The sequence below is a fragment of the Carettochelys insculpta genome, chromosome 29 (assembly GCF_033958435.1).
Source record: "Carettochelys insculpta isolate YL-2023 chromosome 29, ASM3395843v1, whole genome shotgun sequence".
NCBI classification, from domain to species: domain Eukaryota; kingdom Metazoa; phylum Chordata; order Testudines; family Carettochelyidae; genus Carettochelys; species Carettochelys insculpta.
Window position 1 is genome coordinate 10728571 of NC_134165.1, and position 70334 is coordinate 10798904.

At 53.7% G+C, this 70334-nt stretch overlaps 1 protein-coding gene across 4 annotated transcripts; it reads left to right on the plus strand.

The window, feature by feature from the left end:
- Positions 1–12933: 12933 nt before the first annotated feature.
- On the plus strand, positions 12934–35365 carry CALCOCO1 (calcium binding and coiled-coil domain 1). 4 transcript variants are annotated; one of them, XM_074980003.1, is made up of 15 exons: positions 12934–13007; positions 20253–20415; positions 22339–22441; positions 23429–23622; positions 24127–24285; positions 24906–25054; positions 26455–26545; positions 26752–26907; positions 27647–27901; positions 28687–28812; positions 29128–29223; positions 29423–29537; positions 30132–30346; positions 31264–31370; positions 32814–35365. In XM_074980003.1, the coding sequence occupies exons 2-15, from the start codon at positions 20254–20256 to the stop codon at positions 33016–33018; spliced, it is 2133 nt and encodes a 710-aa protein (XP_074836104.1). In that variant the 5' UTR covers positions 12934–13007; position 20253; the 3' UTR covers positions 33019–35365. The 4 variants fall into 4 exon arrangements, with proteins under 4 accessions (XP_074836104.1, XP_074836105.1, XP_074836102.1 ...); XM_074980001.1 differs by lacking the exon at positions 12934–13007 and adding an exon at positions 17321–17502; XM_074980004.1 differs by lacking the exons at positions 12934–13007; positions 26752–26907 and adding an exon at positions 17320–17502.
- Positions 35366–70334: the final 34969 nt, after the last annotated feature.

A 70334-nucleotide genomic window follows, 5' to 3' on the forward strand; every position in this document is an offset into this window, starting at 1 on the left:
CTTCCCATTGGCTCACCTCGCTGCTTGCCAACAGAGAACCTACTCTGTCTGGCCATTTCTACACATGCCACTTTTTCTGGAAGCAGCCTGCTAATGGACAGCCCAGAAGATGCTAATGAGGCATGGATGTAAATTTCCGGAGCCTCAGTAGCATATGGTCACGTGATTCGGAGTCTGGAAATAGCTCTTCTGTACTCTAAAATAGCCAGGTAGTAGCGCAGCCCATGGGAATCTCCCAGAAAGAAATCCTCCTTCCGGAAGCCCCATCTTCCTGAAAATTTCCTTCCGGGACATCCCCGCGGGCCGCGCTTCTACCCAGCTATTTTGGAGCTGCTTCCAGACTCTGAATCACGTGACTATATGCTAATGAGGCTCCGGAAATTTACATCCATGCCTCATTAGCATATTCTGGGCTGTTCATTTGCCTGCTGCTTCTGGAAAAGGTGGCATGGGTAGAAAAAGCCTCTGGGTTTAACCCTTTCCAGGCATTCGCTCAGGACAGCACCCGACAGCTCCCCGTGCTTTGTGAGGGGCAGAAGGAGCTGGCGAGAGGCAGGGATGCCCGGAGATGGGATGGCCAAGAAAATGTGGGGCAGTGGCAGAGCAGCAGCCGCTCTGTGCTGCTTTTCTGGCAGCGGCGCCAGGTCCGGGAGCCAGGCCGAGCCCGGCCAGATGGAGCCGGGGCTTGGAGTGAGCAGCATGTCTCACCTCATAAGGGGAAGCTGAGCTCTGTGACCCCCAGCACCTGCTTCAGTCGGGGGGGGTCTGGCAGCGTCTGGCAAGGCCATGCAAGCAGCAGGGCTCAGCCAATCGGAGGCTGCGGCACCATCCCCATCTGGCAGGGCCGTGGGGCTGGGAAATAGACCCAGGCACACGCAGTCCAGCCAAGGCGGGATGCGGAGCCGTCTGCTCAGCCCAGCTGCCACTGCTGGCCCTGGCACCAGCACTAGCCAGGAACAGAATCGCGCTGCCTAATGAAAGTGTTTGAATTCACAGCTGCCTCCAGACAGATGGACGTTTCTGGCATGGCAGCACCACAGAGTCCGGGTGAGGCAGCAATGCACCGGGACGTGGTCAGAGGTGCCCGGGCTTGCAGAGGCATGGCTGGGTGGCAAGGGCTGCCAGGGACATGGCAAGGAGGCTTGCTATGCACGCAGATGGGGGCAGGGGTCACAGGTGTCAAGCCACGCTGCAGTGGCTCCAGAACCTGCAGAAGTGTGAAGAATGAGGGTTTGCGATTGCAACATTGAAGCTAACCTTAATATCACCGTGGTTAACACCCTGGCCTTGTACACCAGGCGTTGTGAGTTTGCTACTCACCTTTCACCAGCCTGCTATCAAGTGTGACTTCCTTGGGCGGAATCCCAGCTTTAGCTGGTAGCTAAACCCACCTCTACCCCAGCAAGCTGGCCTTTGTGACACCGGCTCCCTTCTAGCTAAGATTGCAGCAATACTTACGGCCTGTCCCAAAGCACGAGTGGCGGATCCCAGGTCAACTCTAACTTGGCTCTTGCTTCAGAGACAGCAGTGCCCGTCCTAAACCAGCTAAAGATTTATTATAGAGGAAACGGGAACAAGAGAGTTCATTGCAATGAGAAAGTAGGTTAACAGACCCACACAAATGAGTTACAGCCTTACATTTCACAAAGTAATCGCAGCTTCTGGAATCAGCCAGATCTGTCAGTTAGGGTTAACCCCACGCCAGGCACGGGGAAATCTCTTAATTACCCTGAGCAAACCTGCCCTGCTGAAGAACCTGCTGCAAAAGGTTATAAAACGAAAGCTACAGCTATTTGGGCATATGTGCAGAATGAATGACGAACGAAAAATCAAGACCCTGGTATTTGGCATAATGGACGGTTCGAATAGGAGAGGCAGACCCCACAGAGAATGGATAGATGATGTAGTAGATTGATATGGAGTTAGTCTACAGAAACTAAGCCACCCTGCACTGGACAGAGAAAGATGGAAGGAAATAATGAGAGAGGCATCAGACACCAATGGGCGCTGAGCCCACGGTTATTGATGGTGATGGTGATGATGAAACCTGCCCTTGAGCAGTTGAGCAGCCCAGCCACAGGTTCTTCCTGTCCCACCTCTCTGAGCCACCAGTTCAGCTAACGGGGGGATTCAATTGCCCGTCTCCTCTCCATGAGGGGAGCTATCAGCAGAGTCTCCTGTCCGCCAATGTTCCACAATGGGTCATTGGCTGCCGCAGGGCCTCTGGTGAGACCACCACAGGTGGGAGCATCCAGTGAGGTCTGGCCACACAGCACAGGCCACTGGTATAACCCCGATACCTATCTGAACACCCAGCTTGATTCCAAGCGAGTCTTTGTCATAACCAGGTGTGACCTTGGCATAAGCTGACACAACTGGGACACGGTCAGGGCTCGTGAGTCCGTGGCCATGTGGGGTGGGGGGGCTTATGAGGATGTGGGCATGTGGGATGGGGGGCTCGTGAGGCCATGGCCACATGGGATGGGGGGGTTCATGAGGATGTGGCCACGTGGGATGGGGGGCTCATGAGGCCATGGCCACGTGGGATGGGGGGCTCGTGAGGCCATGGCCACGTGGGATGTGGGGGTTCATAAGGACGTGGCCATGTGGGATGGGGGGCTCGTGAGGCCATGGCCACGTGGGATGGGGAGGCTCGTGAGGATGTGGCCACGTGGGATGTGGGGCTCATGAGGACGTGGCCACGTGAGGCAGGGTGGCCCATGAGGACATGGCTGGGGGCTGGGATTCACAAGGGTGTGGCCAGGAGGGCAGAGGCTCATGAGGGCATGGCTGAGGGTGGGGACCTCAAAGGGAAGGGACCGTGGCTTGTGAGGATGTTTCTGGTGAGTGGGGGGCTCGGTCCCCACAGGGACATGGTTTGGGGGAGTGGGGCCTGGAAGGGAGCAAGACGCTCACAGGACTGAAAAATTCAACTCTTCCAGGAAAGTGGTCACCATCACTGCCCAAGGCCAGACCCCTTTGGGAGTGGGGGTGCCCTGCAGGCTGGGAGCTGGTTGTCAGCCGTACAGAGGGATGGACGCACACAGCCCGGACCCAGCATGGTCCATGGTCAGCAGTGCGGTCTGGGATGTCCCCATAATAGATGCTGTGAGAAAGCCTGGGCCCCAGAGCAGTGACCAAGGCCAAGACCTGAGGAAGGCAGGAAACCCTCAGCCGCCTGCATCAGGGACAGAGGGGAACCAAGCCTTGGGGAGCAGGGTGGAGGGGGTAGAAAAGGTGGAGAGGTTGCAGGAGGGGTGTACATGGAAGGCGGAGGAAAGGAGAAAGGTAGACTGGGGGGTCATAGTTTTCTGCTGCGTGACCCGGGCTCCAAGGAGTTACGATAATACACCTAATAAATAATGTACAGTGCCTAGCACCAGAGGGTCCTGCCCCATGACTGGGACTGGCTGGCACTACCCTAATACATCTAATAAATAATGTACAGCATCTATCTCCATAAGGTCCTGCTCCATGACTGGGACTGGTTGGAACTACCATAATACACCTAATAAATAATGTACAGTGCTTAGCACCAGAGGGTCCCACCCCATGACTAGGACTGGTTGGCACTACCATAATACACCTAATAAATAATGTACCGTGCCTAGCACCATGGGGTCCTGCTCCACAAATGGGGCGCCTAGACACTACCGTAACACACCTAATAAATAATAACGAGAGAAAAAGCAGCAAAGCCAAATGTTCCCCACTCAGGTGCCCACGGGTGGAAATGGAGGGGCCAGGAAGGCCAGGCTCCTTGTACCCTTTTCACCCGCCAGCAGATTGGCTATCAGGGGGCTGCAAGTGGAACGGGGCTGGCACAGCGAGCCCGGTTGGCACTCAGTGCAGGGAATGCTGGCCGTAGAGTGCTGATACAAGGATTCCTTCTGTTCACTTGTATGCCAGGGCCAGGCATCTGACATGCTAATGAAAGGCAGCCACACTGGCCTTAATTAGGCCCCTCTCAAGCCGCAGTCTGTGAATTTTAGGACCCCAGCCACCACCCTCCAAACTGCAGTGCCAGCCGTAGCGCCCAGCCTGCTCGGGGCATGGAGATTTTCATGCCAAGCTAATGATATTCCCCTCCCTTCCCCACTTGCTCACACACACACCCTCCAGGCCAATAAGAATCCTGCTGACGCTAGACTCTGCTGGATCTTGAAAGGACGCACTCAAGGTATTTTATATCATAATTCAAACAAGCCTCACATTGTTCTTTGCAACACAAAACCCCAGGTAGCTTTAAAGCCAGTGCTGCCCTCGCAGGACAGTTCCCTTTCTGCATCCCCTGCAGATGCCGCTTCAGTGTTGTTGGGCTCATTTTGAGCCCTCAGCCTGCCCCCCGGAGTTTAGCTACAAGGCCTGAGCTCTGAAGATGTTGCAGCCCCACCCCTGAGCAGAGTCCAGGCCTGCTGGTTTGTTTATTGTAGGGTTGCTTGCTAGCTCTGAGCTGGGCAGGCTGGGGAATTACTGAAGGGGTTTTACAAATGGTTTGTTTTCGTGGGGTTGCTGTTAGGTTGTTGGGTTGCGCACACAGTTTGTTATTGTAGAGCTGCTGAACTGTGTGCACAGTTTGTTGTAGGGTTGCTGAAACGTGTGCACAGTTTGTTGTAGGGTTGCTGAAACGTGTGCACAGTTTGTTGTTATAGGGTTGCTGAAATGTGTGCACAGTTTGTTACTGTCGGGTTGCAGGGCTGTGCGTTTGCTTATGAGTGTTGGATAACATTGTTCCTGTAGGGTCCTTTACCAGTGTCTGGTTGCCCATGCTGGTTTGTTATTGTAGGGTCACAAGCCCCCACACACACCAACATGCCCTAGTGAACAGACAGGCTCAAAAAAGCCCATCCTCGTGCACATCCCCCTTCCTCCCTGCCCCAGCCGAATGAGTTGCCAGGCCCTGACATCTCACACCTAAGCATTCCCTGCCTGGCAGTGCAGCCCTCTGCTCCCGCTTTCCAGGAAGGTGCAAACCCTCAGGACAGCAGAGACCTGCGAATAAACCTCCCCAGCAGTGAAATCTCAGACCATCAAACCAGCTCTCCTGGGAAATGCTGAAAAGGCCTCAGAGACTGTCACTGAACCCCAGAGCCCTAAGGGCCCTGAAGGTCACTGAGCCCCAACAAACTGCTCCTGGCTGGTGTTTGGCCAACCTGTCCAACCTCTGGTGACAGAGTCTCCACAGCTGCCCCATGTATCCTGCTCGAGAGCTTTGCTAGCCTTAAAAAGTTCCACCATAGCTGGATTAAACTTCCTGCATCACAAACCAAGCCAGTTTTCCCCTCTCTGACCCTCGGTGGATATGGAGAACAGCTAATTCCCCTACTCTTTAGAACAGTCTTTTCTGTATTTGAAGGCAACTAACATGTCTCCTCTGCAGCCTTCTCTTGTCTAAACATGTCCAAGTCTCTTAACCTATAGGTCAGGTTTTCTAAACCACTGATCACCAGTATTGCTTTCCTCTGGACCAGTGTTCTCTCTACACAGTGCATTTGTGTGACTGCTCAGGGGAGATTCAAAAGCCCAGCTGATGAGTTGGGGCTCATAGGTAGGTTTTTGTTTCTATTGATGGTGCACGTTCATACAGGCTTTGGTGCACATAAAAAATATTTCACACAAGGATGAAAAAACCCGTACGTGGGTGGAAAAGATTACAGGGAACATTGCTGTGAGCTAAAACCAGTTTGTCTACATTCCTGCATACCGTGTCTAGTCCAATCCATCTAAAAGAGCTCATAATGATTAACGGGCTGGAGCACGACCTATGAGGAGAGGCTGAGGGATTTGGGCTTATTTAGTTTGCAGAAGGGAAGACTGAGGGGTGATTTAATAGCAGCCTTCAGCTTCCTGAAGGGGAGCTCTAAAAGAGGTGGAGAGAAACTGTTCTCAGTGGTGACAGACAGCAGAACAAGGGGTAATGGTCTGAAGTTACAGGAGAAACATAGGCTGGCTATTAGGAAAAACTATCAGAGAGGTCGCCGTGTTAGTCTGTAGCTTCGAGAACAATAAATCTTGTGGCCTCTTATAGCTGCAAAATATCTGTTAGTCTATAAGGTGCCACAAGACTTCTTGTTGTTCTAGGAAAAACTACTTCACCAGGAGGGAGGTGAAGCACTGGAATGCGTTGCCTAGAGAGGTGGTGGAATCTCCATCCTTAGAGGTTTTTAAACCCGGCTTGACATAGTCATGGCTGGGATGACTTAGCTGGGGTTGGTCCTGCTTGGGGCAGGGGGCTGGACTCAATGACCTCTTGAGGTCCCTTCCAGCTCTGTGATTCTATGATTCTATCATAACAACCCTGGGAGGCAGAACTATGACCCCCTCTGTGCACCTAGGGAACTAATGCACAGAGAGACTAAGTAACTTGCCCAAGGTCACAAATGTAATCTGTGGCACTTGAACATCTCTGTTCCTGAGTCCTAAACGATATACCAATCTTGCCTGGAGCCAGCTGACATTTTTTTCTTGAAACCCTTTTTTGCTAAAAGGAAAAATATGCAGATTTGGAATGACTGAAACTTTTTGCCAATCTGTGCCAGTTTTACCAAGTTATTTAAGCCTAATTAACAAAAATTCCAGAAAAATCAAAAACTTCTCCATTTTTGTTTCAAAGCTTGCTTTAATTCCAGGAGTGAAAACAATCATAAAAGGTTTTTCATCCAAAATCCAAATTAAATATTTTGTTTGACCTGAGATTTGTATTTTTTCTTTGACTTTTTGACTCCGAAAATGTTGTTTACGGATCCACCCAAAATGAATGCCCCCTCTCCCCCACACACAAATATTTTGGAATTTCCTGAGGACCGAAAAATCTGTTATAGGCCCTCTGCTGGTAGGTGGGTATCCCATCTGGAGCAGAATGAGTGAGGCAGAGTTGGGGGTCTTCCCTTACTGAGCTGTATATTTATAGAATGTACCCCATGTCTGGGGTGGGGGGGTTGTAATGAAGTCCCCACTGCCAAGTCATCGAGAAGCAGCTGCTTTAGGGTATGTCTACGCTGCAATCCAGAGGTGTGATTGCAACAGAGAGGCATTTCTTCTAGCTGGTGTGGCAAAAAAGAGCAGGAAAGATGCTGTGGCCAGACTCCGGCATGGGCTAGCTATGCCGGGACATCCCCAGAGCGTTGTTCATGCATCTACTCCCTGTCACTGCTAGATTAAAGCTGGCTTTGGTAGCCCTCACCCAGCTGCAAGGGCACCTTCCACTGCAGTGCAGAGACACACACACACATACGCACACACACACCATCCCCCTGGGATACTTCCTCCTTGTTCCTGTCCCAGCCCAAGGCAACACTCTGACATTGGGCTGTGTGGCATCTCCATGAGGCCAAGCTGCACAATGAGAGCCAAGGGCCTGATCATGGACCCTCCTATTGCGCCACTGCTCATCAGCAGCGCCAAGCGATGTCTGGAAAAGATTTGTGAGCCCCCTCATCAGGTGGGCCCTGAGCTGTGCATTTGGGGGCAGCTTCAGCTATGGGGTGGGGTGGGGCTCATGCATCAAGGAGCCATCACACATGCCTGTTGCCACAGCAACAGTACGGCTCCAGCCCTGCGTTGCTCAGAGGCAGGGAGGACCAAATCAGAGCATCCTAGGCTCCTCCCCCATCTTTCAAAGCCCACATCAGGATGTCACCCAGCGTGGTGGCCCCAGAGCCAGAGGGGAGCTGCCCTCCGCCTCCCATGGGAGAGGCTTCTTGTCTCTGAGGGCTGCGGCCCAAGGGTGGATGGACGGAGTGCCCCTTGTGCCCCTCCCTGCCTCTGTCTAGGTTCAAACCACGGGATGCAAATTTTCTGGGACATTATAGCCGTGTCTACATGTGCACGCTACTTCGAAGTAGCAGCACTAACTTCGAAATAGCGCCCATCACGGCTACACGTGTTGGGCGCTATTTCAATGTTAACATCGACGTTAAGCGGCGAGACGTCGAAGCCGCTAACCCCATGAGGGGATAGGAATAGCGCCCTACTTCGACGTTCAACGTCGAAGTAGGGACCGTGTAGTCATTGCGCGTCCCGCAACATCGAAATTGCGGGGTCCTCCATGGCGGCCATCAGCTGAGGGGTTGAGAGACGCTCTTTCTCCAGCCCCTGCGGGGCTCTATGGTCACCGTGTGCAGCAGCCCTTAGCCCAGGGCTTCTGGCTGCTGCTGCTGCAGCTGGGGATCCATGCTGCATGGGGCACAGGGTCTGCAACCAGTTGTCGGCTTTGTGGATCTTGTGTTGTTTAGTGCAACTGTGTCTGGGAGGGGCCCTTTAAGGGAGTGGCTTGCTGTTGAGTCCGCCCTGTGACCCTGTCTGCAGCTGTGCCTGGCACCCTTATTTCGATGTGTGCTACTTTGGCGTGTAGACGTTCCCTCGCAGCGCCTATTTCGATGTTGTGCTGCGCAACGTCGATGTTGAATGTCGACGTTGCCAGCCCTGGAGGACGTGTAGACGTTATTTACATCGAAATAAGCTATTTCGATGTAGCATTCACGTGTAGACGTAGCCCATAGGGGCTCTTTTGCATACTTGGCTTAATCTAATTCTTGACTCTCCCCTCCGCCCCGCCCCTCTGCTCTCTAATTTGCTCACCTTGATAGTTTTTTTCTGATTTGTCCTCCTTGATTACTGTTTTTGGTTCTCTGTGCCTTAAATATTGAGTCTGTTCTGGTCTGGCTAGGGTCTGAAGAAGTGGGTCTGTACCACGAAAGCTCACCTAATAAATTATTTTGTTAGTCTTTAAAGTGCTACTTGACTGTTTTTTTGTTTTGATAGTATACAGACTAGCACAGCTCCCTCTCTGTTACTATTCTTCAGATCAATTTCATTTCCAGTACAGACTGAGTTATACCGGTGCAGAGGACCAAAAAGAAAAAAAATTGCAATAAAAACTGTCAAATCAAACAGGACAGAAGGAAGGGAGTGAGAGGTGGGGGGATGTTAATTGCCCTGTCTGAGATAATTACAAGCATCAACGAAAAGGAAGCAGTCTCTGTAATGCTCGAGGTAGTTGATGGCTCTGTTCATGCCATGTGTTTGTGCATATGTGTGTATTCAAATTCAACACACTAACACGTGGTATGAACAGAGCCATCAACTACCTCGGGCATTACAAAGACAGCTTCTCCTTCTTTGAAGTTCATAATTATCTCAGACAGGACAATTAACATGCCCCCACCCCTCACTCACTCCCTTCCATCCTATTTGATTTGACAGTTTTTATTACAGTCTTTTTCGTTTGGGTCCTCTGCACCAATATAACTCAGTCTGTCCTGGAAATCAAATTGCTCTGAAGAAGTGGGTCTGTCCCACGAAAGCTCATCACTGAATAAATCGTTTTGTTAGGCTTTCAAGTGCTCCATTTCTGCTGGCTTGTTTTAAGCCACGTGACCTCCAGGCCACGTCTTGGAGGTTTGAGCATTGGCCTGCTAAACCCGGGGTTGTGAGCGCAATCCTTGAGGGGGCCATTTGGGGCAACCCGATTAAAAACAAAACATGGTGAGGGGAGAGGATAGCTCAGTACTTCGTGCAATGGCCTTGTAAGCCCAGGGTTGTGAATTCAGTCCATTAAGAAGGCTGGTTAGGGTCCTGAGGCAAATAGTCCTTCTTCTTTTGGTTTTGTTTTGTTTTAAAAACCATCAGGGATGGAGACTGGTCCTGCAGAGAGAGCAGGGGACTGGACTGGATGACCTCTTAAGGTCCTTTCCAGTCCTATGTACATATCTCCATATTTAAAAAAACAACAACTCTGTTGGAGTGTTTTTCATCTCTAGATCTCAAAGCACTTTACAAAGGAGCTAAGTATCATTGTTCCTCTTTCACTGCTGGGGAAACAGGCAGGTATCCTATGTAGCAGTCCCACTGTCTAGCCACTAGGCCGTACTGCCTCCCAAATCACTTAGCGCATGGGGAATAATCTAAAATGGCAGAAGACGCAGTTCTACAATACAACTGAGATGGGCTGTAGCGACTCATTTACATGGACAATCAAACCTCCCTCATCAATGCAGTTCAATGAGTTCCAGAATTCCAGACAGGCCTGGCCTTGGATGAAGCTCAAGGAGTGGGTCCTGAGTTGTCTTTTATTTGCTTTTAAAGCACCAGGCATGTTTAGAGCACTCCAGAAATAATAAATAATCAAATCCAATCAAACCAGCTTCCTCTTGGCCTGCTTTTATTAAGAGAGGAGGAAATTCCAGCCAAGGCAGTTAAAGCAAACGGGGACTGCCAAGCCCAACCAGATGTGTTCAGGAAGGGTGATAAAAATAGCCAGCGGTCCCTGGAGGAAGGATGATGGTTCTGATTCACAGGTGGGGATATTAGGCGGTGGAGATAGGATCCCCAGCAGTGTTCCCTGTAAGCTGAGCACTTGGCCAGCCACCCAGGGAAGAATCAAATGCCACCCTGCTGGTTAGCAGCACGCCCACAGACAACAGCATGTGTTTCTATTGCTGGTGCACATCCACACCTCCCTTAGTGCATGTAACAAAATTTATTCCACACATGGGTGGAAAAAAATTAGAGAGAACATTGCTCCTCACCCCGTTTGATTGGCTATCTGATCCACTTCCCTGGGGCACAACAGCCAATCAGAGCTGCTGCAGGAAGAGCACTCTCTCTTTCTCTCTCTCACACATCCATCAGCAGCCCAGCATCATCCTCCCACAAGGGGAGAAACTAGGAGGCTCTATCGCCTCCTTCTGTGTGAGCAACAAGCTGGATCCCCTCAGTATCACCAGCTCTAGGTGTTCAGAAAATCTCCTGACCCAATATATTTGATACACTCCCATATGTATCCGGCCAGGAGATTTCAGTCCCTGCTGCAGATCCTGTCACCCCATACCTGCCCCTCCAATACCCAGCAATTAATCCTCTCCCAAGCTCCAAATCAGTCCCATCCCTCACCCCCAGATCTATCCACACCCGGAGGGTTGGACAGGAGGAGTTCAACAGTCGAAAGACAGCCAAAGGGCCCCCAATATTTTCAAAAGCTCATTATTTGTTGGGTCCCTTTCATCACTGGGGAGGTCAAACTCATGATTTTTGATCTCTTGAGGTTAGAAATACCAGAGACTATGGTTTCTCTGGGGCAGGGTTGTCTGGTTTGTTTGTGGAGTCCAGTGAGAGAAAACACCCATATTAGATCTGCTGTTCATTGGCTACTAAAATGCTAGACAATTGTGTTGCATCATGGCTCAATATCTGGATGGCAGTCGGTTTCAAGCGGAGTGCCCCAACGCTTGGTTCTGGGACGAGTGTTGTTCAATATCTTTATTAATGACCTAGATGAGGGACTGGACTGCACCCTCAGCAAGTTTGCAGATGACACTACGCTAAGGGGAGAGGCAGATACGTTGGAGGGTAGAAGTAGGACCCAGAAGGACCTGGATAAATTAGAAGATTGGGCCAAAAGAAATCTGACGTGGTTCAACAAGGAGAAGTATAGAGTCCTGCGACTGGGACGGAAGAATCCCAAGCATTGTTATAGGCTGGGGACTGACTGGCTAAACAGCAGTACAGCGGAAAGGGACTTAGGCATTATGGTAGATGAAAGGCTGGATATGAGTAAGCAGTGTGCCCTTGTAGCCAAGCAGGCTAACAGCATATTAGGGTACATTAAGAGGAGTATTGCAAGCAGATCTTGAGAAGTGGTTGCTCCCCTCTATTCAGCACTGGTGAGGCTGCATCTGGAATATTGTGTCCAGTTTTGGGCCCCCCAGTATAAAAAGGATGTGGATGTGCTGGAGCAGGTTCAGCGGAGGGCAACAAAAATGATTAAAGGGCTGGTGCACATGACCTATGTGGAGAGGCTGAGGAATTTGGGCTTATTCAGTTTACAGAAGACTGAGGGGTGATTTAATAGCAGCCTTCAGCTTCAGGAAGGGGAGCTCTAAAGAGGGTGGTGAGAAACTGTTCTCAGTGGTGTCAGATGGCAGAATAAGGAGCAATGGTCTGAAGTTACAGTAGGAGAGGAGTAGGTTGTATATTAGGAAAAACTACTTCACCAGGAGGGTGGTGAAGCACTGGAATGCGTTGTCTAGAGAGGTGGTGGAATCTCCATCCCTAGAGGTTTTTAAGTCCTGGCTTGACATAGTTGTGGCTGGGATGACTTAGTTGGGGTTGATCCTGCTTCAGGCAGGGGGCTGGACTCAATGACCTTGTGAGATCCCTTCCAGCTCTGTGATTCTATGATCATGGGAAATTTGTTGCTCCGTTGTACAGCTATTTTGTGCACTGGCTTGCAGTTGCATTGTGTGTCCATTCTGTGTTGCATTGTGTCTAGAAATCGTTTGATGTTGTATTGCATTGCGTGCTGTAGGTTCAGTTCCTGTTGCATTGGGGACATTACATTTGAAGTTGGCTGCTTAAGGCTGCGGTTCAGTGTACTATTTTGCAAGTTCACTTTCCATTGCATTGCACGTGCAGCTTTTGCTTGACGATGCATTCAGCTCCATTTGCAAGAGGCACGCATTTCGTTTGTGGGTACAAGGTGACCACAACTGTTCTCAGCTTGCTGTACAATGTCCATGTGCAGCAGCTTTTTTGTTTTTTTCCTTGTTGCAACACACAAGCGCAGGGCCTGGCGGTGCGGGGGGAGGAGGTCAGATGAGGCCAATCTCTACTGGACAGGAGCCACTGTAACTCCGAGCCGGCTAATGGCTCGACCCTGAACAACTTGAAACCTTACCCTCTCTGACTAATACCCAATGGTTTCATGGCCCCTGGAAACCCGGTGCACCCTGGGAGTTGAAGTCCTCCTATCCTATCCTCTGCCTGCACTTTGCAGCTGGGCAAACTACACTCCCCAGATTCCCTGGAACGGCGGCTCCTTCACCCCCTCCCCCCAAGGCCCTCTGGGAGCTGCAGTCTCCCCTCCTACTCCCCGCTAGCGGCAGGCGGTCAGAGGGAACTACAACTCCCAGCAGCCTCCTGGTCGCCCCTTCCCCCGCCCTCTGCTGGACTGAGTGGTGTTTTTGTTGTTGGTGAAAGGTTAGTGGAACAGCTGATTGCTCTGCAGGGTAAGAGACCTTCTTTCTCTAATGGGGCGCCCCTGCTTTTCTCCTCCCCTCCCTCTGCTGGTGCTGCTGCCTGGGGCAAGGGGCGGGAGAGGGGGGAAGAGAGGGGCTGGGGGGGGCAATTCCCTTTGCAGCTGCACCGGGGCAACCTCGTGCCGGGGTTGGGGGGGGGCGATCCATGCACTACCCCCCACTGCGAGGGCTTGGCTCAGGGTACACTGGGGTGCAGCAGCTTCTCCCCCCCCCCCCCCGATCTCAGGCGGGCCTGTGCTTCCAGGCCTAGGAGAAGTTGGCACCCTGCTGCAGGGTAGGCAGTGGGGCTGTCCTTGCCCTCTGGGAGGGGGCAACCCAAGAGATGGGGAACCCCCCTATCACCAACTCACAGCCACCCCCTTCCAGATCTGGCTTTTCCTCTGCTTCACCCCCATCTCCGCTAGCTGCTGGGGCAGGCCTGGGCATTGCCTGCCTGTGCCGTGTTCCTGGTTGGCCCTGAGCCCCATCAGGATGCCCCAGGCTGGGGCAGTCGAGAGATTGGCCCCCTGTGGCGTTAAAGAGCAGAGTCTCTCTCCCCTGCCTGTGTTTACACCTGGGGCTGGAGCATTGGGGCGCTCTCCACCCCACATCCTTCCCCACCACGCCTGTGGCTTTGGGTTTCCAAACACGAGTTTCCTTTGTTGTTTTGGATTTGAGCCATTTGATTTTTAAAGCCTTTTATTCTTGACAAAGGGGCGGAGGCATTGGGGGGGTGCAGGGTGGAACAGTTTCCCAGAAACCTGCTGGGGACCTAGGTCTTCTCATCTCTTGCCAAGCTGGGAGGTGGATTTTCCTTGTCCCTCCCTGTAGCCTGATGGGAGCTGGCCTTGCACAAGGCTGTTGAGCCCTGCTCGTATTGTGCAAGCACCAAGGAATCCTGCCCAAGCCTTGGCAGCCAGGTGAGCGGAGAGGCCGGATGGGAGCTGCTGTGATTCTTTAGCACATGGGCTGCTCCCTGGCTGGCACTGCATCACTGGGACAGCAGACTCCAGGGAGGGGAAAGAAAGTGGCTTCCGGCACTTGGCTGGATGGTGGCCAGGAAGTTCCAAGCCAGCCATGTGCTGTCTGGGCTTGTAGGGCTGCTCATGAGGCATCTTGCCTGGCCACGAGTGTTTTTTAGCTGTAACTGTGCAGGATTCCCATGACAGAGAGAGGCCCCGAGTGAGATCATGACCCCCTGGTGCTGCGTCACCACAGACAGTCTCTGCCCCAAAGTGCTCACAGTATCCATTGCCAACAAGGGGAAGGGGAAATGAAGGCACCAGGTGGATAACTGACTTGCGCAAGGTCACACAGCACAGCTAGTAGTGGCCAGGTTTCCTTAATTCCACACTCTAGCCACAGGATCACCGTGCCAGCCCCAAGATGCTCAGAGATTCACTTTTTGTCAGAGGACATTATTACTAGCAGGGCCTTTCAGAGGAGCAAAGGAAGTCAATATCATTACTCCCATTTTACAGATGGCAAAACTGAGGCCCAACACAGTGGTATGACTAAGACAAAGTCACCCAGCAAAGCATGTGAGCTGGTCCTAGAAACAAAGTCTGCTAAGTACTAGTCCTGTATCCACTAGGCCACACATCCTCCCAGCATATCCTCCCAGATGTTGCTGCACTGAAGGTTATAATTGGCGCAGCGCAATTTGGCACATCTCATTCAGGTGTACTGAGTCACTCACAATATATGGTCACTGCTCACAGGCACCAGTGTGTGGACACCCAAATGACAAAAGCCCTGAAGGCAGGGAAGGCACAGGGCGCCTCCATCACAAGGGATCATTTAGCAAGGCTTTTGGCTCATCCAGAGAGGAAATTGGGGTCCATGGGTCACCCCCATTTGCTCTTCCTTTGCAGTGAAGATGTTTGCAGGTCCATCAATGCTGTGTACAAGTCCATTACTAAGTTAGAGGGACAGGTGAACACATTGGAGAGCAGGGATAGGATCCAGGGTGACCTAGACAAATGGGAGGATTGGGCCAGAAGAAATCTGATGAGGTTCAACAAGGACAAGTGCAGAGTCCGCACTTGGGACAGAAGAATCCCTAGCATTGTTATAGGCTGGGGACCGACTGCCTACATAGCAGTGCAGCAGAGAAGGACCCATGGATTACAGTGGATGAGAGGCTGGATATGAGTCAACAGTGTGTCCTTGTAGCCAAGAAAGCTAGTGGTGTATTGGGGTGCATTAGGAGGAGCATTGCCAGCAGATCTAGAGAAGTTATTATTCCCCTCTACTCAGCACTGGTGAGGCCACATCTGGAGTATTGTGCCCCCTGGTACAGAAAGGATTGGAGAGAGTAGAGCGGAGGGCAATCAAAATGCTAAGGGGGCTGTTTTCAGTAGTGACAGATGGCAGAGCAAGGAGCAATGGTCTCAAGTTGCAGTGGAGGAGGTCTAGGTTGGTCATTAGGAAAAACTGTTTTGCCAGGAGGGCGGTGAAGCACTGGAATGCATTACCGAGAGAGGTGGTAGAATCTCCATCCCTAGAGGTTTTTCAGTCCCGGCTGGACATGGTCCTGGCTGGGATGATTTAATTGGGGTTGGTCCTGCTTTAGGCAGGGGGCTGGACTCAATGACCTCCAGAAGTGTCTTCCAGCCCTAGGATTCTATGATTCTCTGGGCTGTTACCACGTTGGTAACTTGTAGTGTAGATGTGACCTCACCCTGGCCTTGGCGTTTACCAGGTCATTTGCTATTCTAGCTGCTGCATCAGTTGTACTTGCTGTGTAGACAGGAGCAGCTTGTCTCTCTCATCTTGCTTAGCTTGCAGCCCTGATGTGGTAGCCTGTTCCTGTTGTCTTTTGTAAGCTAAGCGGCACTGGCCAGTTCAGCGCAGGCAGGGGTAAACCCTCCATGGTGTTGATGGAAATGATGGTAGTGATAAAATAGAGGCTGCTGTTCTTACTTCTGTATTATGATAGAACCTAGGGGCACTCAGAACAAATGATTTGGAAGCCCCATAGAGTATTGCCACCAACTCTTGATGGTGGCCACTCCCACGCTTTTTCCTAGAATACTTAATTACCTTTAGGAAAAACAAATAAATACGCACAAATGCAGGTTCGAATCATTGTAATTTATTTATAGTGAGCCAGTAAATCTGTTGTGAAAAGTGATACTAGCAATCATGTAAGTATCGCTTTTCACAGCTGACTTACTCAGCTCTGGCATGTCCCAGGACAGCTGAGACCCCGGACAAGTGAAGCAACAGGGGCCGGCCGGAGGGAAAGGAGAAAGCTGTCTGGGAAGGCAGTGTGGGGCTGGAGCCTGAAGCCCCATAGCTATGGGACAGAACCCAAAGCCAGGCCAGAGGCTGCCTTTCATGTGCCCAAAGCTTGAGCACCACTGCGCCTGGGAAGATGGGGAACTCACCAGCTGCCTGCTCCTCCAATGCTTTGCCCCATGTGTCCCCAAAGCAGAGCAGGCCGCCACTGGAGACCCCAGCAACTAATGCTGCACATCCAGGAGCACCAGGAAGTGGGAGGGGCCACTGCATCCCCCCGCCCAGCCCAGGATGCAGGAAAAGCCCCCCTCCTTCCCCCGTGACTGCATGCGACCGCAGCAGCTGCATTTGAGAAATGCTGCGGAGGCCCAGTTATAGACGAAGAGCCAGTTGTGCTAGGAGCTGTACAGACAGGACATAAAGACAAACTCTGTCCCGAGGTCATCTGAGCTGTCCTTGACCAGTGTCCCAGCCGGGTGCTGGAGGCTTCACCTTCCAGGTGAGATGTAAAATCAAGGACCTGGCTTTTTCGCTAAGCATCCCTTGGCCGCGTTCACACCAGCCAGAGCTTTCAACATGCCTCTGTGCATGACCCCTCACCCTCTCACCCCCGCACTGCCTCTCTTCCCCCCACCACAGTCTCCAGCTGGGTGCCAGACTGGGGTTATATCTACACTAGGTTGACTACAGATACACAGTTCTAGCTACAGCAGTTGCATGGCTAGAATTGACGTATCTACGCTCAACTAACTTCTCCATCTCTACTGGGGAAGGTGATGGGGAGAGTTTCTCCCATTGACCTCCTTTACTCCTCACCTCTCGCAAGGAGCATGGGGGTCAACGGTGACCTCTGAGAGGTCGATTTCACACAGCCACGCTCAAGTTGCAAAATCGAGCCCCGAAAATAGGCCCTGAGCGGGTTGGTCTTCCAGGGTATTGTAGACATAGCCTGCTAGATGTTCAAAAATCACGAGTCAGGCACAAGAAGAGTCACAAGGTAGGCTTTAAAATCACAAGAGTCTGCAAAAACAATAGCCTTGGCTGTTCTTTCAGGAAGGCTGAAACTGTCACAGCTCCGCTTGATTTCAGGAGCTGGGGCGTGAAGGAGAATAATCAGCATCATGGGACTCATCACAAAATCATGGAAAGTTGGTAACACCGGAGCTTCCACTTCCTGTCCTCCGCTGCATGAGGGTGTGGCCATTCTGGGATTTGCCCCGGGGCAGCAATCAGCATCATCCTGGTATACACAGATTGCAAAGCACTTGGGGACTATATTCTGGAGAGGCAGGGTGTGGCCCAGATACCCCTGGGAGGCCACCTGGGACAGGGGTCTTGTTTGTCTGCCACCTTCCCGCGGTGTTTCTTAAAGCCAGTGCAGGTTCTCTTGGGCTGCAGCACCTGTGCCAAGGGCAGTGGATGTGTCTGGTTCCCTAGGGCCTCATTTTCTGGGCTCTTGGGACAAGAACACTGGACTGGGACTTGGACTCCAGGGTTCTGTTCCTGGCCACTTGGGTGACCTTGGGCAAGTCCCTTCCCTGCTCTGGGCCTCAGTTTCCCCATCTGGCAAATGAAGAGGATGATGCAGACTTCCTCTCTGGTGCAGCACCCTCGGGACCTCAGTGGTCCCGAATGAGGGATTTTTCAAGATCGGGGAGGTTAATGCACCTCAGTCCCTGGCTGTCCCTGCTGGCCCTTGGGCCATGGTTTGCTGCAGCAGCCGACTTCCCAACCCCAGCACCATGCAGCTGCCAGGAGACACTGGATGCTGGCGCTCCAGCTCTGCACAGCTGCCGGGGGATGCCAGCACTCCAGCCCCACTGCCCCCTGAGGGGCTGCCAAGAGGCTATCTCAGCTTGTCCTCCTGCCCGGCTCTCTGCTCCAGGAGCATCCCTAGTTTGGATGTGGCTGGGCCGGAGAGACTGGTTTTAGGAGGTGCAGCCTGTGCAGGCCCCTAATAAAAACTCAGTATTTCATGATGGCAACAGATTGTACCTACCCCAGGGCCCAGTCCCCAACTGAGCTCAGTCTCCCAAAAGTTAATCCAGGTCGTGTGTGTCCCTCTCTGGCCCCTAGGCGGGGTAATTTTGAAAGCACTATTAAAGGAAGAGTTAGGTTGTCTTCATTGAGGCTGCTAAACACTCATGTAGCCAAGACCTTGCAAAGTGCAGGCCAAACACTTCAATCCAAACACACTGGTCTAGATAAAAACAATCAAACAAGTTTATTAATTAGAGAATAGATATTAAGTGATTACAAGTGATGAGGTATAAAAATCAGAACTGGTTACAACGAAATAAAAGTTAAAATGCCACTAATGCCTAACTGAACAAGCTACAGGTTGAACCTCCCTAGTCCGGCAACCTTGGGACCCAACTTGTATTGAACAAGAGAATTTGCTGGAGCATTGGGTTCAGTATTTTGTAACAGCATAGTCAACACTTCCACTGCTTACTGGGCTCTTAAAAGATATTTAGGGGCAAATTGGAGCTAAATAACAACACAGAACACTGAGAATCAGGACTGGTGGCTGGAAACAAATTTATGGGACCACAGGAAACTTGACCACACCCTAGATAAGTGGTTGTCCGGCTAACTAAAATCACGCCAGATTATGGATGTTGCCGGATGACAGAGTGCTGGAGTAGAGAGGTTCAACCTGTAAGTGATTTCAAAGAACAAGTCTCTTTCATTATGGGGGCGTCTACACTAGGAGGCTACTTCAAAGTAGCCGGCATGACGTCAAAATAGTACGTGTTGCGTCTATATGCACCGTGCGCTATTTCGACGTTGAAATCGACGTTAGGCGGTGAGACATTGAAATCGCTATTCCTATCCGAAGATGGGAATAGCGCCCTACTTCGATGTTGAACATCAAAGAAGGGCATGTGTAGACGATCCGTGTCTTGCTACATTGAAATAGCGGGGTCCTCCATGGTGGCCATCAGCTGAGGGGTTGAGAGACACTCTGTCCAGCCCCTGCGGGGCTCTGTGGTCGCCACATGCAGCAGCCCTTAGCCCAGGGCTTCTGGCGGCGGCTGCTGCTGCTGCTGCTGCTGCAACTGGAGGTCCATACTGCGTACACAGGGTCTGCAACTGTTGTCAGCTCTGTGGATCTCGTGCTGTGCAGGCCTAGTGTGTCTGGGAGGGCCCTTTAAGGGAGCGGCTTGGGGCTTTGCTGGCCCCTTATCTCGACGGGCAGCGCTTGTGTGTGTGAACACTCTGCATTTGCTTCCAGGACGGCTCCTTTCGATGTTCTGCATCGCTACTTCGACGTTGAACGTTGATGGCATCAGCCCTGGAGGACGTGTAGACGATACGTGTTGAAGTAGCCTATTTCGACATTCTGACGTCGAAATAGGCTACTTCGACGTAGTGTGCTAGTGTAGACATAGCCTACGTGTTCTTGCAACCTCACAGACTGAATTCTTTTCTGCCCAGGCCTCTTGCTTTGTCCTTCAGGGGTTGTCAGCACCAAGACAAAGAGTGGAGGGAGAGGTCTTTAGAGCCATCTCTCCCTTTCTTAGAGTTCTCTTTTTCTGTGAGAATCATTTTCGTCTGAGGTTTGGGAGACAGCCTGGGATGGGATCCTCCAGCTCTTTCTTTGCTAAAATGTAGATTTCTCACTCACACTCGTTTTCCTGTCAAAGAATGGATGCTTAACAAAGTGATGGTCCATTTGATTTTGTTGACACCTGATTTTGAGGCATGAATTTGCCTTTTATTTCCATTGAACTGATTTGTGGCTGCCTTTCTCAACTTGGAAATGTATGTCGTCAGTGTCATGGGATAGAATTGTATAACTTTACAGACAATGCTGCCCCATGTTTCTTACCAGGGCAATAATGATCAGCAAATTATGAGTTTTCAAATGATCCCTCATAAGACATACGTTGTAGGAAATGTTTTATAGTCTTGCAGAAAGGGTGAACTTTGGGGTACAGACTGTCACACCATCCTTCTTCCTTCTTTGTCTTCCTCACCGATGAACAGGATGGAGGAGATATCGTCCAGCAAGTTGCCAGCACAGCCCCATCCTACCATGGCCTTCCTCAATGTGGCTCGCACCTACGTGCCCAACACCAAGGTCGAGTGCCATTACACCCTGCCCCCCAGCATGAAACCATCTGCCCGCGACTGGATTGGGATATTCAAGGTATGGGGAAGAGAGGGGCAGTGGGAGACAGCGTTCCCTCTCATTTTTATTCCACTCGTGTGGAATAATTTTTTATGTGCACCAAGGCATTTGTGGCTGTGCACTGCTCCTAGAAACACACGCTGCCAGCTCTGGGCACTGTGGCTGCCCTGTAATCAGCTGGGCAGCCACCCAATGTACGGCTTACAGGGAGCCCTGGTAGAAGACGGATGCATTCACTAGGGTCTCCCCTGTAGCAGTGCCCCTGATCAGGCAGTGAATGAGGCGGGGGGGCGGGGGCAATGGACATCAGCTGGGCTGGAGAGATGGATGGAGGCTTCCCCTCCTATTGCTTTCTCCCATTGTACTGGTCCCGCAGCAGTCGTGGTAGGAGGGGCCCGGCTCTGCAGCCCATCTTAAAATTCTCCCAAAGCTTTGCTCATGCATGTGAGAGCAAAACGAGGCAGTGCGGCCTACCAGCTAGAGCACTGGACGACAACTGAGACTGCAGTTCTGGTGGCTGGCTTTGGCCCAGTCGCTCCCCCTCTGTGTACCTCAGTTTCCCCATCCAGTGAAACAGGGCAGACGGGGGAATGAGGCTGTCTTCTTGTGCAGCCAGGCAGTATTAACGGCACAGGGCAGGTTGTATTGCAGGCCTGGGCTCAGCAACCAGGCTACTCAGCACACCTGGGCTCACAGGTGCAGCCTCTGGGTCTCGAGCCGAGCTGGTGCACCCATCCTGTGCCACACAGACGTCCAACGCTGGCCTGCGGCTAGAGCTGCATCCAGGCTGCAAAACGACAGGTCCTGGCTCTGACCTGCTCCCTCCAGCAGAGTCCTAAGACTGGGTCCATGGCTTAAGCCAGGGTTGGCCAACCCATGGCTCTTGAGCCATTACATGTGGCTTCTCCTCAGAGCCGTGCGCTGGCAGCGCCGTCTGCGGCTCTGCACGCGCCCCACTGCTTGGTGGGAAAAGAACATTGTGGCGATGGCAGCTCCGGTGAGTCACTGGCCTTGAGTTAGAGCCGAGTGGGATGGTGCCTGGCTCTGGGGGAGGGGCGGATTGGGTTATGGGGGGGGGGCTGGGGGTGCCTGGCTCTGGGGGAGGAGGCGGATTGGGTTATGGGGGGGCTGGGGGTGCCCGGCTCTGGAGGAAGGGAGGCGGATTGGGTTATGGGGGGGCTGGGAGTGCCTGGCTCTGGAGGAAGGGAGGCAGATTGGGTTATGGGGAGACTGGGAGTGCCTGGCTCTGGGGACGGAGGCAGATTGGGTTATGGGGGGGCTGGGGGTGCCTGGATCTGGGGGAGAAGGCGGATTGGGTTATGGGGAGGCTGGGGGTGCCTGGCTCTGGGGGAGGAGGCGGATTGGGTTATGGGGGGCTGGGGGTACCCGGCTCTGGGGGAGGAGGCGGATTGGGTTATGGGGGGGCTGGGGGTGCCTGGCTCTGGGGGAGGAGGCGGATTGGGTTATGGGGGGCTGGGGGTGCCCAGCTCTGGGGACGGAGGTGAATTAGGTTATGGGGAGGCTGGGGGTGCCTGGCTCTGGGGGAGGAGGCGGATTGGGTTGTAGTGTGGGGTGCCAGATTGGAGAGGAGGAGAGGAGACTGGTTCAGAGCAGGCAGCTGGGGATGCCTGACTCTGGGACAGGGGAGGGCATTGAGCCAGGCATTATATATTTATTTGTACCTATCTGCTGAACTACCTCCATCTGTAGCTAGATAAAAACAGATACATAGTGCCTGGCTCTTAGGCCCGAACTAGTTGGCCACCCCTGGCTTAAGCAGACAGCGTAGCCGCCGATTGCAGTGCTGGGTGCTTCCAGCCATTCGGGGATCTTTCCCCCCAGCCCCGGGGAGGACAGTGACACCAGCCCCCTTGCAAAGTGCTGGAGAGATGCTCAGCTAAAGCCAGGTTACTCAAACCCCCTCTTCCTGCGTCTGTCCAGGTGGAGGCCTCGTCTGTGCGGGATTACTACACCTTTGTGTGGTGCGTGGTACCCGACAGTGCTTCAGAGGGGGCCCCCGTCCATTCCAGCGTCCAGTTCCAAGGTTGGTGGGGGAGCGCACTGGGGACATCAGTCGTGTGCCTGGAGGTTATGGGAGGTTGGGATCAGATAGGGTGTGTTACCCAGGGAGCGTCCGGAGCAAGGAGCCAGCCCTGCAGCTTCCCACGGACCTGTCCCTTGTCGGTCAGAAGAGGTGGCAGCCCTGGAGAGGGGGCAGGGTTTGGGTTACAGGGGGTTTGCTGCAGCTTGTCGGGCCAGGGACGCAGCTGGGCTCCCTGCTGAGCATGGTCAGGAGAGCGGCCTCATTTAAATCACTATTGCCTTGCATTTGCTGGATCTAGACTGGTAGCTCTGCCCTCCGCACCCGAGCAGGCGCATGGGCCCATCTGCCGTGGCATCCGGCCTCCAGACCTGGCCATTACCTCATGCCACAGCAGCCAAGAAGTCAAACACCCCCTGCAGCCTTCCTGCGTGGGCACATGGTGCCATTAGCTGGCGGAAGCAGCAGCGGATGGGGATGGGGATGGGGATGGGGATGGGTTGGAAGGGACTGCACACACAGCTTGGCCTGAGAGCTCGCAGCCTGGGACAGGGGCTGCCTATGGGACACCAGGGTAAGGACAGGGTCAGCAACTCAGGAGCGGGTAAAGCAGAGAGAGTCTGAGGAAGAGGGCATAGGAGGCAGGTTGAGGGGGGAGGAGCGAGGCCGGGTTGGAAGGGGGTAGGAGGTTCCAGAGCAGCCCCTGATGAAATGCATCCAGGCTGAGCAGGCTGAAGGCCGGGGGCGGGGGTGGTACACTGACGCCCGTGGTCTGCTGACGTGGCTCTTACCAGCTGTCCTGCCGTGGCACCAGCCACACCGGTGCCGGCTCTCAGAGGCGCGGGGCAGGTGCTGGTGGTACAAGACCCAGGGACCAGCCCCAGATGATGGGGCCTCTGAGCCCCACCCAGAGACCTGGAGCCCCCAGGCAAGGCCCTGGCAGTGTGGCACACGGACGTCTGATGCCAGGCCATGTCCCTCCTGCTGCAGCCAGTTACCTGCCCAAGCCGGGAGCCCAGCAGTACCAGTTCCGCTATGTGGATCGCCGCGGGGAGGTGCGTGGCCAGAGCAGCCCCTTCCAATTCAGCGAGCCCCGGCCCATGGACGAGCTCGTCACGCTGGAGGAGGATGATGAGGGGAACAGGGACATGCTGCTGGTGGTGCCCAAGGCCACCTTGCTGCAGGTAAAGGGGGGCAGTACTGCCTAGTGGGTGGAGCGCCAGGCTGCATGTCCAGTGTCTTGAGTTCCACTCCCAGTTTTGTCACTGGCCTCAGGCTCACCATGTCCCAGCTTTGTACCTCGGTTTCCAAATGGGGCAAGTTAGGTTGCGAGCTCTGCCTACGCTGCGCAGGATGGAGAGCAATGGGAGAGATCAGGTCTTACTGGTGCACCCGGCTGTGACCTGGTCCACTCAAACCCCTTCCTTTCTTCCAGGCTTTTATCCCTGCAGGGCAGGATATACCAAGAGCTGGGAAAGGGGGCGGAGCCCAGGTTGGCCCCTCCCTCCAGCAGCTCCGCCCTCTAGAACAAACTCCTACAAGCCCCCATCACCAGTATCCCCAGGGTCTGACCCCTTGCTGGGCCCACCTGAGTTAACCCCGTGCCTGCCAGTGGTGGGGCAGGGGCACCCTGGGGTGGGTGGTGTGCCTGCCCCCCCGGGTCCATACTAAAAGCCCTGGTGCCTCAGACCCAGCTGGAGGAGAGCCAGCAGGAGCGCAGCAGGCTGCTGCGAGAGAAGCTGCGGCTGGAGGAGGAAGTGAAGGAGCTGCAGGCCCGGATTGAGCAGCTGGAGGAGGCGCTGGGCACCATGCGGGATGAGCACACCAAGCTCGCCGAGCAGTACAAGGTGCGTGATGTGCCCCCTGAGGACACCAGGCCCTGCTGGGTGACAGTCAATGGGCTGGGTCCCCAACCCTCACTTCCCAGGTTGATAAGGGTCCAGCACCATCCCCAGCCACCAGGCTGCTGCTCTTCACACCGGGCGTAAACTGAGGCACGTGGGTGGGTGAATGAGGCCTCCCAGCTCTTGTGCTCAAGCAACTGGGTTGTGCTGCCTCTCTGGAGATGCCCACTGAGGAGGGGATCCCATAGTCTTCCTTGCATGCCCTCCGCCCTGGTACCCACCGGCTTAGCCCCAGATTCAAAGGTCTGATCTGTGGGGCCCCAGGCTTCCCTGTCCCTTGCAAGAGTGCCAGTGTTCCCTGTAAGCTCAGCACCTGGGTGGCCGCCCAGGAGAGATTCAAATGCTGATTAAGAAAGCGCCCACAGTCGGCAGCGTGTATTTCTCCTGGTGGTGCACGTCTGCCATTGCCGCGGTGCACATAATAAAATTTATTCCACACATGGATGGAAATTAAAATTAGCGGGAACACTGCAGAGTGCCCAGATCCCATGCACGAGATAGGGTTTAGGATTTCCCATGTCACTGATCCTCGCTCAACCTCTTCCCGGTGGCGCATGTCCCAGGATCTCTCAAGTTCCCATGCAGCCGTGATGGAGGAGCGGGACGCACTGAGCCGGCAGCAGGCTGGACAGCTGGCTCGGATCCAGGAGCTGGAGGAGGATGTCCAGGCCCTGAGTGAGAAGGCGCTGCAGAAGGAAGTGGAGCTAGACAGGTGAGCAGCAGAGCACCAGTCAGGGCTGTGGCTGTGGGGGTCAGCAGGCTGGGAGGGGAGTTAGGCTCAGTGCTGTGGTTGGACTGGCAGGTGGGAGAGAGGCAGAGGCAGATGGGGAACAGGGCTGCAGCTTGGTCCAGTGGGAAGGACAGTCGCCTCATTTCCTGCCCCACTGGCACATCGCAACAGAGCTGGGCCTGTGGCCTTCACCAGTCCAGTCGCTAAGCAGGGATGGACTTAGTCAGAGTGGCGATGAGCAACTCCCAGGATCCTGCAGGAGGGGAGAGGCTGGTTGTTCGGGGTGCTCTCCCCCAAGGGATAATGATTAGTGCCCTAGAGCAGTGTGTCTCAACCTTTCTAATAAAGCTCCCCTTTGCAAACAAAAAAAATAAGTGCCCCCCGACTTCTCTTGAGTACTGCTGTGGGCACATCCACCAACGCTTGGGAACCATGGTCCTAAGGTAATCTGAGGTCTTGACACAAGGAGGGAGGGGTAGTTCAGTGGTTTGAACATTGCCCTGCTAAACCCAGGGTTATGAGCTCAATCCTTGAGGAGGCCATTTAGGGAGTGGGGCAAATAGATGTCAGGGATGATGCTTGGTCTTGCTAAGAGGGTAGGGGGACTGGACTGGACTGGATGACCTTTCAAGGCCCCTTCCAGTTCTAGGAGGTGTGTATCTCCAGTTATGATATTAATAAGTGTCATTTAACCTGTCCAGATTACCATGCCCTTTGCAGGAGTCAGATTTGGTTTGCTCACCCCCAAGATACACCTCACATAAAAGCAACTTACAAAGACAGTCCAAAAGAGCTCAGAAAACTTGCCAACTTTCTGTCATCTTATTATCAAACCAATGAGTTGGAACAGAAATATTGTATTCACGTGTCAGCATAAGGCATATGAAGAAGAAGGAAGACATCACTGAATGAACTTTTTGATTGTACTGACTTTACTAGTGGTTTTTAAGTAGCCTGTTGTAAAACTAGGGAAATATGTAGATGAGTTTATGTACCCCCTGGAAGACCTCAGTGTACCCCCAAGGGGACATGTAGCCCTGGTTGAGAAATAGAGCCCTAGGGGGCGCTGCGCTGTGCTCCAGGGAGCAGGGTGGGAACTCAGTAGGGGGCGCTGTCTCCTTCTTTCCCCCAGCACCAGGGCCTGAGATGTGCTGAAGGGGGCAGCCTCCGAGATGCAATACTAAGGCAGGGTCTGGCCCCGGCTGTACCAGCTGGAAAGGGGACCTGTTAGCGGGGTTGCAGGACATGGATTCACCTGGGGCTCCCATGAGGCTCCTCAGTAAGTCCCGGCCACCTGACATTCTGGCCCAGCAGCCTTGTAGAAAAGCCGGCAGCTGGAGCCGAGCTTGAGCTCATCTTGCCAGTGTGTCCATCCCTCCCAGGATGAAGGACACAGTGAAGAACTTGGTGCGGGAGCAGGAACAGATCAACCACCAGCTCAAGGAGGAGAACGCGGAGAAGGAGCATTACCAGGTGAGCGCTGGGACACCCCAGCTGGGGGGAATCGGGGCTGGGGGCCACTTGCTGGGGTGAGTCCCTCCCCTCCCCCCAGACACACACAGGAGCAGAGGTCCCTCCCCACACATAGGCAGAGCAGCCGGGTTCCTCCCATCCCCAGGGGGCGGCCAGGCGTCTCTGGGCCGGCAGGTGAGGATCGTGTCCCCTCGCCCCCACCCCAGGTCAAGCTGCAGGCCTCGGAGCAGGAGAGCCGGAGCCTGGCCTGCGACCTGCTGCTGGCCAAGACCAGGCACAGCGAGAAGGTGTCGCAGGCCCTGGTGCTGCAGGAGGACATCAACAAGCTGCAGCAGAAGCTGGCGGCTGCACAGCAGAGGACGGTGAGTGCCTGGGGTGGGGGACGCCGGCTCCGAACCACCCCCACTCGCTGCCATGGTACAGCCCCCCACGCCACCCTCCCCCTGCTTGGGTGTGTGCATCCGCCCTCTCTTCTCCCAGGAACGAGGGGGTTAGGGTAGCACCGCTGCTAGTGCAGGCAGTTGGGAGCCAGGACTCCTGGGTTCGTTCCTGTGTGTGTTCTAGGGGTGAGGACAGGGAGATGGGGCCCTGGGTTCTTCCCTTGCTGACTCCTGACATGCAGCCACTTCTGGGGCACAGAGAGTTAACAATGTAGTATTTCACCCAGAAGGCTTCAGCCCAATCCCCACTCACGTGAAAAGCACAGCAGGGTCTTTGCCCCCTCCCGGAGCAGGATTTCAAAGATCTCTGCCAGGAGGGACAGCCCCTGGCTCCTCCGAAGGACTTCATCAGCCCTGATGGGATTTGAACCCAGGGCTTAGGGGAAGGCCAGCTCTTTCCAGCCTGGCTACAGCTCAGAGACCCCCAGAGCTACGCTGCACCTCACAAAGCTCACCAAGCTATTTCCCTTGATAACATCCTGCAGCAGGGAGTTCCACATGGGAACGACAGAGAATTTTAACAGTCCTTTAAATTCCCTTGGCCGCTCCCTTGTCACTGTGTTTGGGGTGGGATGCTGGGGCAGAGCTCAGTTGGCATCTTCCATCCTATTTATTATTTCGGATTCCTTCCCCTCCACCCCCATTGACTCCCCACCCCCAGGCGCAGCTGGAAGCTCTGTATGAGCAGCTCCACTCCACCCAGGACCTCCTTGCTGCCAGCCAGCAGAAAGTGGTACTGCTGGGGGAGGAGCTGGCTAGTGCCTCCTCCATCCGGGACAGGACCATCTCGGATCTGCACAAGAGTCGGCTGGAGTCGGCCGAGACCAACATCAAGCTGGCGGACATGACCCTGAAATGGAAGGAGGGGAAAGGCCAGTGGTGGAAGGAGAAGACTAACCTGCTGCAGAGCATAGAGGTGCCAAACATCCCCTCATCCCCCGACCACGGGGCCTCCCACTTAAATGGCTGCAACTGCTGCTGGAGTGCAGCCACCTCTGGGGTGGGGCACTGCCACTGCTCAACAGTTCAGGATGGGAAATGAAGGCACGTTCCCTAGCTGGGCTTATCTCAGTGGCCAGGGGCTGAGATGAGGATATTCAGGCCTTGGGAAAAGTCCCCCTGTCGTGATCCACAGTGTGCAGGACTTGGTTCATGGCTCAGCACAGCGCCCCCTATTGCCACACTGGGGTGGGCTCAGCGCCCCCTACTGCTGCCCAGGGTTGGGCTCAGCGCCCCCTATTGCCGCCCTGGGGTGGGCACAGTGCACCCTACTGCCACCCTGGGGTGGGCACAGCACCCCCTACTGCTTCCCAGGGTTGGGCACAGCGCCCCCTACTGCCACCTTGGGGTGGGCACAGCGCCCCCTACCGAGCTCCATGAAGCACAGCAGGAGGGTGGAACACGGCGCACAAAGCCTCATCCAACCTGCTCCCTGCAGCTCAGCAACCCCTAACCATCTTCCTCAGAGAAGAGCGCCCCCTGCTGAGCCCCCCGGCCTGTCCCCTCGCAGCACACCGCGCCCGCCCTGCCTGGGAGGTGGGAGCGCCCCCTACTGAGCCTCTCGGGCCCCCTGCAGCACGCGCCCCCCTAGCGCTGCACTGGGTATTGCTCGTCCTTCCATCAAGCAGGGCTAGGGAGAGATGCTGGGCCCCACCTGGGCGCCGGCCCCCCCTGAGCGCCCCTCCCACTGGCTGTCGGCAGGCGGAGAAGGACAAGATCCTGAAGCTGAGCGCCGAGGTGCTGAAGCTGGAGAAGAACCTGCAGGAGGAGCGAGCCCAGAAGCAGGCGCTGAAAGCGGAGCTGTCCCATGAGAGGGACTCCAGCCTGGTGAGGCCGGTGCGGGGAAGGGCAGAGCTCTGACGGGGTCCTGCCCTGTAGCGGGAGGGCTCAGAACTGCACTGGGGAGGAGGGTCCCCGGCCTTAGGAGGCGGGATCTGAGCTGCGCTAGGGAGGCCCTACACCAAACCCACACACTAGCGCTAAGGGGGCGCCGTGCCCCAGAGGAGGGGGGATTAGGGTGCTCCTGGGTTCTGGGAGATCAGGGGCTTGGGGCGTGGCAGTTCCACCCCAAGGTGGCTGTTGCCCCGTGGCCCAGCCTGGGGCATTTCTCACGGCCCTGTGCCCCCCGCCTGCCCGCCCCAGGTGCAGCTGTCGGAGAGCAAGCGGGAGCTCAAGGAGCTGCGTGCGGCCCTGAAGGTGGCGCAGAAGGAGAAAGAGCAGCTCCAGGAGGAGAAACAGGTCAGTCCCAGCTGGGGGCAGCGGTCAGAAGGGGCAGCCTGAGCCATGGGCCCTGCCCCCCGCAGGGCCTTCCCGGCATGGGGGGCTGGACGGTGCCCTGGGGCTAGGCAGGGGCCCTGCAGCCGGGGCAGCAAGTGTCGGCTGGTGCTTGTGCAGCCGTCGGGGCTGCCCCTGACGGTGGCGGGCTGCCCCTCCCCAGGAGCTGCTGGAGTACGCGCGCAAGCTGGAGGAGCGGCTGGAGAAGGTGGCCGACGAGAAGTGGAGCGAGGTGGCGGCAGCCGAGGAGGAGGAGGCGGCGGCGGCCGCGGCCCTGAGTGCGTAACGCCTTGTCGCTCCGCCCCCCTTGCCCCCACCTAGTCCCTTACCCCGCCCCCAGCCTCCTCCCGAGTGTCACCACCCCTCCCCCATGTCATCCCTGTCCCCCCAACATCCTCCCACCCCATCCCACTATCACCACCCCACCCCCATCCTCCTGCCCTCATTGCCCCCTCCCCCCATCATCCCTGTTCCCCCATCCCCCACCCCTGCCCCATTCCCCCAGGATACCCCCACCCCATTCCACTGTCACTACCCTGTCACCCCACGCCCCACTTCCTCTCAGATCCTCAGCCCCCCCGCCCATTACCCCCACCTCCCATCCCATCCCCCCCAAGCAACCCAGTGGGGCTAGTAACACTCAGCTCCTTGACCTGCTCTGCCATGTCCCTCCCACCAGTTCATCCCCATCACCACTCACTGCCTTCTGCACTCTCCCTCCCGCCCAGACATCACCCTCACTACCACCCCCACTCCCCCATGCCCGCACTCCCCCTCACCCCCGCTTTGCTGGCTCTGCCCCCCTTTTCCCTGCCCGGCTGGCCAGGCAGCACTGGCTGCCCATGTGACTCTGTGGCCTCCCCTCCCGCCAGGCTCCCTGGACTCCCCACTCTCGGATTCAGAGGACGAGTCCCCCGAGGACATGAGGATTCACACCCAGCTCAGCCCCTACAGCCTGTGTGACAACCGGGCCGCCACCAAGACCCCGCCGTGCCTGCGGGAGCCCATGCACAAGGTGGTGATCAGCCAGCCCGCCCCCATCACCTCGCAGATCAAGCAGCCCGCGGAGGACAACAGCTCTGACTCGGTGAGTCCTCGGAGCGGGAGAGGAGCCCTGAGTGCCGTGTGGATGGGGACACTGAGGCCCAGGGCCTTGCTCTTGGTCATGGCAGAACTAGAACCCTGGCTGCCACACTCCCTCCTGGAGCCGGGGCTGGAAGCCAGGAGGCCTGGCTTTCAGCCCCGTCTGGGACCATCCGGTGCCGTTTCCTTCTTGCCAACAGTGGCTGCCGAGACCCAGGAGCAATGCAGCACCCCCTCCCACCGGCCCCAGCCCAGTCATCTCCTGCGGGCAGTAGTCAAGCCACCAAGGGAGAGGAATGGAGGAGGGGGCATAGGGGGCAGCTGCCCTGGGGCCTGGCAGTTCAGAAGGGCCTGGGGTTCCCAGCCACCACTGCAGCAGCGGCCAGAGTCCCAGGCCTTTTAAACCCCAGCACTCCCTGCAGCAAGGGGGAGCAGGCAGCTGACCCAGTGCCCCCTCCTTGAACGTGCATGGTTCCCGGCTTCCCCTGCAGCGGAGGGTTGGCAGGGCAGGCTCAGCCCGGCGTTCGGCCCTTCTGCGTCTGTCTGACTCCCTAGGGAAGATCGTGGCTGTGCTGGTGAGTTCAGATACAGCTGTAAGCATAGGGGGGCGGTTGGCACTGCCCCATCACCCTTCCAACGATTGAGCCCAGAGTCCCAGAGCACAGCTGGGGGCCAAGCAGCAGTGGGGACAGGATTCGTTACCCTGGTGCCACTGAAGGTAAAGGAGAATCCCCATCCATCCTCAGCAGTATGGGACCTATGACCCAGCCAACAGGATAGCTACGCACACGCCAGCTCACTGCTGGGGAGCCCAGTGGTTTATGGGGGGACAGTCGCTTTGCCTGTGTGTGAAGGGCTCCCCAGTGCTGGGTAGGAGGGCTGGACCGGCCCCCGGCGCTCTCACCCCTGCTCTCGCTGCAGGAGGCAGAGGATGAGAAGGCCGTGCTGATGGCAGCTGTGCGGAGTGGAGGGGAAGAGGCCAGTCTGCTGCTGCCGGAGCTGGGTAGCGTCTTCTATGAGATGGCCAGGTGAGCGGGAGGTGGGCCGGGCTGGGGCCTGGCCTGTTGGCAGAGCAGGGGCTAGTCCCTCGCCCAGCTCCTTAGGGGGAGAATGGAGAGGAGCAGGGCATGGGGGATGGGAGGAGGATGACGGAACAGAATGGGGGGTGGGGTGAGCAGAGGGGGTGTGGGAGGAGGGTGAAGGTGTGGGGGCAGTGAGATGAATGAAGGGGAGCAGAGTGGGGGATGGGAGGAGGATGGAGTGAGTGGGGGATGGGAGGAGATGGTGGGGAGCAGGGGGGTGGGAGCAGAATGGGGTGAGTCGGGGATGGGAGGAGCTGGTGGGGAGGAGGATGGAGGGGAGCAGGGGGGGTGAGGTGAGTGGGGGGATGGGAGGGGCTGGGGTGAGCGGGGGGGATGGGAGGGGGCTGGGTGGGCAGGACAGGGGATGGGGGGTTGGGAAGCAGGGGATGGAGGCAGCTTTCCAAGCCTCCTCTTAGTTAGTACAAATATATCAATTTCCCTGTGGGCGCGGGGAGCCGGTGACTTTTACAGCCAGTGGCCATAAAAGTGGCAGGCGCAGAGCCGGGAGATGTACGGCCGTGTCAGGGCATTTCTGAATCAATTTTCAGCATCATTAGATTCCTTTCTCCTGCAGACAGCGGCGGGTGGGCGGGCGGGAGGGGGGGCTATTTGCAAGTGAAATAGCTCGACTCACCCAGCTGAAGAAAGGGGGGCTCTGCCCCAGCCCCCAGCACAGGGGCCATGGGATGGGGCTGAGAGGAGCAGGACGGTCAGGGGGCACCCAGCACAGGGGGGGGTAGAGGCGACAGGCGAGGGCGGTGTAGGGGTGGGGTGGATGGGATGGGGGTAGGGGAGGTGCAGGAGAGATGGAGTGGGGCGGGGATCAAGGTGTGGACAGAGGATGGGGTGAGGTGCCGGTGTTGGGGGTCGGCTGGGTGGGTGCAGCAGGCATGGTGGAGGGTAGCAGGGTGGGGTGCCAGGGAAGTACAAGGGAGTGGGGGGAGGGTGTTGCGGGGGTGGGCTGGCATGAGGAGGTGGGCAGGGATCATGTTCGGTGTAGGGGTGTGGGGTGCATGAAAGGTGCCATGTGCAGCTGGGGCGGGATGGGGGTGCCCTAGGAATAAGGAATCCTGGGCTTATGGGGCCACCATTCCCTTTGAGAAGGGGGGGAGGGGCTGATGCCGTGTGGGGACCTGGGGTGCTCAGTCGGAGGGGGAAGAAGTCAGAGCTGGAGGGAGGCGGGGGATGGTTAAGCGCCAGCGATGGAGAGAGCAGAGGAGCTGGCAGCGGAGGGGAAGGACTGAAGTAGCAGGGTGGGGGTACCCCACAAGAGCTCTGCCCCCCAGCACAGGCCCCAGAGGGGGGCAGCTGTGCCCCAGCCACACTCGGGGAGAGGGAGGTGGTGAGCTCCAGAGGTGCCGACCCCCCGTCTCTGCCGCCCTCCTGCAGTGGCATCACAGGCCGCCAGCCCTCGGACCCGGGCCCCTGCGGGATGGGCGCCTCCCCGTTGGACCTGCCCGCGTCCCCCGGCCTGTGGAAGGAGTGCCCCATCTGCAAGGAGCGCTTCCCCCCGGAGTGCGACAAGGAGGCGCTGGAGGAGCACGTGGACAGCCACTTCTTCTTTAGCGCCCACGACCCCTTCACCTTCGAGTGACCCCCCACCCCATCCTCGGTCCGGCCCCCCACCAGCCCAGCTCCCCCAGGAGCCACGCAAGAGTTGCCCTGGGCTCCCCCGAACCCTGGGGGGGGATTTACCCTCCTCCTGCCCTCCATGGCATCGGTGGCTGTTCCCGGGCAGGTCTCAGGGCCTGAGGTCTCCCCCCACCACTGCCTTAGAGTAAAACAGGGTGAGTTGCTCCTACCCGCCCCCCCCAAACACCCATGAGGTTCAGCCGCTGCCGAGCACCCACCAGTTGGTGTGCTGGAGAGGGGTCAGGCCATGTTCCCCATCTCCCATCTGCCTCCTGGTGGGGCTGCTTAGAGCGGGTGGGGGGACTCGCTGCGGGGTTGGAGCTGGGGATACTGCCCCCCTCACTCGCCCTGGGGCCTTGTGCTCATGACGCAGGGTTGAGAACTGCTGGGGACGGAGGTGGTGGCCAGCCCAAGGGGTCTCCTCTCACTGACCACCCCCAGCCAAGGGCAGGCAGATTCCCTCAGTCCCCCCTGGCTCTCGGTGGGGGCAGGAGGCCAGTGTGAGGAGAGCAGGGCTGGGGGCAGTGTGGGGTAAGGCTGCCCCATAGTTAAAGCTAAAAGGGGCCTGGATATTCCCCCTCATGGACTCTCCCGCCCCAAAGCCAGCTGCCCTGTGCTGCCCCCGAAGCTCCACACCCCTGGGCCTCTGACTTGACTACAGGTGTCCATATCTGGGCTAGGGAATTTCACTGCTGTCATGAGCTCCCCCTTCCTCCCCCAACCATGGGACTCAGTTTTCCTGGTTGTGAGGCAAGGAGACCCAGCCCCCAGTCCACAGGCATCGGGCAAAGCCTGCTGCCACTCAGCCTCGCAGGGCACCGGGGCCACACCAAGGCCGGCTGATAATGCCCTGCTAATGACCACTGATTTGTTAGAATCTCAGCTGCATAAATAATTGGCATAACGGGCCTCCTGTCTGCTCCTGCCCAAGTCACCGCCGTGCCCCCAGGCAGGGTTAGCCTGAGGACCCACGATGAGGTGGGGCTGGGCCAGACGCAGGCAGCCCCACAGGTAAGGGGGAGCCAAGGGAGCTGAGCTCTGGGTATGTGGAGATACATGAGCCGGAGCAGGGGGGGGGGGGGTACTCATCAGCCCCTTTTCTCTGCTGAGCTGCATCCAGCCCCAGCAGCCTCTTAGCCTAGAATTGAGCTGCTCCCAGGCCTGCTCCCAGTCTCAGCTTCCCTGTGGGGAGCTCTGGGGAGCCCAGCCCTGCCCGGCTACCTGGGCTTAACCAGCATCTGCCAAGGTGTGGCTCTGTGTCGACACCTGCCCCTCCCTGCAGCCTCAGGGACTGTGGCAAGGCAGTGGTGAGAGCAGAGCGTGATGGAGCAAACGGCCAAGGACCCACCTGGCCAACCCAAGAGTGGACAGGGTCGCTGGGACGCTGCGGGGGCGGCGGGGCACCAGCCCTGACATGACAATGGGGTACAGACACCTCACGTGACCCCTGAGGTTAGTGGTGGGGGGACACTAGTGACTGGACCCCGGTGGGGTCACTTACGAGCCCTGGCGGGCTGCATTCTGGGCAGAGCCCAGACACTACCCCTGGAATGGTTTTATTTTTCACTTTGGTATTTTTTTTAACAGACCTGTCCATTATTCTGGTTCCAATTCTCATTCTTTAGGGCACCCCTTGCCCAGTCTCTGCGCCCCATAGCGGCTCGCTGTAGCATGCCGAGTAATTAGTGTTGATTTGCGGTTGGTTTGCTTAATTTCGGGGGGGAGGGTGGCTCAATCCCCCCCGCTCCTTTGTGCATACCCCCCCTTCAATTTATTCTCATGCATTTGCTTTTTGTATTCACGGTTGCAATTCCTTTTGGTTTTAATTTCTTTTAAATATTATACTGTCGGGAGTCTCCGTTTGCCTCTTTCCTCTTCTTGAGGGGCGGGGGAGGGAGAAAGAAGCCAGGCGTCCAGCGAGCCCCCCTCGAATTCTGACAGCTGGGTGGGAGTAGAGAGAAATTCTGTTCATGATTGTGCCTTTTGACTGCAGGAGAGGAGGCTGCTGTTTTGATCACTGGTTTATAGACGCTCTTTCTTCTCTAACTAACCGTGGTTGGTGATCCTGATGTGTACAGCTGTTCCCTGCTTCTCTCCAGTCCCGCTTCACCTGACTCCTGTCTCTGGTTTTTAAAATGTTCTCCCCCCCCCACCCCAAAAAAGACAGCTACAGTCCCCCAGCGTCAGAGCAATAAAAAGCCAGTGCACCCACAGCCACACCCGCACACAAGTGCGCAGCCCATGTATAGTGTGTATATATATTTATATTACATGTCTTGGCTATTCTAATAAAATCTGTTCTCTTCAAAGCTGTGCCTGATTTATGGTTTATAGGGCACCGTAAAACCTTGCACCACTCCACCAAGCCCAGGGAGATCCCTGCCCTCTGAGGTTCTCCAGGCTGATTTTTACTTAGGGGAGTAAAAGCCACCAGGGAAAGGGAAAGGCCAATGCCTGGGCAGATGGGGGCAGAGATCGAGGCTGGATAGGCAGACAACGTACCTGGAATTGGAAACGGTCCTCTCGCTGTGATGGTGGGTGCTGCTGGGTTCTGTGGTGGAGCCAGACAAGGGCAGGATCAAAGCACAACAAAACAAAGACCTGTCCTTTGGCTGGCTCAGGGTTGGCTTCTGGAGATCTCCTTTCATATCCCCCTGGTCCCAATGGTCTGCAGGCAAAACAGTCCTGAAGCCGATTGCCAGTCCACACTGCTGCAGCATAAGAAGGCAGCTCTGCTGGCCACAGGAAGGAGATCAATGCTCAGATGGTGCCACTGGGTTTGGACTGGGGATCCCTGTAAGCTGAGCACTCGGGCACCCACCCAGGAGAGAGTCAAATGCTGCCCGGCTGATTAGCAACGTGCCAGCAGCAGGTGTTTCTACTGGGAGGTGCACCTCCGCACATGCCTCGGTGCACATAAAATTATTCTGCACAGGGATAAAATTAGGGGGAACTTTAGTTTAGGCTCCATGTCCATCTGCTACAGACTGGTATGGACTGAATTCTAGTGTGACTCCAGGTATTTCTCATTGGCATCAGTTCCAACCAGCAATGCCAGGCTCCACTCTTGGAGACTGGCTGGGACCAGATGCCCGAAGGGAAGGGGCAGGGATTGATCCTCAGGGACAGTTCTGGAGACCAGGAGTCAGGACTGCCAGCCCCATAGTCAAGCCAGCACCCACGTGGATTGATTATGAAGGTACATTGAGGCCCCAGACGATATCAGCTCCTGGTGTGCTAGCGAAACAGAGCAAGGGACTGTCCCTTCCCCAATGAGCTTGCAATGTAAATGGATGTGTGGGTGGAGGGGAAACTGAGGCACTGATTGAGGCAGTGACTTGCTCGTTAGTGGCAGAGCTAGCAGTGAGTGGAACCCCAAAGTCCTGCAAGGCCTTGCCAATGGGCCCAGCTGCCTCCTCAGAGGTTGTGGGCAAGGTCATGATGGACTTAAAAATCTCAGCGGATGGCTATGAGATCTCGGGCTACAGCTGTTCTGCAAGAAGACAGGCAGGTAATTCAAAGGCTGGCCACTGAGCCTGGACAGCCCTAGGGGGCACTGTGCTGCTGGGAGGTGTCCTCGCTGGGTGAAATATGACACCTTGCAATGAGGTCCTGGAAAATCTTCCACTGGTGGTCAAATTACTCCCTCATCCAAGGGGGTTTCCAGGCGCCTCCTTCTCTCCACTGCCCCAACAGGCTTCTCCACTCCTGGCCCTAAGTTGCTGTGTGGCTGTTTCAATATCTGCCTCCTCCCACCCCAGAAGTGGGCGCATCCTACTGATGGGCCGTGTTGTCCCTTGCCTCTGGCACCTCACTGGGTTGTTTGAGTCCATGTCTGCAGACAAGCCAACAGGCTGTGTTATACAGGAGAGCCACTCACCATGTCCTCCTCTGGCCTGCCATATCACGGGGGCTGCAGGGAGGGTGGCTGGGGCTTTCTGCCAGGTATACACTGGGCCCCAATGGTACCAAATGCCGGTTGTGCCCAGCTGGGCAGCCCGAGCTGGTGCAATGAGGGTCATTGCCGTTGGGTTAAATGTCTACAACAAACCAGTACTAACTGCCCCTGCTTTCCATCACTGCTGTATGGACCATGGGGAGGGCACAAGCCCCTCTTCCCACAAACTGGTCTCGCCAGGGCAGGTCGAGGCAGCATCACCCTGGTTCATGGAACCAGTTTCCAGTGAGGTGGGACCCAAGGTCCACCTAGTGGAGAGGAAGGTGTAAGAGAGCCGGAGTAGCAGTTGTTGAAGACTCTGCCCCTCCGCATTATGGCTGTGCTTGGTCACTGTTGTGTTTGCACCCTGATTTCACTCCCCTGCCCATGTCACCAAACTCATGTTCTACAGCTGGTTAGGCTTCTCCACCACAGCAAGGTCTCCTGCCTCAGCAGGGCTCCATCAGTGACTGCCTGTGGCCTGGAGGTCCAGCATCCACCTGCCCTTTGCATGGAAGCTTTGTTTCACACCACGTTCAAGTTCATCGCCTGCGCCCTGGAGCCTGGAGAGGCAAAAGGTAGGATGGTCTCCAGGTGCTGCCAGCCCCTTGTGTGAGTTCCCCTGGCTGGCCAGCAAAAGGACTTCAGCTCCAGCAGCAGACAGTGGTATTTTCCTGGATTAAACCCTTTGCAGTTCAGTCCATGTGTGAGCGCCATGCTCCCAACCTCACGCGCAGGATGAGTGAAGCTAGCGCTGAGCCCGGCTCCTTGGGGCGCTGAGCTGAGCTTGCCAGGGCTGGAAAGTAGCTGTTGCAGGTGCTCTCTCAGGCACCCTCTTGGATTTTGGCCAGATTCAGTGTTCCCTGTAAGCTGAATGCATGGACGGCCGCCCACAGGAGATTCAGGTGCCACCCAGCTGATGAGCAGAGCGTCCACCGCCACCCACAGTCAGTGTGTCTATGAGTGTGCACCGCCACACATGTCTTGGTGCACATAACAAAATTTATTCCACCCATGGAGGGACAAAAAAAAATTAGTGGAGACCCTGCTCAGGCTGCAGCTGGGGACTCTCTAATGGGACAAATGCCAGGGAGCTGGACCCACTGAAGCAAGAGGGCAGGCGGCACCATGCCTAAATTGGGTACCCTCCCCACAGCACAGGAAGATGCCAATCCATGGTGGGGGGCGGGCACGCTTTGGCCCTTGAGGTAGGCCAGGCTCATGCCTGTCCAATAACACCTGTGCTCTGCTTCCCATTGCATGCTGCTTTCTCCAGGCTCCCATGATAACCGTGTCTGCATAGTCATTATTACTTTTAATACAGTAGTGCCGCAGCGCATAGCATGCTAGGTGCTGTACATGATGTTTTACCCTCGATGCCACAGCCGTAGCCCTGCATTCCATTGTGGATAGCACATTGTGTGTTACGCCCCCCCCCCCCCCCCCGGCCCCATCCTGGCTGAGGCCCCAATTGCACAATGCGTTGTACAGTCACACAATAAAATAGGCAGGCCCTGCCCCAAATCACTTCCAGTCAAAACAAGCCAAGAAATGTGATGGGGAGGGAGGAGGGATGCTGGGTAGCATGCCAGTGCTGTCCATTCTGCTGCAAGGCTTTTGGAGGCAGAGTTGCAAGGAGGGGGTTGAAAGAGGCAGTGCAGAGTGCATTGCCAGTAGATAGTGATGGTTGGTCCAGGGAGGGAGGGTGCTATCCTGGGGTCTGAGGGGGTCTGGGGCCAAGGCCTGGCGCTACCACCGATTTCCCAGAAGACATTGCAGTCTACTGCATTTAGGAGCCTAAAGCCCTGGTAGCCCTGGGACTTCACCGCTGCGTGCCTCAGTTTCCCATCGATACAATGGGGCCCGCAGTCCAGCCTGGCCTCACATGGCTGCACACGCTCAGGATTGTGAGGTCCCTCTTGCACTAGGCCTGGGGTGGCCAACCTGCAGCTCTTGAGCCACATTTGAGCAATGAAATGTGGCTCGGAGCCGTGCGCTGGGAGTGCCGTCTGCTGCTCAGCACATGCGCCCCAGTGCTTGGTGGGAGAAGTGCGTGGCGGTGGCTCCAGTGAGTCACCAGCATTGAGTTTGAGCAGGGTACTGGGGCGTGCCTGGTTCTGCAGGAGGGAAAGGACATTGAGCCATGTGTTATACAATATATGTATTACTACATTAGATAGGTAGATAGGTAGACAGATAGATAATATGTGGGTCTTTGACCTCTATCCATGGCTCTTAGTCCCCAGCTGGTTGGCCGCCCTTGCACTCGGAAGATGGGTGGGACATGAGAAAGCACCCAAAGGTGCTTCGTCCCCATGGTTGCCTCCAAGGGAAGCCCCAGTCCCACCCAGAATCCTCCTTGGCACTTAAGGGGCAACCCATTTGATCCTCCTGCCAGTTCCCCCCCATGTGACTCCAGCTGTTCCCAGGACCTCCTCTCCCCCGCAAAAAAAACACAAACCAGAGGGATATGCAGGTGCAACCGGTGCAGGGCCAGCAAACGTCTTCCACGGGTATCGGCTCCCAGCGCTGGGGCGGATAACGACAAAATCCATTTTTATCACCCCTTGGCTTTTATGGGCCCTTTAAAATGTAACAGCAAATCATTGAGGAATTCATTATTCCCCCGTTCCCCCATCCCCTTCTTTTCTTCTCTCTCTTTTTTCAGCTCTGTGTGTAATTTCATTTAATTAGAAATGTAAAATACAAAGGCCCAGTGGGCGGGTGAGGGGATCTGAGTGGGGGAGAGAGGGTGGCAGCGTGGGTGATGGGGGGGAGCACAGGCCTTGGGGTTGAGTAATAGCCCAACAAGGGCTTGATTTACAGTGGTGCAGATGGAGGGTTTGCCCTTGTATAGCCAATAGTAATGGAGTGTTACAATCTGAGTCTTAAGCACAATGGCTGACCTGGGATATATAGATCATTAATACTACCTGAGCCGCGGCTGCAGCAATTATCCAGGGGAAGGAAGATGGAAAACATGGCAAAGCAGGCACCGGGGGATGGAGGAGACATGGCCACTTTAAATGTACCTGGTGCAGAGGCTGGGGGTAAGAGGGCTCAGCTCTGGGAGAGGGACATGGGGGTCACAGGAAAATGGGGGACAGTTTAGGGAGGGATGGTGGAAGAAAAGGAACTTTAAAACCAGGCAATCACTGAAAATACCCAGAGCCCTGGTCGGTGTTCCCTCTCCTTCTTCCATCTGTGTGGAATAAATTTTACATGCACCAACACACGTGCAGTGTGCACCAACTGTAGAAACACATGCTGGCAGCCGGGCGGCCCCTGACTTTTCCCAAGCCCCTAGCCCTGGTTCTCCTGATCCCATGCACCCCAACCCCCCCGCCCCCCGCAGCTCCTCTTTCCATCTCTATTGAAACAGGCCCCTTTTGCAGCTAGCTGCAGCAACCTGTCCAGAGCCCAGGATGAAGAGCTATCTCCAGACATGGCAGCATCTGTTAGGGACCATCGCCACCACCATCAAGAGAAACATCTGCTGCCTGTTGTTTGCAGTGCCCCCAACCCCACTGGACTTGGGGAGGGCGGGGAGCCCTTTTCTGGGTGGCTGGGCATGGTGTCACCGACTGTCCTCATGTTACAGAGTGACTCTGGTAGGTTTTCTTTAGGCACCAGCTCCTGGAGCCAGGTGGTGGAGGAGGATGACAGGAAAGAACCCACCACCTGCATGTATCTGAGTTGCGTGTGCATTGGAACTGCCAGGGGCCATTTAAGTTGTGTGTGTTTCTGTCAACAGGTCGAGAGCTGCACCAGGTGTACTCCAGAAAATCATATTCAGTGATCCCACCCCATCCCCCAGCTCCACCCTGGAAGTTCCACCCCTAACCTCTCCCCAAATCCAATCTAGCCCCCTTCATCTCCAACCCAGACCCCCACAACCCCACCCCCACCCCAATTCCACCCCAGCTCCCTCCCATAACCCCTGGATGACAAGCGAGAGGAACTGGAATTGCTCACTGAGAAGCACAGTGCAAGGTTAAAATCAATGGTTATAACCTATTTAAGACAGCTCAAGTGGGCAAAAGGGGCAGGGGGAGGGGCGCCCTTTGTCAAAACTGGCGTTACCTGTTTCCGAGTCACTGCTAACTTGGAAGAAAATGCTCTTGGATCAATGTCCTAACTGATAAAGCGTAGAATGGGCTACAGGCCATCAAATCACACTGACCGCCTCCTTATGCACCTATCTGTAACAGGCAGGGGGAAAAAACACCGGTTTATGGGGGATTTCAATCTGAGTGACATATGCTAGCGGTCCCATGCCGCTGGTACTAAAACATCCCTGGAATTTCTAAATATCATAGGCAGCAATTTTTTAACTCAGAAAGTGCTACAGCCAACACGGGGGGAATGCTATATTCAGCCTCTGAAAAAAAGAGCAACTGATCACAGAACCAGAAATTCATGGGAGTTTAGGTCCAAGTGATCCCGACTGGATCACATTCATAGAGTGTGTTTACACAGCAAGTTTTTTTCAGAATAACAGCTGCTTTGCCAGCAGGGGCGAGGGGAGGAATGGCTCAGTGGTTTGACCATTGGCTTGCTAAACCCAGTGTTGCACACGCCATTCTTGAGGAGGCCAGTCAGGGGTCTGGGGCAAGTAACTTTAAAAAAAAAAATCTGTTAGGGATGGTGCTTGGTCCTGCCACGAGGGTGGGGACTGGACTTGACCACCTCCAAAGGTCACTTCCAGTTCTATGAAATGTGTATCTCCATATATTATGTAATTTACACAATGCCGCCACTACATCAAAACAATTTCAAAATACCAGCTGGCTTATTTGGAATTTGGTAAACGTTATTCTTTGAGGAACAGCATCTGTGTAGATGGGAATAGGGTCTATTTGAAATAAACAAACCCAGAAGAGTTTATTTCAAAATAATGCTGCTGTGTGGACACAGTATTTCGCATTAGAGACCCTGGGTTCTAGCCTGCAATAGGCTTTACTGCATGTCGACATGATGTTTCAGAATAAGTTTTGCTTATTTTGGGGCTTCCCTGTAGTCATCATCATCATCCTCAACCATTGGTGTCCGATGCCTCTCTCGCCATTTCCTTCCATCGTTCCCTGTTCGTTGCGGAGTGGCTTAGTTTCTGTAGACTAGCTCCACACCAATCTACTATATCATCTGCCCATTCTCTGTGGGGTCTGCCTCTCCTATTGGAGATGTCCATTATGATGAATACCAGTTCCTGACCTTTTGCTCGTCGTTCATTCTGCAGATATGCCCGAATAGCTGTAACTTCTGTTGCATAACCTTCTGCAGTAGGTTCCCTTTCCACTGTATCTTCCTATATAATTCTTCATTGGTGACCTTCTGCATCCATCCTATTCCCAGGATCCTTCTATAACAACTCCACTCGAATGCCAATATCTCTCTCCTCGAATCCTTCGTTATCACCCATGTTTGACACCCATACGACATGCTGCCGAATGCACACGTTTTCAAGACACTCAGCTTCGTTCCTAAGCTAATCGCTTTGCTTTTCCAAATCTTATCCATCGCCTTCAAACTCACTCTTGCTTTCACTAGTCCAGTCGCTATTTCCTTCTTACAATCTAGATCGTACGTTATGTTGCTCCCCAGATACGTGAACTTCTCGACATTCTCTAGTTCGACCCCATCTACGCTGATCTTCCTTCCTACGTCCTTATCTCCAAATACCATTTTCTTTGTTTTGTCAATCAGTCCTTACGGTTTCCTTTCCTCGTTTAGCTCCTGCACCGTTCTCGCTTGCTTCTCTTCATCCTCCTTGATGATAATTAGATCATCTGCGAACTTCAAGTTGTTAATCCTCATCCCATGCACGCATTATTCCAGAAGAGCTTATTTTGGAATAATAGCTCCGGAATAAACTATTCTGGAATAACTCTGTAGTGCAGACATACTGATTGTGTACAAGCAGAATACAGGCCAGACCAGTGACATATGAACCTGGTGCTTTGAAAGGGTTAGTTTCACCAATTGGAAAACCACCGTGAGCCGAATCAGCCGGGGGGGGGGGCAGAATTTAATCCGAAAAAAGTGTGAATGAGAATTGTTTCAGAACACTTTACTAGCTGCCCAAAAAGTCATGAGTCCTCAATGGTGCCGGGTAGGTATAGCCTCAGCGACCTGTCTGGAGAGGCCTAACCCACGTGACTTTGATGAGCAATTGCTTCAGCTGAAAAAAACGTGGGTGTGCCGTGGAATTGCTCGTCTCATGGGAGTGTGCTGTGTTACTGAAAAGGTTGGGAACCACTCGTACAGACCATCCATGTGTTCTTTTGTCCCATCCCCAATAATTATCTCGGGGGAGATGGATCCAGCGGAAATAGGAGCTAAACAGTAAAATATACGATGTCGTCAAGCCCCCGTGACACCCCTGTTTGTCAGGGGAGCCAAGAAATACTTTGCCCAGGCAACGGAAAAGCTTTTCTAATGAGGGGTGATCAATATCGCCCCTACCGAGCCATCCATCAGGGCTTTTCAGAGCCAGTGCATCCTTAGAAACACCTGCTGGTTGTCGGGGAGGGAAGGGGGATTTTCAGGCATAATTCCTCCTGGACGCACTGGGATAAAACCCAGGTAAGATCATGGCCCCGCAAGAGAAGGGACATGAGACCGATGTGTCTGGAGCCCACGGCAGCATTGGTTCCATAAGGGACAGAGCCAACGCTCCTGGCTTAAATAAACAGGCCTGTAAATCAGTGTGCCAAGAACCTGGGAAAATATGGCAGGAATGTGCAGTGGTGTAACCCAGGAGGACTGCACAGCTGCCTTCTCTGAGGGCCCCTCTCCTGTCTCTGTTTCTCCTGAGCCCGGCAGGGTGCGGCAGCGGGATCAGGGTCCCACTACCTGGAGGGCTGGGACTCAGTGCCCCCTGCTAGAGGTGGCCGGGTGCCTCACCCCTCTGGTGCCACTGCCAAAGCAGAGAGATTGGGCTCCAAGTGGGATGATCCCACTGCTGGGGGGGAAAATTGGGCTGGTCCTCCAAGGCCAGCGCTTGTAGGAGAGCCACCAAGCCTTGGAAGCACCCTGAATAGAGGCTGGCACCCTCCATGCACTGGGCCTGTCTCTCTCCTTCCTCTGTCCCCAGGCACGCCAGGCACCATCACTACAGATGGAGGGTGAAAGCTGGGGGCATTAGTGGGCTTTTGCTAAAGCCCTTGGGTGAGTCACTCCGCTGTGCCTCAGTTTCCCCACTCTTCCTGGTTAATTAGCCAGCAAGCTCTTCGGGGCAGGGATTGACTCTCACACTGTGTCTGTGCAGCGCCTGGCCCAGGAAGGCCATGGTCTTGGTTGGCCTCTGCAGGGCCTACTGGAATATAAATGAGAATCAAGGACTTTGGTTAAAAGTGGACTCTGTCAAGCCACAAGAAGAACATAAGAACAGCCATAACGGGTGAGACCAAAGGTCTCTCTAAGCCAGGTTCCTGTCTTCCAACCATGACCAATGCCAGATGCACCAGAGGGAGTGAACAGAACAGGGAATCATCAAGTGCTCACTCTCCTGTCATCCATTTCCAGCCTCTGACAAACAGAGGCCAGGGACTCCATTCCTACCAAATCCTGGACCTAACCTCCCCGAATTTATCAGTTCTCTTTTGAACCCTGTTAAAGTCCAGGCCTTTGCAACACCCTCTGGCGAGGAGTTCCACTGGCTGATGGTGGGTTGCATGAAGAAATAATTCCTTCGGTTTGTTTTAAACCAGCCGCCTATTCATTCCATTTGGCGACCCCTAGTTCTTGTGTTATGGGAACAAGTAAATAACTTTTCCTTATTCGCTTCCTCCACCCCATCATGATTTCAACGAACTTTATCACATCTCCCCCTTACTACACCCTTTAGTCTGTTCTTCTCTAAGCTGAAAAGTCCAAGTCTTTTTAATTGTTCTTCATAAGGCAGCCATCCCAACCCCTACTCATTTTTTGCCCTTTTCTGAAGTTTTTTCCAATGCCAAGTCCCCAGCGTCAGTACCTTCAACACCCCGCACCTCACAGCCAAGCCCAACACTGTTTCCATATGGATCCTTGCTCCTTGGTGTTTACCAGTGTAGCAGCCTCCTCACACCCTAATCACAGGGTGGCTGTCCCACCAGTACACTGCCGGCTGAGGGCCATGCCTACCCCTCCACTGGTGCATCCATCATGCTGGCCATCCTGTTACTCCCTCCCCACCCACCTGACTAGAAGGCTAGGGGTACATGGGGATGCATTAGGAGGAGCATTTCCAGCAGATCTAGAGAAGTTATTATTCCCTCCTATTCGGCACTGGTCAGGCCACATCTGGAGTATTGCATCCAGTTCTGGGCCCCCCAATAGAAAACGGATGTGGACGCATTGGAGAGGGTTCAGCAGAGGGCAATCAAATTGATAAGGGAGCTGGAGCACATGACCTATGAGGAGAGGCTGAGAGGTTTGGCATTATTTATTCTGCAGAAGAGAAGAGTGAGGGGAGATTTGATAGCAGCCTTCAGCTTCCTCAAGTGGGGTTATAAAGAGAATGGAGAGAGGCTGTCCTCAGTGGTGATGGATGGCAGAACAAGGAGCAATGGCCCCAAGTTGCAGTGGGGGAGGTCTAGGTTGGACATTAGGAAAAACTATTTCACTGGGAGGGTGGTGAAGCACTGGAATGCGTTACCTGGATGGGTGGTGGAATCTCCACCCCTAGAGGTTTTTAAGTCCCTGCTTGACAAAGCCCTGGCTGGGATGATTTAGTTGGGGTTGGTCCTGCTTTGGGCAGGGGGCTGGACTCGATGACCTCCTGAGGTCCCCTCCAGCCCTGGGATTCTATGATTCCTCCACACTGTTCCTTCTCCCCAGGCCCCAAGGTCCCATCCTCATGGTGCCCATTCCCACAACCCTCTGCCCTCATACCACCCCTTCCCCAGGTCCCATTCGCCTGAGGTCAGTGTTCCCTCTTCTCGCTTCCATCCATACACAGAATACACTTTGTTATGCACCAAAGCACATGTGAATGTGCACCACCAGAAGAAACTGACGCTGACGGCTGCGGGTAGCCGTGGGCACTCTGCTAGTCACCTGGTGGCATTTGACTCACTCCTGGGTGGGTGCCCAACTGCTCAGCTTACAGGGAACGCCAATCCACTCCTATGCCTCTTCCCCAACAAGACCCCACTTCCAGCTCCTTCATCTCTGCCCCCTCCCCATCACTCGCCCTTACAGCCAGTAAAACGTGCCGAGGTGGTATATGACCCCCTGCCCCACCTGTGGTCCTCTGGGTCTGCTCTTTCCTGGTCCTAAAAGCAACAGGCTCTGAGAAATGGAGGTGTCAGAAGAGGAAATGGTGATGTAGCCACCCACAAATGGACTCAAACCTGTGACCTCAGATTTAGTGCAGGAGGATCTTCAATTTGAGCTAAAAGCCTGCAGACTCACAGCTAAAATGACAGAGGTGGCTTGTTCTTTCTCTGTGTAAGTGGCCTAAGTGCTACTGCCTGGGGCAATGAATCACACCCTGTAGGTGTGTGAGTTACACACTCTCCCCAGCTGAGGAAGCACATCCTGAGCTTCAGAGACCCAGATGAAATCCCAGATGTGTCTACACCGCTTGTAACCACCACCAGGTGGACTTGGGATCTCTGGATCTTAGCACAGGAGCCTCTACAGTTTGAGCTAGAAGCTCTCAGCTCAGGCCGTAGAGGTGACTCATTCCTTTTCTCTGTAAGTGGGCTAAATGCCAGTACATGGGACTGTCCACCACACCCCTAGATGTGTGGGTTAAAATGGGGCCAACTGCTCAATTAAAATGCGGCACCCCATCAGAGCCCCAGGTTCCAGCCAAGAGTTCAAAAGGGGCTTGAGTATGAAGTCGCTGATCTGCTTACGCACAATCACTCATTAAGAACAGTCACTGTCGGAAAGTCTTTGAGGTAGCGAATGTCATCATGGCTGTATTCAACAAAGCCCTACACCTGAGCAGGGCAATTGTAGTAGTGGTCGTAGGCATCCTTCAGTCTGCATAGACTATGAATCGCGCCCTTTATAGTTTCAATTGAGGACTTCATTTACAGCGTCTACTGTGACTATGACGACCCACACGAGAGTGATATTACAGAGAAGAAAACTTTGCCTCTGGCCTATACCTAGAGAAGTTATTATTCCCCTTCATTCAGCACTGGTGAGCTCACATCTGGAGGATTGCATCCAGGTCTGGGCCCCCACTATAGAAAGGATGTGGAGGCATTGAAGACGGTTCAGCAAAAGGCACCCAAATTGATTGCAGATAAAATAACTCAGCAACTGGAAGATGATCGTCGGGTTGGGTCAAAGCCGTGAGCATTTTACAAGGGAAAATGGCACCTCGACAATCTCCTGGAAGCCTTTGAGTGTGTCAGTAAAAGGTGGACAAACATAACGTGACATGGGTGATTTAGACTTCCAATAGGCCACCGAGTAGGTGCCACATGAGAAGCTGCTGATGAAACTCAGAAGCCAAAAGGAAGAGAGACAACGTGTTGTCCTGGACAGGGACACAGCAGGATTTTACTAAGGATACCTCAGGTGAAGTATTTGTCGCAGCTCCCGGATACTGGGATGACTGTTCCAGCCCCTCTGCATCCGTGCTCCCGCCTCCAGTTTACAGAGGGCAACTCGTGGTGACAGAAACATCAATATTCCCCCAGCATGTCCAAACCCAGCAGCGCACAGACAGCAGGCCCAGGTCTCGGTGGGAAGCACAGGGCTCTGAGCCTGGCTAAGTTTGCCGTCCATCTGGTTTTTGGCTTCTGTGTCCAGGTGCAGGTCAAAAAAGGGACCTGATGGCCCTACATTGCACCCAGAACCAAACGTCCAGTTATCCCCAGGGGGCAGAGGGAGGCACCAGATCACTATCCGCTGGGGCCAAGTCAGGCTCCCTGAGATGATCAATGAGCTACAGAGGATGGGGGGAGAGCAGCGAGTGAGGGGGCGGGGCTTCAATGGAAGAGATGAGACAGGGGCGTGGCCTTGAAGGTGAGAAGCAGAGCAGGGCTTCAGCCTCAGTGGCCCAGTTACCTGCAATTGGCGAGGTGGTGACCTTAACCTCAGCAGCAGCCCCTCTGGACTCCACCAGCCCCCATCTTGCCTGAGCAGCCATAGCTTGAAGTGTCCCACCACCCAGAACCATAGCTCTGAGATGTCCCCTCCCCTGGGAGAGGCAAAGAAGGGCCAGGCTGGGAGACCTGGGGCCAGTACTGCTGGAACTGAGTGGCTTGGCCTGGGTTGCCCTGAAGAGGCCCTACCTTCACCCCAGTGGTTGGTCCTGCTCCCTGCATGCTGCCAGGTCTGGACATGCTGAAGTGTCCCCATTTCCAATAGTTGCTTCTGCTGCTTCTGCCATCTGTGGCCAAGGGGATGACAGCTCAGCCCCCTGCACCCCACTGTCACCACACTCCTGGTCCTGGATCCAAACCTGACCAGGAGACAGAACGCAAAGGACGAAATGGTCCATTTCCACCTTCTAACAGCAGGGTCCTCAAGAACCTGCTCTAGGTCTTGTGTTCTCCAACACATTTCTGAACACTCTAGGAAGGCAGGTGATCTGGGGGACAACGTACTTTACAGCTAGACTAGCTCAGGAGTGAGCAAACTTTTTACATCAGGTCTCACTTCGCGTCCCTGCAATTAGCAGCCTCCCCACAATCTCTCTAATGTCATCCAAACTGGTCGATGGAAATTTCAGTGATGTTCATATGAAAAAAAAGCAAAACCAGAAACCTGTCAGCATGCATAAGAAAAGAAGTCTGTTGAATGTAAAAATTACGAATACGCATATATAAAACATATATAACGAGATGAACATGAGATCCAGCAGTCAATTGTGTTATGCCCCCGCTTAAATAATTTCACGCCTCCCCCCACTTTGTGCACATTTGGTCTGGAGCAGGGAGGACTTCAGAAAGACAGAACCCAGCCCAGGGAATAGGCAATCCAATTGTAAAGGAAATTCAATGTCATGAAATGCAAAGTAATACTCTTTGGAGGGGAACAGTCAGGAAGAAAGGTTCTTGCGAAGATGGGGTTTATTTCTACACTGCTTATTTTCTGTCAAAAGAATCTCTTCTGAAAAGAGATTATGCAAATGAAGCCCACAATATGTAAATCAGTACCTCATTTGCATTTTCAATTTCCCTCATTTGCATTTCTCTTTCAAAAGTGGAATGCAAGCGTAGACACAGCCATAAAATGAGAAGCGGCTGCCTAGGGAGGAGTACTGTGGAGCAGGATTTAGGGGGTCATAGTGGACTGCAAGCTAAATATGAGTCACCAGCCAGGTGCTGCTGCAAAAAAAGCAAGCAAGATTCTGGGCTGCATTAACAGGAGTGTTGCAAGCAAGACACGAGACCTCATTTTTCCGCTCAACTCAGCACTCGTTAGGCCTCAGTTGGAGAATTGTGTCCAGTTCTGGGCACCTCATTTCCAGGAAGATGTAGAGAAATTGGAGAAGGTCCAGAGAAGAGTAACAAGAATGATGAAAGGTCTAGAGAACAGGAGCCATGAGGGAAGACTGAAAGAACTGGGCTTGTTTAGTTTAGAAAAGAGAAGACTAAGAGGGGACTTGATAGCGGTTTTCAAGTATCTTAAAGAGGGTTACAAGGAAGAGGGAGAAAAATTGTTCTCCTTGGTCTCTGAGGATAGGACAAGGAGTGATGGGCTTAAACTGCAGCAAGGGAGGGTTAGTCTGGACATTAGGAAAAACTTCCTAACTGTTAGGTGGTTAAACACTGGGATAAATTACATAGGGAGTCTGTAGAATCTCCATCGTTGGAGATATTTCAGAACAGGTTAGCTAAACATCTAGCGGGCATGGTCTAGACGGTGCTTGGTCCTGCCATGAGGGCAGGGCGCGGACTCGATGACCTCTCGATGTCCTTTCCCATTCTAGTGTTCTATGATTCTATGATTCTATCGATGCTGCAGCTTCATGTGCAACTGTGATCCAAAAAGCAAAGGCAGCGTCAGCAGGCGTCAGAAACAGGACGGAGAATAACAGCGAAAAGAGGATAAAGCCTCTCATTCCATGAAAGGTTGTGATTTACCCCTTCCCATAACACAAGAACCAGGGGTCAACCAATAAAATTAACAGACCGCTGGGTTAAAACAAACAGGAGAAAGTTCACACAGCACGCAGCCAGCCTGGCGGACTGGTTGCCAGGAGATGTTGTGGAGTTCAGATGTGTAATTGGGTTCAGAAAAGAATGAGGTAAGTTGCTGGAGGGTAGGTCCACCAACAGCTATTAGCCACAATGGTCAGGGATGCAACTCATGCTCCAGACCTCCCTGTATCTCTGGCTGCCAGAAGCACGGACTGAATGACCAGGCTTGGAGCACTCCATGGCAGCTTTGTTCTGCTCATTCCCGCTGAAGCACTTGACATTGGCCATTGTCAGCAGAGAGGACACTGGGCCTGATGGACCTTTGATCTGACCCAGTGTGGTCATTTGACTGTTCTTATATGATTCAATGGCATGGCCTTTTCTGGACTCTGTGTGCAGCCTGGGTCACCCTGGCTTGGAAAGGATATTGCAGAACTAGAGGCTGTTCAGAGATGAGCAACAAGAAGGATTGAAGGGTCAGGAAACACTCTTATCGAGTGAGAGTGAAAAGATGAGGGTTGTTACCTTAGAGGGAAGATGGACATGACCTAGCCTAGGAAAGGGAGATCAGGATTGTCTGTTCTCCTTGCCTTGAGACACAACCAAAAGATGGAGAAACTTGCTTTGGTGGGGACCTTGGGGGAAGAGGCTTTAAAAAAGACACCAACAATTGGAATGGCTTTTTTTTTTTTGGCTGAAAGTTGAGGTGTTAGCCAGCCTGCTGTTTGTGACCACCTCTGTTCCAGGACTGGTGCCCGTACTGTGAAAAAATAACTTGCACTAATACCCGGTCACTATGTTGCTGAGATCTCTTCCCATAGAAACTAGCCACCCAGCCATTAACTCCTGCTGTCATTCAGCAGGGGAATGGCATCAGTCACATGTTTTACCACAAGTTCCACTTGGATGTACAAAGTTCAGAAACCAACCAAAGACCGATGCCCATGGGACATGGATCTGCTTCTTGCCAGCCAACTTCCCCGACCAGCCCCATCCAGACTGAGTTACTGTTCATCAGATGAGTCACTGTCTTACAGAACCAGCCTGTGAAGTTGTAGAATCACAGTCACTGAAGGGTTTTAACTCCAAGCCAGACAAACTCCTGTCAGAGCTGCTCTGGGTTTACTTGGCCCTACCTCGATGCAGGTGTCTTTAAGTCAAGGACTACATTAGAAGCAGCACTGCCTGCATAACTGGAAAAGTGATAATTCCCCTTTATTCAGCACTGGCAAGGCCCCACCTGGAGTACTGCATCCAATTCTGGGCCCCCCCACCACACATTGGAGAGAGTCCAGAGCATCATGGGAGTTGTAGTTTGGGTGGGCCTCGTGCCTTCTGTCTCCTATATTGTGGGCTCTCCAGGTGGACTTCATCTCTCATAATGCACCAAAGTCCCTAGTCATTGTTTGTCAGAGGCTGGAAATGGATGGCAAGAGAGGGATCTCTTGTCCTGTCTACTCCCTCTGGGGCATCTGGCCTTGGCCACTGTCAACAGACAGGGTACTGGGCTAGCTGGACCTTTGATCTGAGCCACTGTGGCTGTCCTTATGTTCTTATAAGCCTGGACTCATGGGTTCGATTCTTGGCTCTGTTACTAATTGCTTGGATGAGTCATTTCCCCTCTCAGCGCCTCAGTTTCCCAATCAGTGAAACAGAAGTCCTGCTATTGGGCCACCAAGCGGGGGATGAGGCTCCGTCAATGGCAGTGATGTGCTCTGAGGTCAGGCACATGCCCCTGAAGAGAAGAAAGGAGGCCCCTGGATGGTCTAGAGCCTCCCTGAAGCTGCAGGGCTCGCCTGCCATGGGGTCCCGCTGCCCCCTGCCTGCCCAACCTCCAAACATGCAGGTGGTCAGGAAGAGTGGGCGCCTCCAACTCCCATACACAGCTGGGGGCAGAGGGACCCATAGAAAAATCAGTCAAGGGTCACTTGCAAGTGGGGAGCAAAACCTCCTGCCGTGTCCCCCTCACACTCCAGCCCCACAGAGGGAGAGGTGCTGAGGCTCAGGACTTTCCACCAGGGCTGGATTAATTCTTCTTTTGTGGGGCTGCCGAGGCTCTGGGGTGGGGCCAAAAATAAGGGGTTCAGTGCAAGGGAGGGAGCTGCTGGGAAGCAGGATGTGTCTGGGCAGGAGGAAGGATGCAGGAGCGGGCTGAGGGTGCAGAGTCAGGCAGGAGGTTGGGTGCAGGATGGAGCAGGGGATTTGAAGAGTTCCCTGGCGCAGTTCCCATTTGGCGGGAAACCCCACTGCAGTTGAAGTCCCCTCCCCCTGTTGCTCCCATTGGCTGTGATTCATGGCCAATGGGAGTGACAGAGGTGGGGCCTGCAGGCGGGGTCGGGAGGGAAGTCAGCAAACAGCCACTTGCCAGGCACAGCCAGCCACACAGGGGCTTTAGCCCTGGCTCCCCTCTGTGTCCCCCTGCCTCCAGCCTGCGGGCCGTAGGTTCCCCATCCCCGCTTGAGAGCCTGACCCCACAGGCACCAGGGGCTGTTGGAGGACAGAGCTAAAAAGCCCAATGCACAACTTCCAACCCACAGGGCCACCCACTCCCGGCACACGGGGGAGGTCAGGCTGGGGGGTACATGGGGGCCGATCCTGGCCTGTTGACCCCCCGAGAGTTGTAGGGAGAGTAGAGTCGGGGAGCAACGCTGCAGTTGTACCCCCAGAGCCGGCAAGATACCTGGCAGCAGCTCAAAAACAGCCCGACACAAACGAGCCCCCTTCTTTAATGAGGAGGATTTTATGTGCTCCTGAGCTGGAGCATCCAGGAGTTACTGCCCTGATGTTTACGAGGAGCGGAGAGATAATAAGGGAAGGGGTTTTTTTCCCCTCCCCTCCACCCCACCCTACTTCCCTACAGCTGCCCATATCCCTGCAGGGCTTATTTATTTATTTCCTTCTTCAGGCAAGATTTTATTTCTCTGCAGGGCCAAATCAAAGCTGAGCTACTTCTTCCCCAGCACAGACACCCCCCAGCCCCCCACCTTCTCCCCCACCCTGCTTTCCTCTCTGCCACCAGATAGCCTGCTCCATGCCCCCCACCCCCTACATTATCCCCTCCCTGCAAATTGCAGCCCGCACCCGCCTCGGCTCCCCCAGCCACTGCCAGTTGAACTTTTTGTGCCTTGCCAGCGGTTGCAACCCAAGCACATTTGTCTTGTGGCTTATAGGCTGCCGCTGCCTCCTTTTTATTGCAAGCTTGGTGGAGTCCTCCTTGTTAGATTGAATTACATGATTCACTGTTTGATGGTGCTTTTCTATTGCCTTATAAATTTTGTTTATTCCTTCTCTGACCCTTTATTTACAGCCTGGGATTTCTCGCCAGATACAAAATAAATTTATAAACAAATCAATTAAATATTTCTTCACAATTTGTCAGCCCCCTCCACAAAAGACACACAATCTTTCCAAGAGTTATGGCTGTGGGAAGCAGGGCACACGCTGCAGCCAGCCCCCTCTAGCCCCACGGCAGACCCCAGGGCCTCCCAGCACACAGTTTCCGCTGACTCAGCTCAGAAGGTGAGGAGCAAGTGGTTGGTGCAGGGGGCATGCAGAGGGAGGTTTCTTCATGTCAGAGTAAGGGGCAAGGGCTGGGAATTTTGGAAGCTTTAAGGACGTGGGTGTATGTGATGGGTAGGAGGCAGGCACAGGTTGGGGGTGAGAGCTGGAGTAGCACACTGGTCTCTGTATGCACTTGTGTGTCCACTAAGGAGAGATCCCAATGCCAATTAGAGGACGTGTTTTGTTTCTATGAGCAGTGCACATTTACCCACGCCTCAGTGCACACAGAAAAATTTAGTCTATACATGGCTGGAAAAAATCTTCACGTGGACGGAACAGACTAGAGGGAACATTGGAGCAGAAGCAGCCAGAGGGCCTTCCAGTTGCAGGATTGCTTGGGAGTTGGCAGGCCGTGAGCTTGGAGGATGTCTCTGCCCAACGGGGGTTGGACTGCAGCTCTTGAGCGCAACTGGATCCAATCTACACCGCATTGCTGTAAGATAGACAGATAGATAGATAGATGGCTCTGGAGGGGGACAGACGGCTGGATGGACTGAGGGGGGCTGTACAGCAATGGGAGAAAGGAGGCTGGGAGAGATTGAAGGTCTCTGTGGAGAGGGATGGACTAAGAGCTCTGCACAGGGAGAGAAAGATGGAAGGATGGATGGATGGACAGATGGCTGGGGGGGTCTGTGTGGCAGTAGATGGATGGATTGAGGGGCTGAATGAGGATAGATAGATAGATAGATAGATAGGCAGGCCACCCTGAGGCTGAAAATCTGGATCTCAATTTCTCCCCAGAATGTCTGGATTGGGTCTGTCATAGGCCAGATCTCCAGCTGCAACCACAAATGCAGTGTCGCTGTGAGGGAGACATCAGCACACACACGCACAAACACACACACTGGGGGAAGAGCATTTTACCCTCTCTCTGCTTCTAAAGCCAAAGGACACCACCGTGGTCAGCTCCTCTGACCTCCTGCATTGCACAGACCAGAGACCTGCCCCCAAAGACTTCCTCGGGCAGAGCTCTTAGGACCAGCTCTTGCCTTGGTGTGAAAACAGTTAGTGAGGGAACCCCCCTCCAGTTACTTACCCACCCAGCTAACATTGTCTAATTTGTCTAGCTTCAGATTCCAGCTATTGGAACCTCTTCAACCAAAGAGACAATGACCCAATAGTTGTTGGCACTGTACTTCCCAACTGTTTGTATCACCAGGGTTCCCTCTAATTTTTTCCATCCGTGGGTGGAATAAATTTTGTTACATGCACCAAGACATGTTCAGCTGTGCACCACCCATAGAAATACATGCTGCCAGCTGTTGGCGGCTGTAGGCATGCTGCTAATCAGCTGGGCAGTACCAGAATCTCTCCTGGCTGGCCGGCCCAGCATTTGGTTTACAGGGAACACTGGCTGTCACCCTTTTACCTTCTGCTTACATAAATCGATTGAGCTCCTGGTGTCTGGCAGGATAGGGAAGGTTGATTAACCCTTTCCTTAGCTCCTAGCTCTGCTCGGGACCCTTCTCGGTTCATCAATATCCAGCTTGAGCCCCGGAACCAGACACTGATTCCAGCACGACTGCCAAACAGAGGTCTTGTGACCGACCCACGATTCCCAGGCTGCCTGTGGTCACAGCTGAGCTCATGTTCAGCAGATTATCCACCATGGCTTCCCCACAGGTGCGCCCTGGCGCTTCCTGGTGAGAGCTGGCTGCGGCACCTAGCTGCAGGAGGACCTGGGGTGCACTCCCAGCTGGGCTCCTGGGTGTCTCCTGCAATCTGTTGCACTAAGCAGCAGGCAGGTGAAAGGGGCAGGATGGGGTGTTCCCCCACACCAGTCCAAGACTGCCCAAAGCACAAGCCCCCTGTCCCAGGGTGCCATTCTTAGCGAGACTGCTTGTCGCTGGCCCTTCCCCTTCCATCACTCTCAGGGACCAAGAGGAAAGTGCACAGCTCACCTGCCTTCCTCTCCCTCCTGGCTGGTGTGGGAGGAGGCAAAGGAGTCAGTGACCCACGCTGTGCACTTTCCTCTCACTCCCTAACAGCCGGAGAAGGAGAAGCACAGTCCATAAGCAGCGTTGGCAAGAATTGGGGGGGGGGTGGGAAGGTTCAGTCCCCGCCCTCCCTAAAGGGCGCTCTTTACACACATCCCTGCCCTGATCACGCCCCCAGTCCCAGTTCCTACATCCCCCTCCACACTCACCCAGCCCCCTGCCCAGAGCCCCTCCCCACAGCCCATAGCCCTGACTCCTGCATCCCCCATCTTCAACCCCTACCCTGAGCCCACACCCCCGAGCCCCAGCCCTGAGCCCCCTGCACTCCCTCCCGCACTCCAATTTCTTACTGGTACTGTCATACCACCACCCCAACCCTCTGCCTCCCCACCCCCCAGGGGGTGAGGGTAACACAACAGTACCTGTTTTTAAATTTTTTAATTTTTAAATTTTAAATTACTGTTTTGAATTTTAAATTACTTTCACCCCTGATCTGACCCCTAAACCAATGGCTCCCAACCTGGGGTCTGCTGATCTTTGGGGGTCCACCAGGGCATTGCATGGGGTCTGTGAAAAAACTAAAAGTAAAAATGATCATAGAAAATAGAATCAGCTTCGATGGGGGTCTGTGAACAGTATGGGGGGGGCAACTGGGGGTCTGCTCTAGTGAAATGGTTGGGAACCGCTGCCCTAAATCTTTTTTGGTGTCATGGTATCCCAGGACAGAGTCTTCCATCATGGTCTATATTCTCTGTTGGACACATTTCACTTGGCTGTATTAAAACGTGTACTGTTGCCTGTATCCAGCTTACCGAGCAATCCAGAGCATTCTGTTCCGGTGGTCTGTCCTCTTCATTATCGCCAGCAGATTTACCCACCATTGCTCGGGTCCTTAATTCAATTAAGGTGTTGGCAGGAGGTTTGGGGGCACATAAAAGGAAAATGCACACGCTTTATTTAAATGATTGAATTGTTCAAAAATACAGTGCTTGTTTTAGGAAGTTAATTTTTATGTCAGACTTCTTGTAAAAAAAGGACGATTAAAATTTTTCTGTTTTTTTAAAATAATTTTTAAACGGGAATTCCATCAAGTGTATTTTTTCCCGTCATCCTATAAACTCTTTTCATTCACTAAGTTTTAATAAGAAAGGGCTCTAGTCAATTTGGTTTCCAATAACATTTTCTTCTAGCTTTCAAAGCTGAGGCATTGATTTAGCTGTGCCAAAACAGAGCACTGCTCCAAATGTCTCTGTTTTATCTCTTTTCCGTAAGGTGAATTGAGACGCAATCCTATTCATCAGAATTTTCTGGCTCATCTGGGTTCAATCTCTTTCACCATTCGCTCAGTTATGTCAGTTTTGAAGACTATGGCTACGTCTACACGTGCACCCAACTTCGAAATCGCTTATTTCGATGTTGCGACATCGAAATAGACTATTTCGATGAATAACGTCTACACGTCCTCCAGGGCTGGCAACGTCGATGTTCAACTTCGACGTTGCTCAGCCCAACATCGAAATAGGCACAGCGAGGGAACGTCTACACGCCAAAGTAGCACACATCGAAATAAGGGAGCCAGGCACAGCTGCAGACAGGGTCACGGGGCGGACTCAACAGCAAGTCGCTCCCTTAAAGGGCCCCTCCCAGACACACTTTCATTAAACAGTGCAAGATACACAGAGCCAACAACTAGTTGCAGACCCTGTATATGCAGCACGGACCCCCAGCTGCAGCAGCAGCAGCCAGAAGCCCTGGGCTAAGGGCTGCTGCCCACGGTGACCACAGAGCCCCGCAAGGGCTGGAGAGAGAGTATCTCTCAACCCCCCAGCTGATGGCCGCCATGGAGGACCCCGCTATTTCGATGTTGCGGGACGCGGATCGTCTACACGTCCCTACTTCGATGTTGAACGTCGAAGTAGGGCGCTATTCCCATCCCCTCATGGGGTTAGCGACTTCGACGTCTCGCCGCCTAACGTCGATTTCAACTTCGAAATAGCGCCCAACACGTGTAGACGTGACGGGCGCTATTTCGAAGTTACTGCCGCTACTTCGAAGTAGCGTGCACGTGTAGACGCAGCTTATGTGTGATTTGATGATTCTGTGTCTGTTCTGTTTGGTTTATGAGAAGCAATCCCCATTCCAGGCACAACCCATTTTCCTGGCACAACCAAACCCCTTAGATGGCTTTAAGTTATGGTAACAGGAAGCTGTATCCCAAATTTGGTTGTTCTAGCTCTTACCATTTAGGAGGAGTTCTTGAACAAGCAGAGACAGACAAACTCTCTCAGACATATTATATTATATTATATTATATTATATTATATTATATTATATTAGAAGATTTACCCAGAGTTGCTCGAGTCCTTTCATAGAATCACAGAATTCTAGGGCTGGACGGGACCTCAGGAGGTCATTGAGTCCAGCCCCCTGCCCAAAGCAGGATCAACCCCAACTAAATCATCCCAGCCAGGACTATGTCAAGCTGGGACTTAAAAACCTCTGAGGATGGAGATTCCACCACCTCTCCAGGTAATACACAAATAGTTTTTCCTAATATCCAACCTACACTTCCCTTACTATAACTTGAGACCATTTCTCCTTGTTCTGCCATCTGTCACCGTTGAGAACATCCTCTCTCCATCCCCTTTAGAGCCCCCTTTCAGGAAGTTGAAGGCTGCTATTAAATCGCTCCTCAGTCTTCTTTTCTGCACACTAAATCAGCCCAGATCTCTCAGCCTCTCCTCATAGGTCATGTGCTCCAGCCCCTTAATCACTTTAGTTGCCCTCCACTGAACCCACTCCAATGCATCCACATCCTTTCCATACTGGGAGGCCCAGAACTGGACACAATACTCGAGATGAGGCCTCACCAGTGCTGAATAGAGGGGAATAGTAGCTTCTCTGGATCTACTGGCAATGCTTCTCTTAATGCAGCCCAATATGCCGTTAGCTTTCTTGGCTACAAGACTAGCCACTGTTGACTACACTGTTGACTTATATCCGGCCTCTCATCCCACTGTAATCTCCCAGTACTTTTCTGTTGTACTGCTCCTTAGCCAATCCGTCCCCGGCCTGTAACAATGCTTGGGATTCTTCCGCCCCAGGAGCAGGACTCTGCACTTGTCCTTGTTGAACCTCATCAGATTTCTTTTGGCCCCATCCTCCAATGTATCTAGGTCACTCTGGACCCTATCCCTGCCTTCCAATGTATCTACCTGACCCCTACCTTAGTGTCACCTGCAAATTTGCTGAGGGTGCAATCCATCCCCTTTAACTCAATTAATGTTTGTTTTTGGAAAATAAAATGAAAATGTGCAGCCTTCATTAGAGTCATTGCTCTGGGGTGGGGCTGGAAGGAGGGGTTCAGGGTGCAGGCTGCCTTGAGGGGAGAGGACTACCCCAGCCCTCTCTCACCACAACAGCTTGGCACCAAGTGAGAAGCACCTCTCCAGAGCAATAACAAAGGGGAACAGCCGGCAATGCTCCCATACAAGCCAGGGAGGGGGCACCTCAGACATCCCACCCTCCCTAAACGTGGGTGGGAGATTTGGGGCTACAGCAGTCCCCAGAGGGTGGTGGGGAGACACCCCTAGCCAGCCCCATTCACCTACCGGGTGACTGTCTCTTTTTGTATGGTTCTGTGAGAAACAATCCCATTCCAGGCACACGTCCTTTTCCTGGCATAACCAAACCCTGAGCTTGAGCAGACGAAGCTGTATACCAAAATCAGTGACCCTAGCTCTTACTGTTGAGGAGGAGTTTTCAAACCTTAAGCATTCATTTAGCTGTGCCAAAGCAGAGCCCTAGTCTGAACAGACAGACACAGATGGACAGACAACAAGAAGTCCTGTGGCACCTTGTAGACTAACAGATATTTTGGAGCATAAGCTTTTGTGGGCAAAGACCCACTTCATCAGAGGCGTGAGTCATTGTGCATCTGATGAAGTGAATCTTTGCCCATGAAACCTTATGCTCCAAAATATCGGATAGTCTATAAGGTGCCACAGGACTTGTTTTTGAGGACACAGACTAACTCAGCTACCTCTCTGATGGACAGACACACCAACAGTCTCAAATTTATATTATATTATATTATATTATATTATATTATAATCTGAACAAAACATTCCACTATGGCGAAAGGAAAACAAAATATTTCAGTTCACACAATCATCCTCCGCTTTCAACTTTTCACTCTGATTTGGGATGAAACCCAAGTGAGAATTCTGAGACTGGCCCATGGAATGGAAAAGTCCAGTTTTCTATCCACTCTGTTGGCAACACCAGAGAGTGAAACACACGAGAAAGCAAAAGCCATTGCAGTTCAGGACTGCTGCACTGCTGTATGATCCAGGTACTCGTTCAGAGCAAGCGCCCCCCTGGAGCAGAGAGTCCCTCCTTCCTATGGGTCTGATCTCTCATTTAGCAAGCGATTATCAGACAACTCAGGGCCAAGGAGCTCAGAAAGGTTGAATTCTCACCAGTCCTAAGGGGTTAGATTTTTCATGCCCCTCCCCACAGAGATTTCCGTGCCCCTTACCATTGGAAAGTTCATTCCTGCTGCCCATTGATTCAAAGAATCCTTGGACGCTCCTGCCACTTCCCTGGTTTGACATCAGACATGTGTCCCTCACTCTCCAGACACATTACTTACAACCCCACAATAAAATGTGAGTATTTGCATTTCCCATGCAATGAAGTCCTAGCACCCATAAACTTCATTCAGGGAGGATATTACACACAAGGGCAGATCTGTCACAAAGGCAATGCAGGGACTGGATCTAAGCTCCCACTCGGAAGACCCCTAGAGAATTTGGAGCTAGCCTTTCCGTTTGTAGTCCAGCAGAGCAAGAGATTCCTAAGAGATCTCTACTGCAGTGTGCTAGTGTAACCCAGACACCTAGGTGCTGTGCATTGTCCCATGTAGTGGCACCTACAGATAAAACAAAGGAAACTCCCTTACAGGCTTAGCTGAGAGCAGGTGGCTTTTAGCTCAAGCTATAGCAGTCCTTGTGCTAAGCTCCAGAGGTCCCCAGTTCAAATCCCCCTATGGGCAGCTATGCTAGGTACCGTACCAACACCCAGAGCTCAAAATTAAATAGAAGGAGGGGAACTGAGGCATGGGAAGGCAGCCTGAGGTTTCCCAAGATGTGGTCTCTCCAGCGCCCTCACGGCTAGGCTCTAGCCCTTCCACAGCTTGAGTGTCAAGTGAAGCTGGACCCAGTGCTTTCAATGTGACTTTGTCTAAATTCTCATTCTGCTTGATTTATATTTAGCTAGGTTATTATTTTTTTTCGGTGGCTCCCCAGGCACAGCCAGTTTGCTGTGGGGCACACGCAAATCACTCTTGTGTTGGGTTCTTTCCGAACATGCCGGAGAAAGCCAGCGGCTTTACAGATGGGCTGTTATTCCCACTGAGAGACAAACGAGGCTGCAGAAAGACTGTTTACACTGCATATAAAAAGAAGTCCTTTTCCAATGATTTATATCCCAGGCACGGAAGAGCTGGCCTTCTCTGCTCTCTTGCCTGTGTCATGGAATTCAAGGGACCGGCAGGCATGTAAGGACAGGCGGCCTAGTGGTTACAGACAAGCACGGGGAGTCAGGCTCCATATGCAGGGCTGAAAGGGAGTGATGTCTTTTACGCATTCTTTGTGATATAGTAGCAGTTAGAGCAGGGGTGGGCAACATTCGTTGATGGGGACAGACAGTACTACCAGATTTTGGTAAATGGACAAGGGCTGTGCTTTTCTGTAGGGGGGGGTGTTGGGTCTGGGATGGAGGTTGGGCGCAGAAGGGAGCTCAGGGTAGGGGGCTGGGGTGCAGGAGAGAGTGTGGGGTCTGAGAGGGCATCTGGGTGAAGGAGGGGGTCGTGACTTGGGGCAGGGGATTGTGGTGCAGGTTCCAAGGGTGGGTATGGGTGCCAGAGAGGACTCTGGCCTGGGGGAGAGATATGGGAAGAGGTGCAGCATCTGGGAGGGATTTGGGGTGCAGGATGGGGGCTAAGCCGCTTCTGTCCATCAGCACTCTGAGGTAGGCTTCCCCACCTGCCAGCAGCTGCAGACCGCCCGGCTTTCTGTGCTGGTGGGGAGGCAGTTATTGCTGCCCCGCCCCTGGGAAAATCTGTCTCCACCTATTGGCCAGTTTCCTGAGAAACTGCTGCACTGCCCTGCCCCCCAGCAATATATCTCAGGTCCCATTGGCCAGTTTCTGGCCAATAGGAGCAGAAGGATTTTGCCGGGGGCAGGGCACAAGTGGAGCTGTTCCCTCACCGCCTAGTGGGTTTTTAGGGGCGTCAGGGCCCATTCTCTCAAGGAATACAAGTGCTTTAGCCTGACTCCTTGCAGCTGAAGCCCTTTTAGCTGCTGGGCCCCGGTGGCTCCTTTTGAGTCTGGAGAGCTCTCCCTTTTACCTTTGATGGTCACACAATGACCCGCTGCTTGGGAGTATGGGGCGGAAGGTTGGTGTGGGTGTGGCTCAGCCGGGGTATGGCGGGCATTTCAACCCCAGCGAGCCAATCGGCTTCCTTCACTTGGGGAGGGGGCGCGGCCTGGGCCCGAGAGCTGTGGTGTGCACGTGACACCATGGTGAGAAATGATGGGCAAGGTTCAGAGTGGGGACCTTGGAATAGACCCCAGATATCTTGACTCTAGTCACTGGGCTAGTGGCTAAAGCAAAGTTGGAGAGGGGGGCAGTGTTGCCTAGTGGTTAGAAGACCAGCAAGGAACTCAGGACTCCTGGGTTCTATTCGGAGTTTGGCTGGCTGAGGCAAGCCTGAGTGCCTCAGTTTCCCTTCTGTCCCTTCAGGCTGTGAGCATTTTGGGGTCAGGGACTTGTGAATCAGAACTGGGGAGGCTGAAGGTGGGGGCACCCATGCCCCTGGTGGGGGACATTTCTTACCGAGGATGGCCATAATACCAACAATGATCCCTAGCATTTTTCATGACTAGCTCGCAAAGTGCTTTACCAAGGATTTCAGGGTCATTAGTGCCCCTTTGCAAATGGGGAAACTGAGGCAGTGACTTGCCCATGGTCATCCAGCCGCAGAGATGACGACAAAACCCAGGTGTCCTGCAACCTAGCCATGTGTGCTACCCGTGCTGCACAGGCTTGGGGTGGGAGACCCTCAGAAAAAGGCCCAGCAAAGGGCTCCCCTGGAGCTCAAACATGTTTGCTTTGGAGTTGCATGTAACTCACTTGGCCTTGCATAGGACTGGGTTTTCAAGGGCTGGACCTCCTGCCATGGAGCCGCCCTCCTGCCCAGGGGACCCTGTGAGGTGTGTCATATCCTCCAGCCCTGACATTCGTAGGGGGGAAATCTAGCCATGCTGTGCACTCGTCCATCCAAAGCTAGGCTGAGACCCTCCAAATTCATGGCATGCAGACACCTGAGCTGACCCCCATCTGGGCAGGGCTCTTAGCCATGTTGGTTTCCCCAGCTGTCCAGCTAAAGCAGGCTACTTACTCCCTTTGGGAAGATCTACACCCAAGCCTGGTTACTGGGTGGATTTGAACCCTTGGCACAGAGAGGCAGGTAGCATTGGTCTGGCAGCAGCCCCTGGAAAGGCCAACGCAGACAGACTCCAGCTAGCCGAGGTGGCTGAAAGCAGCGCCGTTACCGCCACAGCTGGGGGAAGGACATTTAGATGGGGCTCTGGTGAAATACTGTGTTTTTTAAAATTTACCTGAGTGCAACCCGGGGCCCTTGCAGTGATTTACAGCGGCTGTAAAACCGCCAGCCCCTGGGCTCTGCCGGGGGGGGCGCATGACACATGCAGCACCTGAGACCGCTTACGGTGCTTGAGTCAGGCTGTACCTGCACTGCCTACTGGGCATCTTAAATCTTCGCCACCTGCTGCTCCACAGGAGGGTTTCTGAGCATGCTGAGGTGAGGCTTCAAGTGGGTGCATTAGGAGCATTTCCAGCAGATCTAGAGAAGTGATTACTCCCCTCTATTCAGCACTGGTGAGGTCTCATCGGGAGTATTGTGTCCAGTTCTGGGGCCCCCAGTATACAAAGGATGTGGACATGTTGGAGCAGGTTCAGCGGAGATCAACAAAAATGATGAAGGGGCTGGAGCCCACAGCTGATGAGGAGAGGCTGAGAGATTTGGGCTTATTGAGCTGCAGAAGAGAAGACTGGGGGGAGGTGATTTGAAAGCAGCCTTCAACTTCCTGAACGGGGGCTCTAAAGAGGATGGAGAGAGGCTGTTCTCGGTAGTGAGGGATGGCAGAACAAAGAGCAATGGTTTCAAGTTACAGAGGGGGACGTGTAGGTAGGATATGAGGATATTTCACCAATAGGGTGGTAAAGCACTGGAATGCATTACCAAGAGAGGTGGTGAATTCTCCATCCCTAGAGGTTTTTAAGTCCCCTCTTGAAAAAGTCCTGGCTGCGATGATTTAGTTGGGGTTGGTCCTGCTCTAGGCAGGGGGCTGGACGCGATAACCCTTTGAGGTCCCTTCCAGCCCTAGGATTCTATGAAGCTATGAAATGTTGTGGCCATCATTAATAACAGATTATCGGAGCAGCATAAAAATGGCCAGCTGGGAAACATCCCAAAGCACTTGACCCTGCTTTGCCTGCCCTGGAATGCAGCCACCTCTGGGGCGAAGCACAGCAGCTGGATAATAACACCGAGCAAGGACACACAACGGTATGAGACAAGTATGAGGAAGGCAAGTCCCAACCCTCAGCACCTATACGATGAGGGTTAACCCCCTCCCCATCAGGCCTGTGCCCCTTAGCACTGCCACAATATACACACTTATAATTTAGAAAAGGTGTCTACAGGTTCAAATGGATAACAGCAACAATCGCAGTAATGAGCCATGCTATTCATTATATTCCGGTATAATCTGATTCATGCTCATCATTAACGCAGTTGGTTTTATTGCTACAATTGAGTAATGATAGTAACCTGCAGTTCTCACGCTAAAGATTCTCAAAGAGGGACACAAGACAGGTGAGGTAACATGTGAAAATCATCAGAAGAGTCAGCCATAAGGCTGGGCTTTTCTTTTCTTAGAGATGAAGGTTGTCAGAGGCCCACAATGGAATTCAGCAGGAGTGGGAGGGTTCCCTCTGTTCGGCTGCTTTGCAGAATCCCTGTCGCCATGACTACCGCACTCAGAGTTGCCATGGTACCGCTCATCACTGAGTTGGAGATACACTTGCAAAGAGCAAAGGCTGGAGTCGGGGCCAGGCCTGCAGCCCAGCTCCGTTCCCCAGTGGGACACTTAAACAAACAAAGGTACAGGCTAGCTTGCTTCATGGGGCACTGGCCAGGACCATCCGGTTCAGAAAAGCCAACCTTATTTGAGTGAAGATGGGACTTCCCAAGCCAAGTCCCTCAAAAACCATGAGATCCGCTTAAAAAATCGCAAAATTTGCTTTCAAATCATGAGGGGGATTTTAAAATAACTGGTGACGTTGCTGTTGTTGTTGTTTTTAAATTCACTTTCTGCTTTTGGACCCATTGGGGTCCCATTTCCAAGCTTTCCTCTGTAACCGCAAGACCTGGGAACATAGTTCCAGATCCTCCAAGGTACTCAAGGGAGCTAAGCTCTCGGTGTCCTCTGAAAATCTGGGCCTTATTTCCTTTCTTTCAACAGGCTTCCCATGAAATCACATGACTCCAGGAGCTGAGGCTTGGTGGTGACTAAATAGTGCCTCCAGTGGAGAGCGATGGCAGTGCTCTTTGGAAATGCCAGGCTTGATTATCCAGTGAGAGTGAGTAACATGCTGCCTTGGCCCTTTGTGCAGGTGAAAGTGACCACACGATGGCCAGGATCATGGAGAATTAAGCCCTGGAACAGCCAATCCCTGCTCTAGAAATCTCACTGTCAGAGGAAGAGGAGGATGGGGAATGATGCAGAAGCAGATGAGGGCACCGTGGGGACCAAGAGTTCCCGGCAGACAGGAAAGGATGGAGGGCAAAGTTAACCCTTTCTTTTCACAGGCATGAGAGAGATTCCCCAGTCTGGCCCAGTCACCTTACTTTGAACAGCTGGGCAGATAAATTACAACCTCCTCAAGAGGCAGGGGAGGGAGGGAAGCAGCTGGAGCCACTATTGTGCTGCCCACCATCCAGGTCCTGCTTGGCCATTGGCATAAGTGAGAGCAGCCCCGAGGCTGCTGCAACTTACACTCTGCTCCCAGCAGGTTTTGTAACGCCAAGAATTCCCATAACGCAAGGTACTCCAGTCTTGCCCCCCATCTTGCTTAGAGGAGGGGCTTGATGGTGCCAGGACATATACAGAATATTACAGGACCCAGAACAGGGATGGGGAGGGATTTTCAGGCAGAGGGGTTCTCTCTGACTCTAGGAACCCGGATTCTACACTCCAGGGGTCTCACTAGCAAAGGCGCTAGGAGCCCATCAATCGTGCCATGGGATGAGGGAAGCCTGCAGTGGGGATGGTGGGGAAGGAAGCAGGCCTCCCCACCAATGTCAGGCTGGTGCCCCGGACAGGTGGGCTTTTACAGCTCTGCATCATGCCCCACCCATGGGCAAAGGGCAGAGAAGGGAGCTGTGAAACCAGCATGCCACATGGGCATCCTGAAAGGGCACCGTGGTCATGCATCATGCAAATCACCCCCCAAAACAATAAAGCTAGGCCACGTCAGGTGTCCGAAAGGTGGCACGGGTGGCAGTAATGGCCAGTGGTTAGATCTGAGGGCAGGGAGTCAAGACTCGTGGGCTCTCTGATCCTTTCTGGTTGACAAGAGATTCCCCATTTGGTGCCTCAGTTTCCCCTCCTCCCTTTTGTTTACTTGTAAGCTTTTTGGGGTGGGGGCTGCCTGTGCAGTGAGAGCTCTCAAAGCTACCATAACAAATTCTGTTCTCACGTCTGCTCCCCGCTGACCTGAGAGGGGACTCAGTGCTCCTCGGCCATTGTCTGGGGGCTACAAGAAGCAGCGCAGGAGTCTGGCCTGTGGGCCACAGGTGTCAGCATCACAGACTTGGCTGCAACCCAGTCCTTCACATGTGCACAAAATCCAGCCCTGGCTGGGAATCCGACAGCGCTAGGAGTCTCCCCCTTGGCAGCTATCACAGACTTGAACATCTTGTGTATAGCAGCTACTAAAGGGGCGAATAGAGCCCAGCCTTGCCTCACATGGGATGGAGAGACACATGCATGGGACATGCATGTTCCTATGCCAACACCAATGCTCACCTCGACACAGAAAACATGCTTGTATGTATATATACACACACACGATTGTAGCTCCACTCACAAGCTTCCCTTCAATGCCCAGGAGCTGGTATACGAACACTAACACATATGCATAAAGGGGCAGGTCTCCACACACCTTCCTACACACAGAACCACAATCCTCCACACAGATACACCCGCCTGGGGCACGAGATACCCCAACAAAGCTATGCCAACACTGCAGACCCCTGTTCATATACGTCATACACCAAGGTGAGCAGAGCAGAGACCAGAGTCCCAAAGCAGGCTGCAAAGAACTTTGAAAGGATCTCACAAAGTAGAGAACAAAAGGACAGATGAAATTTAATGTCGATCAATGCAAAGCAATGCACGCTGGTATCAATGGACAGCGGCAACCAAAAAAGCAAACAGGATGCTGGGAATCATTAAGAAAGAGACAAATAATAAGGCAGAGCATTTCATATTGCCCCTGTATAAATCTCTGGTATGCCCACATCTTGAATACTGTGTGTCCATGTGGCCACCCCATGTCAAAAAAGATAGATCGGAGCTAGAAAAGGGGCAGAAAAGGGCATTAGAAATGACGAGGGGTTTGGAACAGCCACTGTGCGAGGAGAGATTAATAAGACTGGGACTTTTCAGCTTAGAAAAGAGATGATGAAGGGGAGGATTTGATCAAAGTCTATAAAATCATGACTGGTGTGGAGAAGGTAAATAAGGATGTGTTATTTACGCCTTCTCATAACACAAGAACTAGGGATCACCAAATAAAATTAATAGGCAGTAGGTTTTAAGCAAAGCAAAGGAAGTATTTTTTCATGGAGCGCACAGTCGACCTGTGGAACTCCTTGCCAGAGGATGTTATGAAGCCCAAGAGTATAAGCCCAAGGTTCAAAAAGGAGCTAGATAAATTCAGGGAGGATAAGTCCATCAGTGGTGATGAGCCAGGATGGGTAGCAATGGTGTCCCTAGCTGCTGTTTGTCAGAGGCTGGAAATGGATGACAGGAGAGGGATCGCTTAATGACTCCCTGTTCTGATCATCCCATTTTGGGCACCTGGCACTGGCCACTGTCAGAAGTCAGGATCCTGGTCTAGATGGATCTTTGGTCTGATGCAGTGTGGCCGGTCTTATGTTCACAATGAAAACACCCCCAATACACACACATACAGCACACACATGACAGATACCTTGTATTGCCCACCTATACACGCTCACCCTCAATGCACATCTGCACTCTCTCTGTCTGTCTCTCTCTCACACACACACACACACACACACATGCACACGCAGCAGGAGGCCTTTAAATCAGCTCTCTCTGACGCACTGGCTCTCTGAGCCGTCTTTTGGGTGCAGTTCCTCTCCCTCCCGGCTCCTCAGCTGTAATATATAGAGAATCCTGACTGCATTCCAGTAAAATCCAAGATAATGGATGGCCACTATTTCAATCGTGGCTCCTCTTTATTGATTTTCCTTTAATGAAAGTTAATTATAACAATGATTTAATTAATAGAATCTCTCTCTTCCTTTATTGCTTCCCGCATTAGGACTATTAATAAATATGACCCAGACTGACAGCAGAATTAATCATAAACTTGGAATCCCATCCGACGTGTGCGTCTCATCCCAGACTCAAATACCAGCCCAGCGCCTAGCCTATAAAATTTACAAGGGTGGGAGGGTTAATAATACAGGAATTATTATCAAACTTTTACATTCTTAAGTAGGTTTATGAAATCGTCTGTTGAGTTATGGCTAATGGCATCAAGGCCAGGGAAACGGCGCGGCCTGCAGGGTGTGTGTGTGTGTGTGTGTGTGTGTGTGTGTGGTCAGCACCGAGCGTCCACAGAGACAGAGATGCCATTGCCAGGTAGCTTCAGCCGTCAAAGCAGCTGAGCTAACCCCCCACTAAGCTATCTCCGCAGGAGGCTGTAAGAAGGGTTGGAATTCCAGGCTCAGATTTTGGGTGCCAGCATTTTTGGCATGAAACCTGGGGCCTGGACATCAGCCTAGCCCCCAGATTTCAGCTGAAGCCTGTAGCAACGGGGGCCCCCCCCAGATCCACATCGGGGGAAGCCAGCTTCTCAGAAGAGCTCAGAACCCATTTGAAACCCCGAAAGAAGTGGCCAGAGTTTCCCAAGAGCTCAGCACGTTCTTGGGCCGATCTGGCCCTGTGTGGGAGGTGCTGGGAGCAGCGCCTGGTCTCTATTGAGCTGCCTAAGTGAGAGCTTGGAGAGACGACTTCCACTGTGGGTGCTGAGCCCTGGGAGGCCTAACCCCAGGGGCCCAGAACTGGACCCTGAGCCATCAAACCCCCCCAGGACTCAGCGGCCGTTTGGCCAATGTGGCTACACAATGTGGAGCCCTTTGGGAATTAGCTCAGCCAAGACGTGGTTCGTGATCTTCCTCTCACTGCAAATGGGACCCTGAGTGGGGAGGGGCTTGGGGCACCCCCCCCCCAGTGCCTCAGGCATGGGCCAGGGGAACACTCTCCCTGCCCCCCACTATGGTGATGCAGGCCCCTCCCCTTCCTGGCTCCACCCCCAGCATGACTCCTCCCTGAGCAGCCTGGCCAGGGATTACCTGGGACAGGGCAGCCGCGGTGGTACATGAGTGTGGCAGGGGGTCACCTCCCCTCGCCCTCCCCCATCAACCCGCCCACGCAGCCGGCTCCGCTCTGCCTGGCCCTCCCAGCCTGCTGAGCCCGGCTTCTCCACAGGCAGCTGGGACCTGAGGCCGCTTTCTGCTGCCGCGGAGAGGCGGTGCTCAGCGGGCTGGGGGGTGCAGCGGAGCAGAGCAGGCTGCTGTAGGCGCCATGTGGTAAATGTGCCGGGGTTGTGCTGGGTTTGTCCAGCGCCTGGCACAATGGTCTGGGTCCATGGCTGGGGCTCCTAGGTGATCCCGTAATATACCTAATAAATAAAGTACAGCACCCAGCACAATGGGTTCCTTCCTGGTTCACGCCTGGGATGCTTAGCCATTACCATAATACACCTAATAGAAGCAATGCTCGCTGTCCTCATGCATGAGTTTCTCACCCTTATTACTTGCCTGCCCATAGCACTGAGAGACTCCAGTGTCCACGGTGCACAGTGATGCACAGACACAGAAGGAGGAACAGTCCCTTGTCCCCAAACGCTGCCACTTTAAATAGCGGTAGGAAGGGAAACTGGGGCACCCAGCACTGCAATGAGCTGCCCAAGGTCACCCACAAGGTCAGTGGCAGAGTTGGGAAGGGAAGCCTAGTTTCCGGAATCCCAGTGCTGTGTTCTAGCCTCCAGCCACATCCCTTCCCATATTCTGCTCCTGCAAAAGCAAACCCCAGCAAGCAGCACAGAAGTGGGCGGGGAGGAGGGTGTTGCTCAGCAAACAGGAGCTGAAGAGTGTATCGCATGGAGCGGGTAGTGGGAGCAGGAAAGAAGCTGGCACAGGGCACCAATCAAGCCAACATCCTCTGCTTTCTTTTGAAGATGCCAGGCTCTGCTCTCTGGATTCGCTGCCCCCGCAGGAGACCGGTGGGAGATGGGAGCGGGGCTGCATCTGTGATGGAAACCACCGTCCCCTAAG

What these genes read in the sequence shown, in the direction of transcription:
- CALCOCO1 (XM_074980001.1), top strand. Translation starts at nt 17,381, where the DNA reads ATGGGACTCATCACAAAATCATGGAAAGTTGGTAACACCGGAGCTTCC. An exon ending in ACCTGCTGCAGAGCATAGAG is followed by an intron (nt 27,902 to 28,686) that starts GTGCCAAACATC and finishes GGCTGTCGGCAG; the next exon opens with GCGGAGAAGGACAAGATCCT. An exon ending in AGCTCCAGGAGGAGAAACAG is followed by an intron (nt 29,224 to 29,422) that starts GTCAGTCCCAGC and finishes GCCCCTCCCCAG; the next exon opens with GAGCTGCTGGAGTACGCGCG.